Source organism: Astyanax mexicanus, chromosome 7 (assembly GCF_023375975.1).
Source record: "Astyanax mexicanus isolate ESR-SI-001 chromosome 7, AstMex3_surface, whole genome shotgun sequence".
Taxonomy (NCBI): Eukaryota; Metazoa; Chordata; class Actinopteri; order Characiformes; family Acestrorhamphidae; genus Astyanax; species Astyanax mexicanus.
In genome coordinates, this window is record NC_064414.1 from 54,944,005 (window position 1) to 55,005,361 (window position 61,357).

Consider the following 61,357-nt stretch of genomic DNA (forward strand, 5'->3'; position numbering starts at 1 on the left):
TTATATATTTATGTATATATTCTTCTATTAGTATTTTTATTTTATTTTATTTATATCTTATAAGGTATAGTTAATATTTCAAATCTCAGTTTAGAATCTTCTATAGTCTTATATTTCTTACTGTCCTTTATACTGTACTAACCCTATTATTGTTGTTTGTTTCTACTGTGTTGTGTAGCTGCTACTGGCTGCTACAGGATCTACAGGCCCAGCTGTAGCAACATCTGCAGGATCCATACAGAACCTGTAGAACCTCCAAACCCAACCCTTTCAATCTCATCTAATATCCAGGATAAAGGAACCAACAGGGTATAAACTAGATATATGTGATAGTTTCAATCACATTACAGTTTTTCCCAATTAAAGTTATTATTATATAATCACTATATATATATATATATATATATATATATATATATATATATATATATATATATATATATATATTAAATACATTCACACTTATAAAGACTTCTTAAAGAAGAATATATTACAACAGATATATGTGGGGGTGGTGTTAGCTGCTTCAGTGTAAGGGGTGTGTGTGTGGGTGCGTGTGTGTGTGTGGGTGCGTGTGTGTGTATGTGTGTATGTGTGTGTGTGTGCTTGGTTCAGACTCTGAAACACTGCATTAGTCCTGCTGAGGTCAGTCAGTCCTCTGCGCAGCGCGAGCTCACACTGCTGCTGTCCAGCACGAGCACCAACATCAGCACCAGCTCCAGCTCCTGTAGAACCTCCCTCAGAACCCGTCCCGGCATGGGTCCAGCCCGGCTCCTCGTCCCGCTGACCCTCCTGCTGTGGTCCAGCCAAGCCAAGAGGGTCTTCAAATGCCCTTCAGGATGCACGTGCACCTCTGACTCCATTATCTGCGTCGGATCGTCTTTCATCCCCAAGACCGTCCCAAATGACATCAACTCCCTGTAAGTGTGCGCGTGCACAGCCCGTGCTTTTGAGTGCATGCACGTGAATAAAATGCGGTGTGTCTGCTGTGCAGATGATGTATTTACTTCGTATTTCCACTCGTTTTAATGCACGTGCAGCCGTGCATTGCACAGCAGTGCAGCAGATATTTACAGTGCAATGGTTAACTGTGCTTTTTTTTATAGAAAACAGTGTGTCAAAACAAAGCTAATAAGCACTGAATTATTGATGCATGACTTTGAGCATCAGTTTGTGCACTGATTGAGTGTGAAAAGCTCATATTTATACACTTTATTAGTCTTAAAGATGAGGCTTGTTTTTGCAGGAGCATTGTGAATGGCAGCTTCCCAGAAATCAAGCAGGCAATGTTCTCCCTTATGCCGTCACTGCAGTTACTGTAAGTGAGCACTCATACTTCAGTTTCTGAATCAGTTTCTCTGATTTTGCTATTTATACGTTTATGTTTGAGTAAAATGAACATTGTTGTTTTATTCTATAAGCTACAGACAACATTTCTTTCAAATTTTAAATACAAATATTGTAATTTAATTACAAAGTTAATTACTTGAATTTCTTGTCTCTTAATGTGTTTGAGAGCATCAGTTAAAGTAAAGTAGTGAAGAGGTAGAGTTACAGGTATACAGTAATTATTCTCATATGCTGCTGTATTTTATATATTTTCATATATTATGTAGGATATGTAGAATATTTAACCTACTGGAGCTTTCTGTGTTTATATACATTTATGGAGGAGATAAATATTGTTGTCTGCATGATAATAAAAAATATTATCTGATCACTAACTTTATGTTTATTTGGGTTTAGTATTCGAATGTTATATTGGCTTAGTTACAGGTATACTCCCTTACTGACCACCGACTTTTTGTTTATTTTGGTTTATTCTAATCTTTCTGATGGGTCAGTTCTTTAGCAAAAGTGATTTATTGTATAAATGAACAAATATCTGATTATGTTTTCAATCTTATAGGCTCCTTAATTCAAATTTACTCTCCAGTATAAAGGAGGATGCGTTCACAGGCCTCCCACATCTCGAGTATCTGTAAGTGTGTGTCATATAGATTTATAACTCATGTTAACATTGATGTTTTACAAAAACCTTGTATCTAAAAAGTAAACTTTACAGGATAAGAAAAAAAAAAACGTATTATCTTTCAATGCAAGTCTGATTACAGTCTATTGAACTGTAAACTGAATTTATGTTTAATCTCAGTTTCTTTTACCATATACTGATCTAATGTTTTTGGTATTCTGGCCACGTATTCAGGTTTATTGAGGGAAACAAGATAGAAGAGATCAGCAAAAACGCCTTCAGAGGACTCCGCGACATCACACACCTGTAAGTCATATTGATTCACTGATTTAGTTTATTCACCTGTAAATCAGACTGATTCACTTCAGAGACCTGTAAGTCACGTTGATTCACTGATTAATTTCACACATCTGTAAATCACACTGATTCAGTTCACTCACCTGAAAATCAGACAGATTCACTGATTCAGTTCGCACATATGTAAATGACTCTAATTCAATATTTCAGTTCACACATATGTAAATCATACTGATTCGCTGATTCAGTTTACAGATCGGATTTGGTTCACACACCTATAAATTATGCTGATTCACTGATGATTCAGGCCACTCATCTGTCAATCTCTCTGATTCACTGATTCAGTTCACACACGTCTAAGTTACACTGATTCAATTCACACATCTGGTTCAGTTTACTGACCTGTAAATCACACTGATTCAGTCCACATACCTGTAAATCACACTGGTTCACTGATTCATTTCACACATCTGTAAATCATACTGATTCACTGATGCATTTCAGTCACTTAAAAATCATACATATTCACTGATTCAGTTCATATACCTCTACGTCACAGTGATTCAGTTCACATGCTTGTAAATCACACTAATTCATTAATTTAGTTCACACATCTGTAAATCATACTTATTCGCTGAAGCAGTTCACTCACCTGAAAAAAAAAACAGACAGATTCAGTGATTCAGTTTCGCATCTGTCAATCTCTCTGATTCACTGATTCAGTTCAATGCACCTAGTTCTTCTTGTTAAATCAGTCATCATTCTGAAAGCTTATTAAAGTTATAGATAGATCTTTGTTCTGTCTGTTTCTCTGTTCTTTCCCGCCTTTTTCAGGTCCTTGGCAAACAACAACATGAAGAGTCTGCCTAAAGGCCTGTTCTCAGATTTACACTCTCTGATAGAGCTGTGAGTACTACACCTGCTCCACCTGCAGGTCACATGACCACATATTAAAGCTCAGGCTGAGATTAAAGCTGCTTTCAGATTCGTTCACATTAGGAACCTTCAAGATCCCAGGTCATGCTTCTTCTCCATCAGCAGCCGGAGTCTGAGAGAGCACAGTAGGCTATGCTCTCTCTGGGTGAGTAGATTTCCCTCCCTCACTTAGTTTGTATTTGTTTTATAATTCTGTGCTTCAGAGACCTGCGAGGGAACCCGTTTCAGTGCGACTGCCAGTCCATGTGGCTCATGCTGTGGCTGAAGAGATCCAACGCCACCATCTCAGACGTTTACTGCACAGAACCAGCCAGCATGAAGGGGGTTCTGCTGAAGGACGTCCCAGAGAAACACAGCAAATGCATCTCCACTGGTAATTAATATGATAATCCCTATACTATACAACAACATGCCAACGATTTTTATCAAAAAGCTAAAAAAACTAAAAATATCTTTTTACATTAGCTTTTAATTAGACCTTATTTTTATTTTTCTAGCATTCATTTAGATCTCTCTTATTATTATTTATATATTATAACTGTTTTATTATTTGTTTCTGATTTTATTTTTACCTTATTATTATTATCTTATTATTTAGAGCTTTTATTTAGATCTTATTTTTATCTGTCTGGTTTTGATTGTATTTTTACTCTATTGTCATTTTCATTTTTCATGTTTTGGAGTATTATATTTTATTAATGTTAATACATTCTTTAAAGTCTTGCTTGTGTGCTATTTCTTTCTCTCTATCTACCTATGCAAAGCACTTTGAGCTGCACTTTTACATATGAAAGGTGCTATATAAATAAAGTTTATCATAATTATTATTATATAAGTCATAGGACAGGAAATTGTGTGGCATTGTGTGCCATGATATGGAAGCTATATATATATATCTGCAATGAACTGTGAATGTGGATTTTAAAAAATATAAAACGTTCTTTTAAAAACATTATGGTGAAACTGGCACTCATCAGGACCTCCCCAGGAAAGGAAGAGCAAGCGTTAAAAGCTCCCCAGATAAGAGCCCACAGAGATAGAGAGATCATTTAATATTATTGCACATAGTCCGGTTTATGTTATTATGTAATTTATATTTTTCTTAGATTCACAAAGGGCAATATTAATATTATGACATTTGTGAACACTGACTTCTGTTAAAAAAATCCTGTATTTGTTAATATTGCAATTTATGTCATAAAATTAAAAACAATTTTTCACTATATCATGCATTTTCTGCTTTGAAATGTTGTATAAACTGCTGCTATTTATCTGAATTGTCTTTAATGTTCTGTATTTGTTGTCTGTTCACAGATTTCATTCCTCATCAGACTATAAACACGCAGTCCATGACAGCAGATATTTTCTTCTATAAAGAAGATATCTACGTAGCCATGGCCGTCCCAAACTCAGACAGCTGCTTAGTGATGGAGTGGGATCACATCGAGACCAAATTCAGACCTTTTGATAACATTACAGGTTTGATATAAGCTTTGAGTTTTTTTAAGCTTAAAGAGCAACTTAAGTTTTAAATGATTATAAATTATAGAGATACAGTATATACATATATATTAATTAGGGGTTTTAAATCACAGGGCATCTCATAATAACAATATTATCACAATACTGTGATTTTGCGATACTCGATATATCACAATACTATACAGCGTCTGTGTTACTGAAGAGGATAAAATAGTCCTAAATAATATAATTCCAGGAATTATGGATTTATTGGTGTCAGATTCACAAAAGTTAACTAACAATATTCTTCACTGCAGGTTTATTTACCCTATTCATTTGATTATACCGCCATCATGTAGACTAAGGAAGCTTAGTTACTTAGTTACTGAGTTAGTTACTTCGCTAACTACAATTGGGGGGTGAATCTTGGGCAGTTTTTACAATATAATTACAATTTACAATATATTGCCATTATATTTGCCCCACCTCTTATTTTAGTATAGTATACAATATATTTTTAGCTCAGTCCCGTTCTGACAAAAGTCATAATGACTATAATGTTAAAATATTAAAATCTTAATGTTGATAAAATAATTTGGGATTTTGCACTTGGCTGTTCCCTACTGTTTTAGCTGCATATATGCTTAAATTGTAAAATAATGTATTTTATTTAGTAGAATGTAAATATATTAAAGAAGTTTAGTTGGACTGGAGTTTGTCTGGAGTTCTCTTGAGTTTCTGCACGGATCATCTTCATACTAGACTACATACATCTGCTATGTTCTTGTTCTATACTTCTCTACATCCAATCACAATCAGATTCACTCTATCTGGATGGAGAGATTTATCTGGATAGGGGTTTTATTGAACGATGAGAAGCCAGGCTAAAACACTCCTTATATGGTCAGTATGAGTGGGCGGGGCTAGATTGTTAATAATTTGTTAATCTGCTGTACTGTAACTGGTTCTGCTCTCGTTTCAGGGCGTTCCATCATCGGGTGCAGATCGGTACTAATCGGTGATCATGCGTTTGTGATTGTCGCTCAGCTCTTCGCCGGCACTCACATCTACAAATACAACCAGGAGCAGAACAAGTTCACCAAGTTCCAGAAGGTGGAAATGCTGAACGTCTCCAAACCCAACGATATCGAGGTGTTCCGCGTCGGGGACGACTGGTTCTTCCTGATCGTGGACAGCTCTAAGGCGGGCATGTCCACGCTGTTCCGGTGGAACGACACCGGCTTCTTCCAGCACCAGTTCCTCCATGAGTGGTTCCGTGACACCGACGCCGAGTTCCTCGACCTGGACGGGAAGCCGGTGCTGATCCTGGCCAGTCGCTCGCAGGCGCCCGTCATCTACCAGTGGAACAAGAACACCCAGATGTTTGTGCTGTTCGACGAGATCCCCAACATGGAAGACATGGTCAGCTTGAAGGCTTTCAGAATCAATGACGTCCTGTACTTGGCGCTGGCGTGCTACATCGGTGATTCGAAGGTCCTGAAGTGGACGGGTAAGAATTTCGAGGAGGTGCAGGGCATTCCTTCACGTGGCGCCATGGTCCTACAGCCCTTTACCTTCAAAGAGCAGAACTATCTCATTCTGAGCAGCGACTACTCCTTCTCTCAGATCTTCAGGTGGGACGTGGAGAACCAGGTTTTCGTCAAGTTTAGAGAAGTCTACGTCCAGTGGCCGCGTTCCTACACCCCTCTGTCCACCGGTCAGCGAGACTTCCTCCTCGCCACCAGCTTTAAGGGGAAGACGAAGGTTTTCGAACACATTTCTGTAGATTACAGCCGATGAAACTGAGGTCCAAAAGCGTACGACGTCAGAATGAATGCCTAACCAATCTTTCCTCAGTGAATATGTATGCGTATAGCCCTGAATATCGACCAGTGCAATGTTAGATCACCATTTATGGTTGTATTGCCTTTCATTTTGCCCGGACAAGGCATAATGTGGTGCATGTTTCTTATTTTGATTATGCAAATGTATAACATTTATACAACCGTCTCAAACGTAAGGAAAAACACATACGTGAAAGCAGTTTGTCAGACTGTGATACAGTGTTAGACACGAGCTGAAGAAGATGGTGGAAACCTGTAGGATCATATCATCCACATGGCGGCAATCTTAAATGTCGCCATTTTGGATTCAACTCTAGTTTTTCAAATGGGAAGAAGGTAAGCTGATTTGTGGCATGGCTTACCCCACATTTTAGTGACAGATGACGGGTTCTAAATTATTGACTCCTGTTGAATGAGAATAGCTGTTTTTAGTCGTTCAGCTTTCAATTTATTGGCAATAAATCCTGTTTTTTAGAATTACACTGTGGGTAATAATGGGCCTGGTTGGGTTGCGTTGGTTAAAATCTTCCAAGTGTGCTTTATTTACCATAAATGAGGACTATCTTTATATGTTCTGCTTGGGATAATGCCATGCTTTACATTGCCTGTAGAGTAAAAGATCAATTTCACTGACTCATCTGTAAATTAAATTAAATTATGTTGAAATGAAGCACAACAATGTTTTTCTTGTAAAATTCTCTACCAGTTTGATGTGTCACACACCTACCTTCCCATTTAAACAAAAACTGAAGTTGAATCCAAGATGGTGGCATTCAAGATGGCCGCCATTTTACATGTTTCAACCTTCATCCACAGATTGTTTCTACACTCAGATCACCGTCTACCAAACTGTTTTCCATTTTATATGGAAGCCTCTTTACTTTTGAGACACCCTGTACTATAAATACTTACTTCAGGCTTTGGAAAATCAAACCTTTTGCTGCTTATCTTCTACAAGGTCTTCTCAGATCAATCACCTGAAACTGTGTTTATCATGTAAAGCCATAATCGAGACATACTAAAACGACTGTTAGCGTAAATCTCGCTGAGACGAGTGAGCGAGCAAGTGATCAATCGAAGGTCTGAACATATGAACTGTTTCTGTACATTGATTTAATTAATGCTATGCAAGTAGATGACCAAAGACAGCCGATTATAGAACCCGAGCAATATCTCCTATACGGAATGAATGCCTTATGCCTGTATAGCTGTTGTATAGCTTTTGTAGGTGGAGCTTTGGTTGTGAGTTGATTGGCAGCTGGTGAAGCTGTGAGTTGTATGCACTCATAAACAAACTGAATAAAGAAACACACAGTTCTATAACTCGCTTTTTGTCTGTTATTTGGAATTTTTATCAAATTTTTTTGCCAAATTCTGTATAATTTACACAGATTATGTAGAAATGGTGCAAAAAGTGATTCAAAGTGATGGACAATGTACATAAGTCCTGTCCAGGAGGAAAAGCAGACTATATTTATCTTTCTACTTGAATTAAAATATAAAAAAATAATTAAATGTTGATCTTAAAGTTTTCATTGATTAACTTAAAAGCGTCACACAGGCCAGACACACACGGATACCAAACACACTGTTCATTAATAAAAGGATTAGGCTTACAGGAGTAGTATGGGGCAGGCAGGGTCAATAACAGTATGGCAGCAAATATAATCAACATACCACAGCGTAGTCAAGCTAAACAGGGTCATACACGGAAAATCCAGCAGATAAGGGGAAAGGCAAAATAGTAGTCGAAAATAGAAATTTAGGTTGGCAACGGAAACAAACATTAAAGTGGGTAAGGCAAAAATTGAAAGTTGGAAACAAAAACAGGTTGGTAACAACAGCAATAAACAAAGGAAATGCATTGAAGAGAAGCTAGATAACTAGGTTCAATGTTCTGCAAGGGACAGACAAAACAGAGAGGTATTTATACAAGACAGGCCAGGTGCAAACAATCAGTAACTGGGGGAGCAGGAACTGGAGTCTTTGTTGTGAAGTTCAGAGCTCAGAGCAGGCAGACTGACAGCATCAGGACTAATAGAAAGTGCTACAGATTTTATCAAATTATTTTATTTATTGTTTTGAAGCATATATATTGTCGCTATCCAATAAAAAAATAAGTATCTCAATTTTTTTTTTTTAGTTTACTACATATTTTGAACACAAACTGTTTCTCACACTGTTTGCTAATTTAACAGATGATCTAATGAGTGTGTAAATAAAACAGACCTGTTTTGGAGTGGAGAATAAGACAAACAGGTGCGGCAGTTCTTATATAAATGCATTAAAGGAGACTAAAGTATTTGGACATTTTGCCTAAATAGAATATCTAAGAAGTAAAGATGAAAGGATAGAGTCATGATGCAAAGCATACCAGATCATCTATTAAACATGGTGGAGGCAGTGTTATGGCATAACCATGTTCTCTGACCTGTAAGAATAATTATATATTTATTAATATAATGTTTCAGAAATAACTGTGACAATATGTGATATTATTGTTATTTTAAGATTATTTGATACCACTGATATAATGATAATTTAATATCATAATAATACAGTTACAATTACTTTTAAAGAGTAATTAACTTCTAGTAATGAATGTTTAAAAATATTCATACATTGATACAATTGATAATGCAATTATTGAGACATGACTATACCATATATAAATAAAATCAAATAAAACAAAATCCGTGTTTTATTGTTGACACTTATCAAGACAGGCCTCCTGACATGCCATATATGATGGGACTGAAACTATGACAGTGTCCCATGACTTTTGCCATGTCCCATGGAAGCTGAAGAAAGTTTCACTGACCTGTATTGAATGGACAATTCTGGACAGACGCTGCCGGTCACCATCATTAACTTCCCCACTGCTCTGTCCACTGTAGGTGGTAATATCAGCCTTCTATGGCGTATTACTGGTACACAGGTGACATTGATATTGTCAAATTCCCAAATTAAGTGAAATGTTATAGCAAAGGTAATACTAAAGTAAACATGGTGATTGACAATGATTATATATTAAATCAATTATGATTTATTATTGATATCATTTAAATATTAAAGCACATTTGATCTAGTTCAGGGAATACCCACCTTTTCACCTACTGTAAATCCACATGCTTATTACCGTCCACCACTGGGATTCACAGCTATGTGTTCTGATCCACTGATATATTATTGGATATCTCTCTGTGGTACTGAGGCGGTATTGGCAGGGCAGCGTGGGACTGCTGGTGTTGGCAGTGCTCACTTTACCAGGCTGTCAGCTGCTGACCTGGAGCCAGATCTCTCTCTCAGAGCTGATGAGCAAGACATGAGACAGCACAATGTCAGAACGCCAACACGTGGATCAATCGGTCGATTTAGAACTCGTTTTGTAAGCTGTGCTCCGTCTGTAGACAGTTATTCAACTGCAGAGTCCTGTTTCCAGATGATACTGCACTGTTACTGCAGCATAAAGATTACTGTATATATTCTGCACACCTGGGTACAATTTAAAGCTTACTAGATTTCTTATGTGTTTCAATAAGTTGACTGACAGTCATAAATCAATAGGTAGGCTAGAAGAACAGATAGCAAAATTAATTCTGTGTAAAAATGCATGATATTATATTGTATATTAAATATTTGCCAACTACTGTTGCACCAACTGCTACGCTGACCCTCATAAGGCTAAACTGTTTCTCCAGCGCTAGAGTAGAAAGCATTGTGTTTCCACACCCAAAAGCACGCTCACCTCAACTTGGTTTGACCTGTGCGACGTGAACTCACACGACCAGGGCAAAATACACACACACAAAAAAATATATATTAATGATAAGCCGATAACATTGGCGTAGGAACCAATATCGGAAATAGGTGGATTGGTCCCACTCAAAAATAAAAAAGCAGAAATATGTTTTGAAATATATTTTTATTTTAAAAGCGCGTTTCGCATGCTGTGTTTGTTGTTAGTAACTAGCTCTGGTTGTTATGTGGTTTTTCACTTTGTTTAGGCTTGAGTTCAGATGCCTGTTCAGAAATGTCCTGCAGTCAGGAGCTTCACTGACCCGAGCTTTCGCCTCATTGGGCGTCGGGGAGTTTACAGCAACTTTACTATAAGTCACTATAGGGTGGGGTTTGATTCATATTATTGTGTCCCCCCAATGTCAAATCCTACACCTTTGGTCGTTAATCACCTGAGCTATTTAACACTTGCCTATAATTGGAGTTACAGAGATCCAGACCAGAATCAAAGCTTTATTCTATTATCAGCAGGAGACTCTCAGTGTCAGCAGAAGCACAGCAGAAAGCAACGTGGTATACAAGGTTCAATGTAAAAATGACTTAATGGTGTAAAAATAGCCATTTCTTTGCATGGGTAATGCTATGCCCCTATCATTAGCATTGTAAGCCTGATTGGGAGCGTAGGATAAAAGCAGTGTATTTCAGAATGCTGGGGGAGAACAGAGGTGGGATATTCCACAAAAGTTTGTACTCATTATCATGTTTTATTACACCTCAAGTTCACTTCACACTGGAATTCTCTTTTTTATTTTCTAATTTTTCAAAGAATTAAAGAAAATCAGATACAACAAAAACTTTCATTCTGCTCACGATGACCATCCATCTCAGACATGTTATAAAAAATAAAATAACAATGGTAAAACAATTTTTGTTTTATGTTAAATACACTATTGAGAGATTATTCCCTTTATAATTTAAGGGTCTAATTTATGACTTCTCCAGAATGTAAATCACCATTTTTTTTTATTATTATCTATTTACTTATTTATTTTAAAGGCAAATTTACGATTTACAATAAAAGCAGTGACATTTCTTCAATACAAAGAGGAGAAAAGAAAAGATCCAAGTCAGAGATCACAGGATCCATAGGAAATATGGACGTTGGGTTCTTATATAAATTAGCCAATTAGACCAGATCCGATTAAATTTGTCAATTTGAATTATTAATAAATAAGTACATTTTTCCATTTAAAAAATTCATAAACAACATCATACCACTCTTGAATTTGAGGAGGCTTAGTAGAGAACCATTTCTGAGTGATTATCTTTTTACTTGCAGCAAGCAGGATACTCAATTTTTTTTTATCATTTGGACACATTATACAAAGAGAGACGCACACTGGAGTTCTCCTTTAAAGTTCCTTATTTTATTGTACTGTTATTTTATTTTTCTCTCTATTCGTTCCACAACTCTCCTTCTTCTTTTAGCTTCTTCTATTTTTCTTACATTTAATGTTATTATACGCTAATGTTTCCATTTTGCAGGTTGTTTTTATCTGCTTTAATCTTGTTTTGTCCTCCTGTTTATTCTTGTGAGCTTTCAGCAAAGAAAGGCACTGTATGAATAAAATATCATTATTAATATTATAAAGGAACAAATCAAGTTTAATTTTAAGGTTTACATTTTAAGGATGGAAAGTGGATGTGTAAAAATTTAGGCCAAATTATGACTTAAATAAATAAAGCAGTAATGCTTAATATGGAAGCTTTAATATTTTATTATTACTGTATTCAGTCCCTCAACCCCCTCTGACTCACACACAGGGAGCTCGTGACAACAGGAAGTGATGCTTTTGATGGACATTCTGTACTCACACCTGTATTCCGTAAGCCACGCCCACGTTTTATCCGATTGGTTAGCAGAAGCATCCGTCCTGCTTATGGGGAGGAAACTGAGGAAACCAAAGCAAGTAACCAATCCCAGAGCAGAACATGCTCTACTACAACCTACCAGCCAATGCGATTACAGGAGGCGGGAGAACGCGTTGGCCAATCACAAGCCAGGAGGGCGGGGCCTGCCGGAATATAGGTGGGAGTAGTAAATCCATGGCGATGATTCTGGCGATGAACAATGTGTCACCTGCTCTCGAGCTCTAGCTGAAGATGCTCCTGAAGCTGCTGCTGCGGACACTGCGAGGATCTTCTGCCTATAAATAAATGATCGGATCGATTAATCGACATGAATCCGTCCCGCAGAACCGAGAGCGACTGGCAGGGCCTGGTCAACGAGGTGAGTCGAACCGAACCGGCGCGTTCTGGCCAGATAAGCTTCTGGACTGGCTTACTACTGATCCACCTGCTCCCACCAGCAGGGAGATTATCTATATATATATATATATATATATATTTATCTATATCTGTCAACATATATATATAGATATGTATCTCTCTAAATGACAGTCTGATCAATAAATACATATCGATAAATACATGTAAATATGATCAGATTAGATATTTACAGGGTTATAGAACCTAAGCTAAAACCTAGAACCCAGTCCTCACTAGTTCTTTAACCAGCATCTGCATCCTAAATTGTGACTGATGAAGGTGGGAATGTTCTCATGTATATTGCACTATATATTCTGTGTTAAATCATAAGATTATACACATCTCTGCATCACTTGTGGGTTGAGAATAGCTGAGGAATCCCCCCATTCTAAAGATATCAAGGTTAGGAAGCCCCATCCTAATGATTTGGCTATTATACGATTATTGATAATTAAATGAAATTGGTTCCACGAATTACAATTAATACAATATAATTCTGATTAAAAAAGACCAAAAATTCCAACTCTGGTCATACATTATCTGATGACAAATAAGGGCTGTGGAAGAATGAGTGTAATACAGTGTTAAATCAGAGGATTATAGAGATATCTCCATTAGTGGTGGGTTAAGAATAGCTTCTAGTAGTAGTAATACAGTAGTAGTAATATTGTACTGTAGCAGTAGTAGTAGATCATAGCCCATTTCCTATCACAATAATGATTAATATCTTTATATTGAATGTTGCATGAAAACTCGAAAAAATATTTATATGAGCAAAATTAGCATGTAAGTTTTGGTCTACTGATCATTTCATAATTCTTCTGATTTAAAGTTATTGGGGGTTATTGAAAATACTGAAATAAAGAATATAGTAGGCATGCACCGATGTTGGATTTCTTGGCCGATGCCGATATCCAATATGTATATATGTATCTGCCGATATCGGTGCCGATATTAGGGCTGGCCAATATTGTAAAAAAACATCAAAATATTACATTTATGAGTGATTCTCGATTACTCAAATAATTTTTCCTGTGTTCAGTTCCTGGAGTGTTTACTCCCTGTGTTCATTTCGTGGTGTGTTTATTCCCTGTTTTCAGTTCCTAGTGTGTTTTCTCTATGTGTTCAGATCCTGGTGTGTTTGCTCCATGTGTTTAGTTCTTAGTGTGATTCCTCCCTGTGTTCAGTTCCTGAAGTGTTTTCATCCTGCAGTTCCTGGCTGTGTTTTCTTCCTGTGTTTAGTTCCTGGCTGTGTTTCCTCACTGTGTTTAGTTCCTGAAGTGTTTTTTTCCTGTGTTCAGGTCCTGGCTGTGCTTTCTTCCTGCGTTCAGTTCCTGGCTTTGTTTCCTCCCTGTGTTCAGTTCTTGGCTGTGTTTCCTTCCTGTGTTCAGTTCCTGGTGTGTTTCCTCTCTGTTTTTAGTTCCTGGTGTGTTTTCTTCCTGTGTTTAGTTCCTGGCTGTGTTTCCTCACTGTGTTTAGTTCCTGAAGTGTTTTTTTCCTGTGTTCAGGTACTGGCTGTGCTTTCTTCCTGTGTTCAGTTCCTGGCTTTGTTTCCTCCCTGTGTTCAGTTCTTGGCTGTGTTTCCTTCCTGTGTTCAGTTACTAGTGAGTTTCCTCCCTGTGTTCAGTTCCTGGATGTGTTTTCTTCATGTGTTCAGTTGCTGGTGTGTTTTCTCCCTGTGTTTAGTTCCTGGTGTGTTTTCTCCCTGTGTTTAGTTCCTGGCTGTGTTTTCTCCCTGTGTTCAGTTCCTGGCTGTGTTTTCTCCCTGTGTTCAATTCCTGGCTGTGTTTTCTTTATGTGTTCAGTTGCTGGTGTGTTTGCTCCCTGTGTTTAGTTCCTAGTGTGTTTCCTCCCTGTGTTCATTTCCTGAAGTGTTTTCTTCGTGTATTCATTTCCTGAAGTGTTTTCTTCCTGTGTTCAGTTCCTGGCTGTGTTTCCTTCCTGTGTTCAGTTCCTGGTGTGTTTCCTCTCTGTTTTTAGTTCCTGGTGTGTTTTCTTCCTCTGTTTAGTTCCTGGCTGTTTTTTATTCCTGTGTTCAGTTACTAGTGAGTTTCCTCCCTGTGTTCAGTTCCTGGATGTGTTTTCTTCATGTGTTCAGTTGCTGGTGTGTTTTCTCCCTGTGTTTAGTTCCTGGTGTGTTTTCTCCCTGTGTTTAGTTCCTGGCTGTGTTTTCTCCCTGTGTTCAGTTCCTGGCTGTGTTTTCTCCCTGTGTTCAATTCCTGGCTGTGTTTTCTTTATGTGTTCAGTTGCTGGTGTGTTTGCTCCCTGTGTTTAGTTCCTAGTGTGTTTCCTCCCTGTGTTCATTTCCTGAAGTGTTTTCTTTGTGTATTAATTTCCTGAAGTGTTTTCTTCCTGTGTTCAGTTCCTGGCTGTGTTTCCTCCTTGTGTTCAGTTCCTGGTGTGTTTCCTCCCTGTATTTATTTCATGGTGTGCTTTCTTCCTATGTTCAGTTCCTGGAGTGTTTCCTTCCTATATTTATTTTATGGTGTGTTTTCTTCCTGTGTTCAGTTCCTGGTGTGTAAGAGGAAGCTGGAGAGTAAGAAGGAAGCGCTGCTGATTCTGTCTAAAGAGCTGGACACTTGCCAGCAGGAACGTGACCAGTTTAAACTGATGGCCAATCAGCTGCGAGAACGTCATCAGGGCCTGAAGAAGAAATACAGAGAACTCATAGTGAGTATATTTTTTTATATTGTTATATATAATTTTAGATTTTACATATATTTTTCATATACATTATTATGTATTACAATACAGTATAGTGCAATATACTGCAATGCTGTTATCAAAGCAGTATATTGCATTTTTAAATACATTTTTTAAAATAGTTTCATGACAAAAACACAAAACACACTACCATATGCATAACATCTAAATTAGGCAAGGCATGTGAAAATACAAAAAAAATACAAATACAAAGGTGTAAAAATAAAATAAATGCAAAAGAAAAAACATAGTTATAGTAATATAGTAACCAATAATTAAAAAGAATAGTTTATTAGAAAAACAGTGGTATCTGAAGCCAAAGCACAACATTGCTATCTAGTGGTCAGATTTTAAACTACGGTATTACTATTCCCTTTTTTTCAATATATATATATATACTCTATATAAAATTGTATTTCTGTATATGTTTTTATATTATTTTATATAATATTATATTATATTCTTATATGATTATATATATTTTGGATACTTTTATCTATGATCCCTGTCCAATGAAAAACAAGTATCTTCAGATTAGGCCTGACACAATAATTACATTATTGAGTTATCGTACAAATAAATGGACATGATCTCAATAATATTTGATAATCGTGATATCATCTATTGTGTTTATTTAAATGTTTGTTCACATACATAACAGAGAGCAGTATTTGAGGCAGTCATGCCAAATGATCAATGCTTCAATAACAGCAAATCTATATGCACAGTGTGAACTACAGAAGGTAAAGAAAAGAGTATGCATTTTACAAACTATAACTGTTTAAAATTTGTTGTATTTAAAAGGGTATAATTGCTTTGTTATGTTGTACTATAATCATTAATTCAGTGAAGTTAAATGGTCTTGAAATAATAATATTGCAATAGTTTTATTACAATAGTTTCTGGAATGATATATTGTCCACAAAAAATGCTATGGTGACAGGCCTACTTCAGTTTTGTTTTTAATTTTTAGTTTACTACACAGTTTGTATTTTATGTCAGTGGACAGAGAGTACTACCCAACAACACGGATTTCATTTGATTTGATTTCTGTCATTGTTCTATTATTTTTTTCAGTTTAGGTCTATTTGATTCCTTTATGTTTGTTTATAAAATTATTTATAAGCATTTATTTATAAGCATATTTCAAAAAATAAATGCTCATTCATATAGAGCTGCATTGAATTGGCTCTATTCAAAGGTGTGAGTTCATTTCCACATGAATTAAACACTTTCTATACAGACAGTTCTGTCTCTTAGGAACCGTCCCTTTGACGTAAAGCATTTTATTCATCAGGGGATGATACACATATTCAGATCTGGTATATTCAATACAGCACTAACGAGTGTTTACTAAAATACTGTGCTAAATTAAAAGCACCTCATAAAAGTAATGCACTGATTCACTGATTCACTGATACTTTGATTCTCTGATTCACTGATTCTTTTATTTCCAGGATGGTGACCCGACTCTGCCTCCAGAAAAAAGGAATCAGGTTGGTATTGCACTGCTGTGTTTAATGAACATTCAAATGAAAGCTCAGGTTTTCCATTTATGTCTTTTCAGTCCGTCTCTAAATCAGTAACAGAGTTGACTCTGTGTTCTGAACAGGTGAATCTGGCCCAGCTGCTGAGAGATGCTCAGGAGAAGAACAGGAAGCTGGGGGACGAGGTGAAGGAGCTGAATCAGAGACTGGCGGAGGTCCATGGGGACAACAAGGTATTCAATTAATATACAGTATCCATCAAAAGAGAGTACACACCTCATATTCTCGAGACATTTTATTATATGTATTTATATACTGATATACAGGCTGTTTACTGAAGTCCCATAAAAATATATATATATTTCCAGAAATGTGAGAGGTGTACTGACTTTTGGTGGATTGTATGTATACATTAAATTACACACTTTCATATAAAGCAAATGTAGCCTGGTTAGCAGTGTGTCTGTAGCTTGGTTTGCCTGTAGCATGGTGTGGCTGTAGTCTGGTGTGTCTATAGCCTGATGTGTCTATAGCCTGATGTGTCTGTAGCCTGGTGTGTCTGTAGCCTGGTTAGCAGTGTGTCTGTAGTCTGGTGTGTCTGTAGTCTGGTGTGTCTGTAGCCTGGTGTGTCTGTAGCCTGGTGTGTCTGTAGCCTGGTGTGTCTGTTCTGTAGCTTGGTTTGTCTGCAGCCTGGTTAGCAGTGTGTCTGTAGACTGGTGTTTCTGTAGCTTGGTTAGCAGTGTGCCTGTATCCTGATGTGCCTGTAGCCTGGTGTGTCTGTAGCCTGGTGTGTCTGTAGCCTGGTGTGTCTGTAGCCTGGTGTGTCTGTAGCCTGGTGTGTCTGTAGCCTTGGTAGCTGTTTATCTGTAGCCTGGTTAGCAGTTTGTCTGTAGCCTGGATAATAGTGTGTCTGTAGTCTGGTGTGTCTGTTCTGTAGCTTGGTTTGTCTGCAGTCTGGTTAGCAGTGTGTCTGTAGCCTGGTGTGTCTGTAGTCTGGTGTGTCTGTAGCCTTGGTAGCTGTTTATCTGTAGCCTGGTTAGCAGTTTGTCTGTAGCCTGGTTAATAGTGTGTCTGTAGTCTGGTGTGTCTGTTCTGTAGCTTGGTTTGTCTGTAGCCTGTTTAGCAGTGTGTCTGTACTCTAGTGTGTCTGTAGCCTGGTTAGCAGTGTGTCTGTAGTCTAGTGTGTCTGTAGCCTGGTTAGCAGTGTGTCTGTAGTCTAGTGTGTAGCTAAATGTGTGGTGACAGTGAGGATTACTGACCTTTTAATCTGCTTTAAAACGCCCTAAATCCACCAGAATGTAATGGCGTGTCCTGATCTCACCCCTACAGCTGCTGAGGATGACCATCGCCAAACAGCGTCTCGGTGATGAAGAGGTCGGGGTCCGACACTTTCCAGCTCACGAGAGGGAGGACCTCGTCCAGCAGCTGGAGAGAGCCAGAGAACAGGTGGGTCAGATCCCTTACAGAAATTATCCAAAATCTGTACAGTGGAGACAGTTACTCCAACAAAAAGCAGCATAAACCCTTTTTAATACTCTTAATTTCAGAGAAAACAGTGAGCGAGCAGGTGTCCCAATACTTTTGCCCATATAGTGTACAGTATAAATCACAGGTACTGAGTTGAGACTGTGAACTGTGTTGTAGAACGAGGAGCTGGAGCACAGTCTGAAGGCGGTGACGGATGAGCTGCAGGACGTCCGGGCGGAGAGGAAGGTCTACCAGGAGAAAGCTCAGCGCCTCAACCTCGAAATCAACCACATCCTCGGCTGCCATGACAACCGCATCCTGGATGTGGACGCTCTGTGTATGGAGAACAGGTGAGTGATGCAGATATGCAAAAACTATGCTTAATTCTTATTTACTCAACAATATAGTGTATAAGTTACCAGTCAAATTTTAAGACACTTTTTATTTCTCATCCAGTGTGTTTTCTTTATTTTTACGATTTGTTTTACATTGAAAATTTTATATTGAAGACTATATTAAAGCTCTACAGGAACACATGCAGAATTATTTTTAATAATAAACCAGAATCTGTTTTCTACTTTAGATTCTTCTAAGTATCAGATGTATCTTTGAGTTCAGATCTGCAGACTCTTGGTGAGATTTTAATCTCAGTATCTTCATGAGGGAGAGTCACCTGGAATAGTTTTCTCAGCGTCTTGAAGAGTTTTTTGGAGGTGCTGAACAATAGCTGCTGCTTTTTCTTCACGCTTTGAAGCTCCAGCTCATCCCCAGCTTGTTTTTTAATTGTTTTTATGTATTTTAATATTAATTTACAATGTAGAAAAAAGTTAAATAAAGACAGAAGAAAGTGTTCAAACCTTTGACTGTGAGAGATTCTGTCAACAAAAAATTGTACTTTTATCAAGTTTTAACAATGAGTTTGTCAATTACAAATTGTGCTTTCCTTAGGTTTTAAACTGTCTCACTCCCTAACCCCCATATTCCCCTATATACTCCTTACCTTTTGTCCCTCACCCTTATCTCTCACATATCTCTCCTTTGTTTAACATAAGTTGATAGAGACACCCCCAATGATGACACCCCCCACACACTCCTCCATAAACCCTTACCCTTTCTCCCCTGCTGTGTTCAAAGCAGTTTCTACTGTATGTAAAGTCTTAGTCTTAGTTAGTAAGACAGTTAGTCAGACAGTAACAGTCAGACAGACAAGTCAGATGGACTAGCCAGACATACACAGAGGGAGCAACAACCAACTAAGCTGTGCCCGTGTAGATTTTCTGTCTGCACGAGAATAAACTCAAGTCATTTCTGAAGCCGTCTCCAGACTCCTGATTCCTGAAGGCCGAGTTTCTAACAACTGGTACTGTATATTGAGGGTAACCCTAATTTTCCATGCAGCTAAGAATTTATAGCTTAAAGGAAATGAAAGAAATAAAGGTGAAAGCGCTTAAAAATATGTAAGAAAAAAAAAAAAAAAAGTAAAATCAGAAAATGAGAGTGGCAACAGAAAACCAGTTAAAATTCAGTTAAGGTGGATATAACTTAAAATAAACCAAAGGCAATAAAATTTAAACATAAAAGCATTTGTGAAGAAGCTTAAGGCAGTTAAATAAAATTATAATAAACAGTGAATAAATAAGTAATAATGATAGAAGTAGTAAAATAATAAAAACTTAAATCTTAAAACTAAATCAAATGTTTTTATTTTAATTGTTTAAATGTTTAATGCACATATTATTTTTGTTGTTTTGTTTTTTTAGATATCTCCATGAACGCTTCGTGCAGCTTCAGGAAGAAGTGAATCTTCTCAAAACTAATTTAATGAAGTATAAGGTGAGTGTTAAGAGGCTTAAATCAAATATAAATCAACACATAAACATGTACACAGCTCTGTCCATGTCCTTAATTTAGTATTAAACCCGTGAGTTTTCTGTTTTTACTGACTCTGCAGAGATCGATGTGAGACAGAATGCAGCTGTTATTTCTGAACAGCATTCCGCTGACTGTCTGATTGTTTATTTAGCGTTAGCTGTATAAATATCTACACGCACTAATGGACATCATAAATCAGGGCTATAGGCTGCAGCGACTGTGTGCTGATCAGATAATGCAGGTTATTAGTAACAGAGCAGATTTATAATGCATGTTCTCCGTCTGTTCCTCTGCAGAGTGCGCTGGAGAGTAAGAAGAACTGTAAAGTTTATGGTAAAGCTAACAGCAGCGCGCTAACGGGAGTGCTCTCCGCCAAACAAGGTCAAATATCATATACTGTACTTCATTACTGAGACAAACAGGAACTCAGGAACATCTGTGTTGAAATTTAAACATTATATTTCTGTTTTAAAAATGCAGTTCAAGAGCTCCTGCTGTCTGAGGAGAACGGCTGCAGCCTCCCGGTCACTCCACAGTCCATCACTGACCTGAAGTCTCTGGCCACAGCCCTGCTGGAGACCATCCACGAGAAGAACATGGTCATTCAGCACCAGCGGCAGACCAACAAGTGAGTCCCTGACCTCACCACCGTACGAGCTAAAGTGGAGAGAGATGAACAATACATTATTAAAGAGATATTACTCATTACTTACAATATCAGGTGATGTTAAAAACAGCTTACCATACTGAAAATATGCTATATGCACAAAAGTCTTTTTTGGGACACCCCATTCATTCATTGTTTCTTTTGAAATCAAGGGTATAAAATAAGTTTATCTTGATTTACATTCATATTTCAAGCAAAGACAGTCATTGCACATGTGTGTTTTAAAAAGGTGAGTCAGTAAACAAGTGAAATTGCCTCCACTAAGCAGTAGAGCAAAAAAACTGGGGTGTGTTTCCCAATAACAAATGATCATAGAGATTTACAGACGACTTTAAGAACGGCGCGTGTGGTATATAGGTTTATGTTTGAGTAAAATGAACATTGTTGTTTTATTCTATAAACTACTGACTACATTTCTCCCAAATTCCAAATAAAAATATTTTCATTTAGAGCATTTATTTACAGAAAATAAAAAAATGGTCAAATTAACGAAAAAAAAGTTGCAGTGTTTGTTTCCAACCTCAAATAATGCAAAAAAACAAGTTATATATTACATAATTATTTACCTATCTAAGGAAGAGTTCAGCATCAATAATTGGCAGAATAACCCAGATTTTTAATCACAGCTTTAATTTGTCTCGGCATGCTCTCCACCAGTCTTACACACTGCTTTTGGGTGACCTTATGCCACTCCTGGTGCAAAAATTCAAAAAGTTCAGCTTTGTTTAATGGCTTATGAAGGTTTTTGGGAAATGATAATTTTAAGAATGTTCTTAAGTGCAGGGTGTTTCTAAGCTTTAAGAACGTTTTGGGAAACGCACCCCAGATCTGTTAATTGTGTATTCCTGGTTTGTTGGAACAGGATTCTGGGTAATAGAGTAGCGGAGCTGGAGGGGAAGCTGAAAGCTCTGGAAGGTTCTGGGCTGTGGAGTCTGCCAGGTAAATACCTCACCACCACCACCAGCACTGAACGTCTCCTGCTTCAGTGGCTCTTTATGCTTCTTATGCACTGCACTTTTACACCTTAGCTCTCCTGTGATACACTTGCCTCACACTTCCTTCCTTGCACGTCTCTGCCTCGCACGTCCCTGCCTCGCACGTCCCTGCCTCGCACGTCCCTGCCTCGCACGTCCCTGCCTCGCACGTCCCTGCCTCGCATGCCTCTTCCTCACACGTCCCTGCCTTGCACACCTCTGCCTCACACGTCCCTGCCTCGCACTCCTCTGCCTCACACGTCCCTCCCTCGCACGCCTCTGCCTCAAACGTCCCTGTCTCGCACGCCTCTGCCTCACACGTCCCTGCCTTGCACACCTCTGCCTCACACATCCCTGCCTCACACATCCCTGCCTCACACGTCCCTGCCTCGCACGTCCCTGCCTCGCACGTCCCTGCCTCGCACGTCCCTGCCTCGCACGTCCCTGCCTCGCACGTCCCTACCTCGCATGCCTCTGCCTCACATGTCCCTGCCTCGCACGCCTCTGCCTCACACGTCCCTGCCATGCACATTTCCGATTTGCCCCCCCGATACAACCTAGTCTCTTACAACCCTGAATCACTAACTCAACTTACAACCTCCCACACCTGACTCTCATACCTGACATTCACAGCCTTGACTCTCACTCGTCTGACTCTTGCATTCCCTGACTCTCACAACCTGCCTTACACATGCCTCTCTCACCTGCCTTACACACTTAAACAGCTTATGAATGACATATTTATAGATAGAAATTGTCTTATTAGACTATTAAGGACTGTGATGGATTTTGACGGTAAATGTTGAATAATTGCTGGGTTTTGGATTTTCCTGCTGTCTTATATTTTGCAGCTTTAGTAAACTGATTAACTAACTCTCTTCTATTACTGAAATTAACAGCTTCTTCGTGCTTCCTCTGTCTGTTTTCTCTCTCTTTTCTTTTCTGTCTAATCGAATCTGAATGAAGGCATTACCTACAACGTCTCTGTGGGATTAGGGAGTATGATTATACTATTTGTATTTAATTTTCTTTTCTTCATACGTCATTTAATCATCAGAAAACCTACATTTTTAATTGTACACTTACATATTTACCTAATATGTTATCACAGTCGTTGGTGTGTTGATTGATTGATTTATTGATTTACAGGAGGGAGGGATGTGATTATTCTGAGTGAACAGCAGCAAATCCAGCCGTCTATTGAGCATCCAGTACCACTGAGACAGGCGTCTGTAGGTGAGTCATATTATTATTAGTTGTTATACATGGTATGTTATTAATCTAGTTTAGATCTGTACATAATATATTAATTAATTATTATTACAGTGACTTACAGTAACAATTCTGGAGGGATTTTAATCCAGTATGAATCTGTAGTGCATATACAGTGTCCTGAAAATGTATTTGCCCCTTATAGATTTTGTTTGTTTGCTTTATGGTCATACACACTTTTTCAGATTATCAAACAAACTTTAATATCAGACAAAGATAAAAAAAATGCCTGATTACTGCCAGACCTGTATCAAGAAATCGCTTAAATAGAATCTGTCTGACAACATGAAGCAGATAAAAGATCTCAAAAAGAAGCACATTATGTCCCAATCTGAAGAAACTCAACAACAGATGAGAAAACAAAGTCATTGATCATCTATCAGTCTGGAAAAAGTTATAAAGTCATTTCTAAAGCATTGGGACTCCAGAGAACCGCAGTGATTCACTATTATTCACTAATAGAGAAAACATGGAACACTGGTGAACCTTCCCAGGAGTGACCGGCCGACTGTAATTACTCCAAAAGGGCATGAAGAACTCATCCAGGAGATCCCAAAAGAACCCAGAACAACATTTAAAGAACTGCAGGATCTCAATCACCTCAGTTAAGATCAGAGTTAATGATTCAATAATAAGAAAGAGATAAAAAACACTGCTGACCAAAACCAACACAACCACCCGTCTCACATTTACCATATAAACATCTTGATGATCTCCAGAACTAAATATTCTGTGGACTGATGAGACAAAAGTGGAGCTTTTTTAAAGGTGTGTGATTCCCGTTACATCTGGTGCAAAACTAACACATTATTTGAGGAAAAAATACATTATACTGAACGGAGTAAAACATGGTATTGGTAGTGTGATGATCTGGGGCTGTTTTGCTGCATCAGGACCTGGACAACAGAAGGACCTGTAATAGAAGGAGAATTTCTGGCGATCTGTTCGTGACCTTAAGCCGAGGCTTACTTGGGTTCTGCAGCAGGACAATGATCCGAAGCACACCAGCAGGTCCAAGTCTGAATGGCAAAATCAATGAAAACTTTTTTTTTTTAAACGCCAACCAAGGGAGGCACAAAATAGTTATTAGGTTTAGGCTAGTTTGGAGCTTTTCCCTTGGTAAATTAAATGATCATTTAGAAACGGCTTTTTATATTTACTCCGTTTATCTTTGTCTGGTATTAAAATGTAAGTACAATTAAAAAAGGGGAAATACTTTTTCACAGCACTGTAATTTAATATAGGTATATTAATATAACCAGTATGAACATATAGCTGGCAAAAGAGCCATTTTCTGCAGTGCTGTGACGGATGTGTGTGTGTGTGCGTGTGTGTGTGTGTAACAGGAGATGAGGAGATTGTGACCGGTGAGGAGGTGACAGAGGACACGGCTCTATCTGCAGAACCGGGTCACCCTGACCCAACCGAAGCTTTCCTGCAGCATCAGCACCACGGCACCACTTACTCCAGTACCACAGAACCGGCAGCACCCAGCTTCCCAACACAGACCACGCCCCCCAGCACCGGTACCGGCACCAGCAGTGACCCGAGCAGCCAGCACAACTACCCGACATGCTCAGAACTAGACGAGACGACTGCTGACCCAGTGGACATCAGAGTACCAGACCAATACCAGCCACAGACTCTGGACCTGGAACACCTGGATGATCAGGATGACCTGAATGATCTGGACCCGGCTAACTCTGAAAACCAGAACTCAGAACCGTCTCAGGCTGCTGTGGAAAGTCCAGCAGAGGCAGCTGAGCCAGACAGTGCTGAGGTCCTGTGTTCTGATCCAGATCCTGATCCTGATATTCAGGGTCAGACGGAGAGCCCGGTTAAGGTCTCAGAAGAACCGGACTGTGAGGATTACACAGTACTGTCTGAACCTTCAGCAGAACAGAGAGCAGAGAGCCCGGCAGAGCAAGAAACGGACCAGAACCTCCAGCTTCCAGAACCACAAGCTGCAGAACAGGCGTAGTAGAAGCCTGTAGAACTGTTAAAGGACAACTTGCAACATTCAGAAATGCTAAATGCTAATGTGGCTAACAGTGAGTGTTTTTACATGCACGTCAATATTTGATTACTGAAAAATATCAGAAATCCGTTTATCAATAATCTGATCAATCCGTCTACATCAGTTAAGCATCAGCAGTTAAGTTTGAGAACGGGCCAGATATTTTTTAAGCAATTACAAGGCATGTAATAGGATGGAGTGCTACAGACTAGTAACTCTCCAGCCCAGAGGGTTGTTGAACCCAATTGCAGAACAGTTGATCTCAAAGCAGGTAAACTTTTCTTTCCTAAGAAGAAAGGAAAAAATAAATAAATAAATAAACACAACGCCCCTCACGCAGGATCAAACCCGTGTTGTCAGGGTCGCGGTCCAATACACTACTGCTGCCCCGGCTAGTGAATTGGGACACAGCCGGGAAAAAAAGCCCTTATAAGGAGATAGGGAGCCCAAAAAATGAAAAAAAACTAAAACAGGCGGAAACTAAAGTCACACCAAGCGCGACAGAGAGAGACAGGGGAGGCATGTAAACAAAAGCTCACCAGAGAAACATTTTATTTATTTTTTTTTTTCATTATAGTTCAAACAACCTCACGGGCCAGATGTTTCATGCTTGCAGGCCACATCTGCCTATTGCCGACACCTGGTCTACATGGACTTGGGTAATCAGATAATGGGAAAACTCAGAGGCTGAAATTGATCTTGTACACTATATAGGGAAAGACCATTTAGAGTACGTATAGACCTTTTTCACAGTGTCTGCATCGTCACATCAGTCTCTGAATATCAGTGTTATGGTTATATTTTCTCCTACACTGTTTAACATGCGCTCGCCGGTTTTCAGACTCCATCAACCATCTTTACTGAGCTTCAGCACAGCTAACAGGAGCTCAGCTAACATTTGTGGACGTTCTGCTGTGTACTGCTGCACAGAGCTCCATGTGAGACCCTTCCACAGCACTGCTGATTACTGGAGCTCGGCTGCAGCAACTTCTGCATTCAGATGAAGGAGCAATTTTTACACAGCAGAGCGATTCTTTATGATCAGCACATCTCTGAACTACACAATAATAAAACAATAATAACATTTAGTGAGCTTCATTCTGTTCCCCACTCACTTACTCACACACATTAAACTACTCACCAGCACACGCTGCTAACAGTCCTCACTGATAATCATCTAAATAAACGCTCAATAAAATGAATTCATGCTGATGTTGAGGTTAATTTTTTAATCACTGTTTTAATTGTATTTTAAATTGAATTAAGAAAATTGAAACATGCCTTTTGAGCTGCACAAGGTGTACTTTTCTCATAGTTTCAATAGCAAAGACATTCAAACTGCATGGTGCTAAAATAGGGTCCTAAATGTTTTTCCAAACTAAAGAATTTGAGAATATAAATATACACTGCCTATTTATCCAAATGTAAGAATAAATAAATAATCATTACTGAAACATAAAAAAAATATTAAAATTGTGAAATGAGCTTAAATATTAAATCTACTCCAAATATTTAATCATTGTGAGATTGTTAAAATGATGATATTATAAAATGAATTTTTATATTTCTATGAATTGTTGCTTTGGTGTTTGTATTTGTTATTCTATTAGCAGATAGCATGTGTTTTTTCTGTATTATTTGCTTATAATGGGTATAAAGCACTTTGACTGGTCAAATTATAAAAAAAAGTATGTAAATAAAATATTTATTTTTACAATACAATTGGGACATATTAGATATTTTGACAAGATTGATGGTAGCTATTTTTTGAAGTGTGATCAAAATATTTTTATATACTGAGGCTATAAATACTAAAATGATAATATACACTCCATAGTTTATTAGTTTATTATAGCTTCTGTCTTATCAAAAAATAACCACTTTATATAACAACATTAATATTGTAATTATTTCTCAAAATGTAATAATCCTAGAAATGTAAACTAAATATTGCACTTTATTCAATCAAGACTATTAAAACACAATAATGAAAAATAATAAATCTGATGTTATAAATTATATTCCAATTAAGTAAAATGTTATTAAAAACATTAATCTCAATAATAAACAGGATAAACAGGATATTATAGAGAGAATTTGGCTGGTTGCTGCTGAAACGAGGCTGGGTTAAGCGTGAGGAGGAACGGTGTTCTGCTGAGCGTCAGATTAAATCAGTACAGCAGTCAGACCGAAACACCTCTGAGGTGCAGCCAGGAAGAGAGCTGCTGATTACTGATAAGAATTAAGGTGTGAAACTTGTACGACACTCGCAATGCTGAACGCAACACTCCGAGAGAAAGGTAGAAGTGTTAAAAAGAGAAATTAATGCATGCATGAAGAGCTCCTCGTTTGTTTTAATCTCACGCTCAGGCTGGATTCTGCAATTACTGTAGAAAATGTGTACAGTAAGTCGCAGGTCTATTTCCATCCGTTCTATAGAAATAAAGCCAAGACTGACTGCCAAGTTTTCAAATTTGCAACCTGGAGTAGAGTCAGTGCAGAGTACTCATTTGGTTAATGCCGCCTCCGTCTCCCAGACCAAGCATTTCAGGGTGTTTTCACACCTGTAGTTGGTTTCTCTGGATTGAATCAGTTAACATGTTCAGTAACTTAAAGCGTTTTGGTTTGGTTTTGGCTGTTTGGTTTTCTCTTTTCTGATTGCTCAGGGCTGTTTGGAGCAAAGCTAGAAAGTAAATACAAAAAGAAGGTTCTGTGTTCCAGACTACACTGGGTTAAGTTGGGTTGGGCTAGTTTGGATTAGCATGATTTGTTTGGGTTTGGATGATTTGTTTATATTAGGTTGAGTTTAATTTGGTTGATTTATTATAGTTTGGGTTGAGTTGGGTTGGGCTAATTTGGTTGGAATGAGTTATTTCTGTTGGGATGAGTTTGTTGGATTGGGCTGGTTTGGGCTAATTGGTTTTGGTTAGGATGATTGGTTTGGGATGAGTTGTTTGGGCTTATTTGTTTGGGATAGGATGAGTTGTTTAGGTTGGGTTGAGTTGGGCTGATTTGTTTTTATACTTTTATAAAAACAAATCGTATACTATTAGTTTTTTTTCTAATTTTAGACTTAAACAATAAAACTTACAGTATTACAATATATTGGGATATAATAAATCGTAACCCCGGTATTGGGTTATTTAAGATACCACCAAGTTCTTGCCAATACACAGCCATTAAGGTCATTTCAGAATTGGGGTACATTTCATTTTTATTTTTCAAAAACAGCCTTTAATTAATCTGTTAATTCTAATTACATTAATTTAAATGGCTGATAATTCATAATGCAACTTTATATTTAATGCATAATTTGTACACTACTAATTTTTATATATTTAACTTTAATTTGACATTAAATAATTAAATTCTTAATGGTTATAAAATAATAATGGAAACTTTGTCCCTGTTAAATTTGGGAATGGGTAAAAGACAGTTTAACAGTTTAACAGAGTTCACAGACGAGACAAATATTAATATACTTAAAATGTATCCACAAGTCTAGCAATTCTAGGCAATTTGCACAACTGTGTCAGAAGTGGGAACAACATAAAGAAGTTTAATTTCTTTAAACTTCCATTAAAATGGTTGTCCAGCAACATTTGCACCTATAGTGTATTATTGCAATACACCAGTAGTTTTAAATTTAAAAGTCAGGTTTTATCCAGCAGCTTTTACTTTTGTTTGGCAGCTGATTACAATTTAATCACTGCATCAGAATCTGCAGGACTCCACCTGCTGTTCTACAGCACCACCTACTGGACAGAATGGATACAACATGGGAAAGACTGTTATAAATTGAATACATTTACAGTATTATAAACACATTAATTATTATTTTGTCAGGCCATTAAAAATTCGAAACAAAGCATGTGTTACATCTTCTGTGGTTCTTTAATCCTTATATATGTATATATGTACAAAAATATTTACAAGACGTTTCAAATGAGAAAAAGCTTGCCATACCAAAAACAATATAGGTTTCCACAGTCATGACGATAATGACAACAATAACAAACACAAATATTAATAAGAAGAATCATATCTCTGTATGTACACAGCGAGTGTGGACCGAACAGGAGACGACACGTTACACAGAGAACAGTATAGTACGGACTGTTAAATAATTCAAGTATAAGCTGAGGTGTTAAGTGTGGTTATGTGTTTCGTATAAGAAAGGTGTAATCCTATAAACAGCTTCGACTGATAAACACACATTTACGTAAAGCTCAACTATAGTTTAACCTTTGTTAAAGCGAAGTTTACAAAGCCATGTGCGCCTACGAAATTCTACATCTGCGCTATTAGAACCGACTCTGACCCACACGACCAATCAGAAATCACAGGAACACTAATGGAAATGTATTTGTATGGGAATACTGGGAGTTTGTAATGATTTACTGAGTTTTCCCAAATAGGAAGCATTCAGAAAATCATTAAAACAGAACAGTTTGTACAGTAAAAATTACAGTACTTCTTAAACTGCTAGAAAAAAGCTGAAATGAAAGATAATCAAATTGGTTCAAACTATTAAAACATAAAAACTAAGGTAGTAAAGCCAAGGTTTAGAAAGCCTAGGCAAAATGACTTATTGATAAACAGATGATAGTCCTTTTCCTATGTCTGAGCTTTTCCTATTATCCTCCTTCTCTCCCCTTCTAAGTGGTCTGTGTCATTTCGCCAAGCCAGAAATGCCCACAGGGCACTCAAGATGCATTCGGTCAATTCTCACCTTCATCCCAAGTTACAAACTGGCTTATACAGTGTTTTACTCAAGTCTTTAGGTATGTTGTCTTTCTGTCTGAATGTACAGTACCAGTCACATTTTAAACACAAGTCTAAAGTCAAAACTGAGTTCAGCACAGCTGTTAACTGAAAGCCATTCCATGTGACTCTACCTCATAAAGCTATGTAGAAAGCTATCAGTGGTGCTACTCTGTAGAATGTAAAATATAAAATATGTTCCGGCTTGTTTAACACTTTTTTTGGCTAAATAATTCCAAATGTTTTTTTTCTTTATAATTTAGATGACTTTAGTAATAATCTACAATGCAGAACATTTAAAAATAATGAAAAAATAAACTAAAACACTGAATTAAAGTTGCGAACAAACTTTTGAACGGTACTGTATGTTGTCTTTCTGCCTGAAAGTACTGTACCAATCAAAAGTTGGGACACACCTTCTCATTCAAAGTTTTTTCTAGCTTGTTCGATTATATCTTATTTGGGTCTTTAACAAAATTATAAAACATATATAGGAACACTATAAATATATGGATTTATAGGCACCTATCAATAAGTTAATTCAGGGCTGATATTGATAACAGTACTCGATATTAGCAGGTACTATTTGTTATCGGTGCATCCCTAATATTTAAGGCATCGAAACTATAAAATAACACATATGGAATTTTGCAAGAAATTAAAAATGGTTGTCCTTTACTATCCCCTGTCCTAAACCCACCTGAGCTGGTTCAGGATGAGTTTATGATGAGTGAAGAGTAAAAGAAAAGCAGCACCAAAAAACAGCAACAAGCTCAGCACCTCTGGAACTCCTTCAAGGCTCCTTGTTGGAGAACCATTCCAGGTTCTATCTCACGAAGCTACGCCCTAGAGAGCCAAGAATGGGCAAATCAGAGCATACAGAGTTACTGTGAAGTATCTAAATTAACACTTTGCTTAACACTGTTTACTACATAATTCCATATGTATTATTTTATAGTTTTGAAACCCTACATAATAATCTACAATGAAGGAATTAATAAAAACTAAAATAACCCCTGAATGAGGAGTGGTGTGACCAAACTTATGACTTGGTACTGTATGGTAAAGGCAAAAGAGATTGAGGAAGAGTCAGCTCACAAGGAACCAGCACCATTTAAGCTGCCATTACAACATTACTGTCATTTAAAAAAAAACATTAATGGTCTTAATGGCCTTAGAAGAACCTACTGTTGCTCCAACAGAATGATCAATTTACTTTTCAGGAGGAGGAAAAAACATTCCCAACTTTTTATAAAAGTTATAGCCAATTTTTTAACATTTCTGTTGGTCTATGTTTATGAAGTTTTATTTAGACAGTAACAGTAAAAATTAGTGTTCTTTTTTTCTGTAAATTGACAGACAATGAACAAATACCACATTTCATGAAATGATTGTGAAAGTGACAGCTGTGTTTGTGAGTAGAAGGTTAAATCAGGGTTAGAACAGCTTCTGAAGCACCTTTTCTTTTCTTTTGCCTTTGTTTTCAGATTTTAAAGGTTGGTTATAGTCTGGATGAGTCTGAGCCAAACGTACCATTTCCGTCTCTTCTGTACAGGACAAGTATTTAAAAAAACAGTTCTTCCACAAAAAAAAGAAAAGCTTTTGTTTTGTTTGTGTGATAATCTTCATCAATGTGCCATTTCTGCAACCCTTCTGTCACAGGCTCAGTCTGCCAGCGAAGCAGAAGCGTCGCTGCTGATTGTACATGAAAGAGGCTACACTTTAAATTTACAGCTTTAGTCTGGTAAAAGTTCTCACATTCTCTTTCTGCGGGTGACTCCACCCACCCACCCTACGCCTCCCTACCGCACTCCAGACTGAGCACCTCAGCAGACGGACAGAGTGGGTGGACTCTGTCTCTGCTGGGTTTTCTTCAGCAGCTGGATGCGGTTGTGACAGTAGAACTTGATGGCCCTCCAGTCGCGGCGGTTGGTGACCAGCAGGGGGCACTGCTCCAGGCACCGTTCACAGTCAGCTTTAGCGGGAACACGCAGCTCCATGATGTTTCTCACCAGGTGGGACTCTACGGCCGCTCGCTCTGCTTCAGACCACGGGCGCTTCAGAACACCCCGTTTACCTGAGAGAGAGAGAGAGAGAGAAAAACAGAGTGAGTTTTGTACATGATAATTACTGTTTTTTATTCACTACTGCTTTCACTCTTTTGATTTTATTGTTGCTATTTCTATGTGTTGTTTTCGCTACTATTGTTTTAATGCTTTGCCAATATTATTAACAAATTACAAGCGAGCGAGAGAGAGAAAGAGAGAGATAAAGAGAAAGAGAGACATGAGAATAAGAGATGGGAAAGAGAAAGATGGACTGAAAAGGGATTAGAAGAAAGATAGAGAGAGATAAAGAGATAGAAAGAGCAAGAGAATGTGAATAATTGAGATAGATAGGAAAGAGAAAAAGAGAGAGATGGGAAAGAAAGAGATAGAGAGAGATAAAGAGAAAGAGAAGGAAAAAACAGAGATGAGATTAAGAGATGGGAACAAGAGAAAGATGGACTGAAAAGGAATTAGAAGAAAGAGAGAGAGAGATAAAGAGATAGAAAGAGCAAGAGAATGTGAATAATTTAGATAGATAGGAAAGAGAGAGAGATGGGAAAGAGAGAGATAGAGAGAGATAAAGAGAAAGAGAGAAAGACAGAGATGAGAATAAGAGATGGGAAAATGAGAAAGATGGACTGAAAGGGATTAGAAGAGTGATAAAGAGAGAAAGAGAGTGGGAATAACTGAGATAGATAGGAAAGAGAGAGATGGGAAAGAGAAAGAGAAGGTAAAAGAGAGAGATAGAGAGAGATAAAGAGAAAGAGAGACATGAGAATAAGAGATGGGAAAGAGAAAGATGGACTGAAAAGGGATTAGAAGAGTGATAAAGAGAGAGAGAGATAAAGAGATAGAAGGAGCAAGAGAATGTGAATAATTGAGATAGAGAGGAAAGAGAGAGAGATGGGAAAGAAAAAAAGAAGGGAAAGGGAGAGATAGAGAAAGATAAAGAGAAAGAGAGAAAGACAGAGATGAGAATAAGAGATGGGAAAAAGAGAAAGATGGACTAAAAAGGGATTAGAAGAGTGATAAAGAGAGAGAAAGAGCAAGAGAATGTGAATAATTTAGATATATAGGAAAGAGAGAGAGAGATGGGAAAGAGAGATAAAGAGAGTTTAGACAGAGAAAGAGAGCTATAAAGAAAACAAAACAAATAGACATAAGGAAAGAGGGATTACAAAGAGAAATAGAGATAGAGATAGGGAGTGAAAGAGAGAGATGAAAAGAAGAGAGAGAGAGTAAAACATGAGATCACAATTTCGTTCCACCTCATGTACCACATGTGATGCGAATGACAATAAAATCTCCTTGAATAAAAAATCTCCTTGAATGACCCTAACGTAACTATTCATCATTCCACTCTGTTAGTTTTTCCAATTAAAGGGTGAAATACTACTAAGGACCACAGAAATGACCAAATGTTTAATATACTCCTATACTTGTGAGGGTATTAGGCTCTCAAAAGTATAGCTAGACTGAAGTTCACACACACACACACACAGATACACAGACACACAGCCATGATCTGACACAGCAGAGACTCTTACTGACCAGGTTAATTATTAGACACTAATATATACACAACACCATACACACACACACACACACCTGGTTTGGGCTGTCCAGAGCTCCTCCTGCGGTTTGGGGAGAAGGGAGAGGAGTTCATCTTCCTGGGACGAGGGGGTTTGTTGTTCATGGTGGTCTTTTTGGTTAAGTCAGTGGGAGATTCTTCATCCTTCATATCTTTCAGATCTCCATCCGATTCCTCTGATAAAGAGTCTGCAGAGTTCCCTGACATCACTGCAGAGATTTAATACAGAGCATAAAGGGTTATTATTTACTATCCACTGTAAAATGTAGTATAACACTAATATACTGACATTAGACAATTATGTAATAATTTCTAAGGTTTTGCGGTTTTTATCTGTTGTACATAGTTTCTTGTGAGTCAGTGTTCTCACTGTACATTTCCTCTTTATTTGGGGATAAAAAAGGGTTTATTCAAATTAATTAGATTCAAATTAAATTCAATTTAATGTTACATCCTTATTTATTTATTTTTTACTTATTTAAGTAGGGAAATAATGTCTGGATCTGACAATAGATAGAAAATTTCAGAAAAAAAAAAGTAAAGAAATAAACACACACACACACTCACCATCCAACTCCAAGCAAATGTGATTGAGGCTCATGCCCCGAAACAGAACACCATCCCTCTCCCCACACAGGACAACTCGCCCAATCAGTCCCATCAGCCCTGGATCCTGACCAATGGTAGCGCAACTTTGGGTCACATGGTACTCCTTCTGTAGGAAGGTCTCTAGCCGCTGTGTGGCAGCTCCACGATGCCCCTCCTCCTCCCCTTCACTCAGCAGCAGCAGTTGGGTCAGAATAGCCACCTGCCTGCGAACACGCGTCTGCGTTAGCGCCCGCGGGTGACGGGTACCGCTGGATTTGGCCAAACTCCGCAGCAGGTCCGTACCCCTCAGGGGAGTGGCGGGGGAATGGTACGGCCGGGCAAAAACATAGGGGTTCTGAGGGTCCACTCCAACTCCGGGCCGCGTCTGCAGGAGAAGTTCCAGGCAGGCCTCTGAGTGGGGGGGCAGGATGAGGGGCTGAACACGACCTCTCTTGCCCTGGACCCCAACACGTGGCAGGTGGGGCAGCACTAGTCGCTCAAAGGGAGACAGTGACGCCTCTAGTGGGGTCAGCGCTGGTGGGGCACCGGGAGGCACTGGAATGGGGCACTGTGGGGTAACTCGGGACTGGTACTCAGAGATTGTGAGTTTGGACACCTCACACTCACGACGGCGGTTGTAGAGGATGAGCAGAGCCAGGCTGGAGTGGCAGAGCAGACGCCAGGCTTCAGCAGACTGAGGGGAGCGGGAGAGAGAGATGAAGGCAGAGTGCTGGAGGCGCCGCAGATACAGGACCAGGGAAGAGAGAGAGGACAGGAGGGGCAGCATGTGGGGCCGTCGAGAACTGAGAGAGAGAGAGAGAGAGAGAGAAGAAGAGAGGCAAAGAAAATTAAATATAATACTTCTAGTGGCACTTCATTTCTTGCAAATCCTTTTATACCACCTTTTGCTGTCAGTCTTACAACCATTATAATAATGCCATTGTTATGCCATTAATATTGTTTATTGCAATTATACTGTCTGAACATATATACAGTTCTGTGCACTTATATAATATCTTGGTCAGTTAGTGTTGATTACAAAATAGACAAAAGTTTACAGATCTTTTGTTTCTACTGAATGTTTAAAGCTATTATGTATTATGTATGTATGTATGGAAAAACTTTAACATTTATTTTGAAGCAATAATACATTCTCAAAATGAATACACAATTTTGATTCTATTTTATGGCCATATTAATCACTCCTAAAAAATATTTTTAAATATATATATTCCTAAAAATAGTCAAAATAATGCAGGTTTCACACAGCTAACAGAAACAGTCCGGGCTCTCACCTGGACAGGTCGCTCTTGTCCTCTGCTCCACTGTCGTCCTCCCTTTCCTCATCATCATCCTCTTCCTCATTTGGCAGCTCTGGCTCTGCCTCCTTCACCGGTGGTGTGAACACTGGCACAGGAACGGGCTCCTCTTTGGGCTTCTCCGCTATATCTACCTCTTCTTTCTCTTTCTTCACTTTGCGCCCCACCTTTCTGGGTGGAGTTGAAGGGGTGGGCGGGCTCCTCTTTAGCACAGACACAGGAACCCCTCCCCTGCGGGGTGGGGTGACTGGCTGAGGGGCGGGGCTCTTGCGGGAGGGGCTGGAGAGGGCCGGGCTCCTTCTGGCTGGAGAAGTGGAAGAAGGAGCTGGCGAATGCTGTGTTTGAACAGCAGCAACTGATTGACCAGGTAATTCTTTATGGCAGCGGTGGTGTGCAGGTGAAGAAGATGAAAAGGAGGAAGAGGATGAAGATGAAGGCAGGGAGGCGTGCAGGTGTGGCAGGTGGGCGGAGCTGTGTGCACGCTCCATGGCAGCACGTACTTCATGCTGATGGGCGTGATGTTTCTCCAGGTGGCGGTGCAGTGAGCGATAGTGTCGTCCGCAATAAACACAGCACTGTTTCTGCACCATGATGCTAACGCCTCTACCTGCCACTACGCTAACGGCACCTCCTGCCACTCCAGCTGGCACAGGAGACTTAAACACTGGCTTAGAGGGGGCAGCAGGCTGTGGAGGGGAAGAGGGGAGAGAACGGGGCAGTGTAGGGGGACGTCCTGGAGGACGCTGAGGCGTCTTTTTCTTAGCGTTAGCCATGGAAGATGACACTGGTGGTTTGCGTTTTTTGCGACGTCGAGGAGCTGGGTTGCGTGTTTCGCCATTAGCATCATCCGATTCGTGGTCTGAGTCACTGCCGTCAGAGTGAGAGACGGGGGATGATGAGGGAGAGAGGGACCAAGATGGCGTGACGTAATCTGACAGAGCAACCGGCCCAGAGTCCTCCTCCTAAAGAGAGTGAACATGGAATTATTGATGAATGTGCACCAGAGGTGTCAATAAAAGAACAATAAATACTTAGTTACCTTACACTTAAGTAGACAATTTGGTTGCCTATATTTTACTGGAATTATTATTTTACGGCTGACTTTTTACTTTTAGTCCTCGTCTTTTTCAATTATCTGAACTTTTTACTCCTTACATTTTAAAAACAGCCTTGTTACTCCTATTTCACTTCAGCTGGTTTTCATTCCAGCTTCTCATCGTTCACTAAAACCCCTATCCAGATAAATCTCTCCATCCAGAAAGAGTGAATCTGATTGTGATTGGATGAGAAGTATAAACATATACCATTCCAAAACCTTATTGGTTTATACAATCTATCACACCTGCACACTTCACGCCCCCCCCACACTCCAGCAAGAACATAGCAGACGTATGTAGCCACAAGATAACAACTCAGAACTTATACAGGTGTAGGCATTCCCAAGTTGTTACATACTGCTACTCCAATTACGCATCTTTGCTAATTTGTTAATCGATTATTGCATTTAAAAAACGTATTATTTGGGGATATTATTTGCCTTGGTACTGGCATTACAATGCTTAGATCTGTTCTCCCATGCACTAAAAGTAGATTCTGTTAATCTAAACTGTTTGTATTAACCTCCCTCCTTTTTTGGTCTGCTATAATTTTAAGCTGTTTTTTAATAAGAGGAGTGAATGTTCATAAAGAGGTGTAGCCATAACTTTACCTTCTTAACGTTCTCGTGGTCTGAGTGGCAATCAAAGCCAGCAGGTGGCACCGTCCCGTGAAAACCCTGCAAAGGAGTAGGACAAGTTTTCTTTATACTCTGGTCAATTATTTACCTCCGAACATCACAGTAATCACTCTGTACATACACACCCATGCACACATACTCACGTGTACAAACACACACACACACACACACACACACACACAATGCACTGACTGATGTAATATGTAATGTCATATAATTAACCCAGAAACATTAACACTGCTTAGGACTAAGTAATGTTTGGACTGTTTGAAGGGTTAAACATAAACTGACCACAATCAAGATATGATATATATAATTTGAATGATATACTGTCCCAGAAATAATTGTGATAAGCAATATCATTGTAATTTCTAAGATCATTCCATACAACAACAACAACACCAACAACAATAATTATAATAATATATTTGCATAAGAATGTCACCCAAGAAAGCACAATAGGCAATCTCAAGGTCAAATCACCCATATATTGTACGATACTGTATAATAAATCATTGAAATTTTAATATTAAGCCGAACCTGTTATTCGATGCCTTTGCAAGACGACATATATAACTGTATTTATATAACAAACACTTGTTTGGGCTAAATAACTTTTTTGGCTAAAAAAGTGTAAATATAATTATATATATTCAATATAAGTACTTTTATATAAAATGTATTAGCCATTTACTAATACAATATTCAAATAATGTTCTAACCACACACAGTTTACACAGTCACAGTGAATGAGAAGCATTCTGCTTGTTTTGTTATATCTGATAACAGCATGCTTTTATTTACCTGTTTCTATACCTGTCACAATCTACTGATCACCAGTTGCTAAGCAACAACATTTGCTTTAATGTAAGCTGTTGGAATTATTTTATTTTGCCAAAGAAATGTAAAGTAATTCCAAATTAAACTTAAAATTAAAACTTAAAATTAAAAAATTAAAGTTTTGGTTTCATCTTTTATTGATTCTGATTAATAAACATATAGCAACCACTTCACTCTTCACACTATTGTAAGTTATTTCTTTCTGAGTGCTTTCATTAATAAAGATATCAGATCACATGATCACGTCATAAGATAACTAGTAAACTCCCAAACTAGTAACTAGTAACGAGTTTCTCCCAAACTAGAGAAATTGTTGACATGTGACATATGATTTATGTGATTTATATGTCGAATGGGCTCAATTGTTTATCAATATGTTTTATTTAAAATAAAATTTAAAATATAAGAATTGAAATGAATTGATCGCAGTTAATTTTACTAAAGCCGATATCACCATGGTTACACTCACCAAGGCGTTCTCCCCCCACTCCGTCAAACTGTAGTCCACGGTGATCTCTTCGCCCTTAGTGATGTCGCGGATCGCTATGACGACCAGCCGCACTTGATTGCCACAGTGCACTTCTCTAATGCGGCAGTTTGGAGGAGGGGGGTACAGGACCGGGGCTCTGCCACTGCTGGAGCCTTCCTCTGCCATCTCACCAGAACTGAGAGAGAGAGAAAGAGAGCGAGAGAGAGAGAGACAGAGAATGAGAGATATTAGTATGCAAACAGGTACAACTGCTAACCTTTACAATGTATGAACACCTGATTCGAGGTGTTTCAGTTTAGTTAAAGCTGTGTGGATCTAAAACATTTTTACTGTGAATCTGATTGGATGGCATGATCTCTGATCACTAGAAGGTCTGACTGTTTGCATAGATAAAAAACTACAATACTGCACTTTTGTGTTTTATACGAACAAAAAAGTTAAAAATGATAAAGCTGATGGATATCCTGAAATCAATGTGAAACAAAATGTTCAGCACTCATGCAATATTTTTTTTCCAAGAATAAGAAGCAGCTTGGTGTAAGCGTTCTACCTCACATTACCTCACTGTACCTCACTCTACTTCGCTTCACCACACTCTACACCTCACTTTTCCCCACTGTACCTTGCTCTATCTCCATGTACATCTCCCTCTACCTCACTTTGCCTCACCCTACACCTTGTTCTACTTTACTCTGCCTCACTCTGCCTCCAGTCTTCAGATTGGTGTTATTTAAGGTTTTGTATCACAGCTATTTTGTTCTGTGACTTGTGAAAACTCAAATCACATCAATGAAAAAAATATGATTTATCGTACAGTCCTCAATAGTAAGGGCGATTTTGTCAGCCAAATAATTTCCTTAAGCCAGATTTAGATTGCTGTCATCTAAATTACAAGCTATTTTATTGTAAACGCAAGAGAAACATAAACAAACAGATGATAGATATTTATGTTTGTATGGTTATTCTGTATTTTACCTTCACTTGGGTTCACTCTGTACAAGCTCACTATAAATAAAGTGAACTCAGCAGAACAGGCCATATATAGGTGCAGCAGCATAATGTTCAAACACCGAACATTAACTTCATCATCACCTCAACTCTGCAGTACCATAAAAACACTATGAAATCTGTATATAGAACATCTACACAATTCTATCATTGTATCTATTACATGCTAAATATATACACACAAACACATACACACGTTGCACTATGACTAAACACAAACACACACACACACAATCACACGTATACACATACCACCTGCACAAATACACACTGCAACACACACTCAGGCAGAGCTATACAGACACACATTCCATCACTGGACCAAAGATAATAAACACATTGCAATAAACACACACTGCCTGCATTCCAGTAATCCCCCACCTCTACACACTCCCCCTTCCCCACCCCCACCCTCGACTCTCTCTCTCTCTCTCTCTCTACACACACACACACACTCATATGCACACACACATATTCACATATCTCCCCAACCACACAAACAAGTATCCGCTATCTCCCCCAACCTCACACACACATAAACATAGACACACATGCATAAATACCCCCACACACAAACAGTATCTCGTCTGCTCGAACCTCACTCACATACACACACACACACACACACACACACAATCGGAACAAACACACAAACACACTCACCAGGTTTGAGAAGAAGATTCTGGGGTATGGTGTGGCCCTTCGGCAGAAGATCTATGTTTGCTCTTTGTACCTTCCTGACCATCAGCTAAAACACACAAAACAAAAATACAATAAAAATACATGTCAGTGTTACCTGAATGGCTATATGTATATATGTATATACATATACATGCATTATATGCCTTATACATTATATAATGTTTGTACAGTCAGTGGTTTAGCTCTTCCCCCAATACCTGTATATATAATTTATATCATATACTGTATTCAATCAGTGGTTTAGCTTCTTCCCCCAAAGACTGTATAGATCATATACATCCCATACTATATACAGTCAGTGGTTTAGCTCCTCCTCCAATAACTGTATAGATCAAATACATCATATACGGTATACAAAAAATGACTATATAGGTTATATACCAATTACAACCTGCGGTTTAGCTCCTCCCCCCAAATACTGTATATATTAGCGGTTTAGCTCCTTCTCCAATGACAGTAAAGATCATATACATTATATTTACAGGTTCAGCTTATCCCTACCAAAAACTGTATGGATTACGAATATCACATATAATGCCAGTAGGCCTCCCCGTAATGATTGTATAAATAATTTACATCATACAGTCAGTGGTTTAGCTCCTCCCCCAAATGACTGCATAGCTCATAAATATCATATTTACAGTCAGTGGTTTAGTGTTTTCCTTAATGAATGTATAAATTATAAATATCACATACATAACCTGTAGTAATCATATACATATGTTAATACAGCTTGTGGGTTTTTTGTCACAGTAGAGCTCCACTCTGATGCTGCCCTTTTTTTTTAAATACGTTTTAAAAAAATAATTGTTTTATTATATATTTGTAAATATGTATTTATTTTCAGAATTTAAATCAATTTAACATTTAGAAGTTTGATTGTTCGTTATCTCTACCTCTCATGCTATCTCTCAAACAAACATATAATGCAATCATCTTCTATATGCATACAAAATACCTGATATAATCTTGCAATTGATGGAAACACTAATTACACAAAACACACACACAAACTCCTCACCAGGTCCGTAGCTGTGCTCTGACATGCTCTCCTCATCGTCCTCTGTGGCAAAAACTCTATCACACACCTTCACTGGTGTGCCTTTCCTTTTCCTTCCACAGCCACGTCTGTAAAACACACACAAACACACACAATCATTTTATCAATTTGCCAGACCTTACTCCACCAACAGCACATGAGATAAATGACGTCACAGAGGGTCATTAATAAACCTGTAATCACCACAATCAATCAATGAAAATCACAGCCCAAATCAATCCATAACCCCTCCCCCTTTCACACAATTGGTTGGAAACTGGGTTGCCAGGTCTGGCTACATTATAAACCTTTTTGGAAAGAGGACAGTCTAGTCCATCATCTGCAAACACTATTGTTTATTTTTAATGCACTTCAGCACTTTTATAAAGAAAATAAACATTCAAACACTGTGACTACTGTGGTAACAGTCCACATTTGCTTGGCACTGATTGAGCGCATAACAATGTGAACTTTCCGTAAAGCTTTGGGAGAGCCCATTAAAATGTGCTGAGTGGTTATTTAATTAGGTATTCTTAAATTTTAACTACCAGAATGATTTCAAGACACTTAATTAAGCATTCGTATACATTTTAAGGTAGTTTATTCTCCATATACTGCTGTGTTCTCACATTTTCACAAAACAGTACAACATAAACATGCATTGCCTTCCAGTGTATTGAGAAAGGAGTATCTGTAGCGAAACATTTTTAAGCCACTAATAAAATGAAAATATAGTAATACAGTGAAAATGTATTAGCAATAATCAGACATTGGAATAAAAAAATCCAAAATAAATAAAAAACCTCAAAAATAACTAGTTTTATTTATTTTTTAATCCACCAGCTGTCTAAAAAATATAACTAATGTTTGCATTTTTTGTTCCAATAAGGCTTATACCCGCACACAGATACCAAACTGATACTGTATTGGCCAACCTCTTCTTCCTCAGAAGCAATTGAGAATGCTTAATTAAATAAATGAAAGCATGAAGATGTCTCCAGTCTTATGGTTACAGATGTGTACTGTATGTGTTTGAGTGTGTGTGAGTGTATGTGTTTATGTGCATGTGTGACTGACATATTCATTGAGCTGTGATAAGACTTAGTCTTGCCGACTGGATATTGATCTAGCCGACCCTCCATCTGGATCTGAGCAAGTGTGTGTGTGTGTGTGTGTGTGTGTGTGTGTGTTTGTGTGTGTGTGTGTGTGTGAGAGCGCACGTGAGCACACAGGCGCATTTATGTGTCCAATTTCGATGCAGTAGTTTAGACCAGCAGCATCTTCATCAAGCACTACCAATGACTGGCATATGCCTATTGGTAAATACTGACTAAGAACAACACATAACACCCATCACTGCAATTTGAGAGAGAGGAGAAATTGCGGTGAGGGAGAGTTAGAGAGAAAGAGAGAGGAAAAGAGAGAGAGAGAGAGAGAGAGAGAGAGAGAGAGAGAGAGAGAGAGAGAGAGAGAGAGAGAGAGCATTTGTGTCATATGCTGGTTTAATTGCTTTCCAAGGTGTGAGCATGAGTGTGTGTGTGTATGTGTAAGCTTTATCTACTAGACAGAATTTTCAGGCCTAGCCCTGAGTGGCTCCATGTGTGAATATAGAAGAAAAACAGACTGCTGGCTATGAATTTATGTCTGTCATTTAATCTCAAAGTCTCTCTGCATCATTCTCTCTCTTCAGTCTCTCCCTCTCACTCCTTTTACACAGACTCTCACTTCTCCATCTCTTTTTCTCTAATATCAGGTCTCCCAATTCTCTCCTCACATATGTACTACTCTCGCTAAGAAACGTATCTTAAACTTAAACTTATCTCTCTTTCTTCCTTTTTCTCCCTCCATTCACTGTTTCAATCTCATTCTATATCCATTTTGTACTTTATCTCCCTTACCTCATCTCATATTCAGTTTTTTAACCTATCTCTCTATTAACTCTCTTGATCTGACTCTATCCACTATTATCTCTCGTCTCTTTCTCAAGTTTATTCTCTCCCTGCTCTTATTTCTTCTTTTTACTCCCACTCTCAACTCTATCCTCATTTCTCTCTCCTCTCTTTATCAAGTTTGCTCTCTCTCCCTATACTTATTTCTTCTCCCAGTTTCTCAATCTCAATCAATTCTTATTTCTCATTTAATTTATCAAGCTCACTCTACTTTCATTCCTCTCTCTCTCCATTAATTTTCTCAATCTGCCTCTATCCTATTTTTTCTCTCCTATTTTTCTCAAGCTCACTCTGTCCCCATTTCTCACACTTCTCTTTATCAAACTTCCTCAATTTGACTATCTTCAAATCATTCTCATCTTTTTCTCAATCTCAATTCTCAATTCTTCTCCCCCTTTATCAATCTCACTCTATTCCCATTTCTCACCCTGTCTCCCTAACCTCATCTCTCATTCAGTTTCTCAAGCAACAGTAATTTCTCTCTTCCTTTTCCTCTCCATTCATTTTCTCAAGCTCACTCTATCTTTTTCTATTCTTATTTCTCCTCCCACTTTCTCAATCTCACTCTATCCCCATTTCTCACTTCATCTCTCTTCTTACTTTTCAATCTCTCTCCATCCCAATATCTCACTCTATCTCTCCCCTTACTTTCTCATGCTCATCTTATCTCTCTGCCACTCCTCAGCCCTCCCCTATTCTCCTGTTTTCGATCTCACTTTTTCTTTTCACATTTCTCCCTCTCCTTTTGACATACACTATAAGGACCCAAGTACTGGGACACCTGCTCATTTACTCTGGTTGAGATTCTAAACTCAAAAAACACATACTAAAACACATACTTTTTCTTTCTACTCCTGCACCCGTTCACTATATCTATATCTGTATATCTGTTTCTCTCTTCTGTGTCCTGTTTTTCTCTTTCCCTCTCTCTTTCTTTATCTCTCTCTCTTTATCTCTCTCTCTCTCTCTCTCTCACACACACACACACTCCTTTCTTTTAACCCCCAATCACCAACACACACATGCACAAACACACAAACAAGTGTATCCTGAACACACACATGTGCAGGCACATATGCACAAGGACATATGCGTCCACACACACAGACACACACACACACACACACACACACACCTCCTGTATCAGCCCACATGTGTACACATGTACACACACACACACACACATACACACACACCATCCCCCACTTAGACTCACATGCAAGTGCAAACACACACACACACACAGCACTCCCTTTTAAAGCTCTCATGCACGCACACACATCGACTCTCACACACACAAACACTAACTCTCTCTCTCACACACACACACACACACACACAAATATTCTCTCTTCAGCCAAGCTCACATGCACGCACACACACACTCACACACACACCCCTCCCCTCCCCCATCTCTCCAGCTCACATGCGCACACACGCACACAAACACACACAAGCTCACTCAAGCACACACACATACACACACTCACACACACACACACACATACACACACTCACTCAAGCACACACACACACACACACACTCTCTCTCTCTCTCTCTCTCAAATAACCAAGCCCAGAGTCTCATATTCTCTTGGTCTCCACACACACACACACACACACACATACAGTCTGCACCAAATACTCTACAGCTTACTCTTTCTCTCACACACACACTTCATCATACTTCATTTCCATAACACATATGCAGTGTTTCTCTCTCTCTCTCTCTCTCTCTCTCTCTCTCACACACACACACTTTCTGCAGCCCTCCTCCTCAAACATATAACATATCCGCCTACACACACACACTCTCTCTTTCTCACACACACACACACACACACACACACACACACACACACACTCTTCCTCTTTCATAAACAAAGTAGATGCATAAACACTCCCTCTCTCCGTTCCTCTGTCTGATGCACTCTCTCTCCCACAATCTCTTACTCTTTCTCTTCTATGTCTCTGTCTCTCTCTTCTTTTTCACTATGCTTCTCTGCCTCACTCTCCTTATTGCTCCTCTTTCACAATGCCTCTCTGCCCTTTTCCGATCTCTCACTCTCTCCTATTAAACTGTCTCTCTCACCTCTTTCTCTGTCTTGCTCTTATTTCTCAATCCCTGTCTTCTTTTTCTATACCTCTCTTTGTCTCTCACTCACTTTTTCTCTCTCTCCTCTTTCTGTCTTTTTTCTCCTCTTTTTCTCTCCTATCTCTTGCTGACCTCTTCCTTTACATCTCCTTATTCTCTCTCTTTATCTCATTTCTCTCTGGTTTTCTCCCTCACTTTCGGTCTACAACTTAGTCTCCTATTTCTTTTTTCCTTTTTCTTCTTTCCCCCCTCTCTCCATTTCTCTCTCTCCTCTTACACTCTTATCTCTCTCCTTTCTTCTCTTTTTCTATATCCCTCTCTCTATTTTCTCCATGCCCGACTTCTCTTCCTCTAAGCTTTTACCTTTCTCCTCTGTCTCACTCTTCTTGTCTGTCCCCCTCTTCTATTTCTCAATGCCTCTGTGCTGCCTATCTCTCTCACTTTTTCTATCCATTTCTGTCTGTCTGTCTATCCATCTTTGTCTCTAAGTCCTCTTTCTAAACCCCCTCTGTCTGTCATCCTCCCTGCTTTCTGTATGTCTGTCTCTCTTCTGTCTCCCAACCTCCCTATCTTTCTCTTTCTCCATCTATTCCTAATTATTTCTCTTTGTCTCTCTCTCCTAGTCTTTCTTTACCCACTATATCTAATTATACTCTGTATTTCTCTCTCTCACTATCTCAGTCTCCCCCTCTCCATTTCTCCCCCTCTCTCTTAATTTCTCTCTCTCTCTCTCCCTCTCTCTCTCTTACACACACACAACATCCGAACAGACACTCACACACAAACACACACATACACACACACCCTCCCTTTTCTCTGCCTCTAAAGCACAAACACACTCACCCTCCCCTTCTGTATGAGCCACTAGAACAAACACACACACACACACACACACACACATACACACAAACACACACACACACACTCTTTCTCTAACACACACAGAATGCACCTCTCTGTTTCCAAGGCACACACTCACACACACACACTCTCACACACACACTCTCACACACACACTCTCACACACACACACTCTCACACACACACACTCTCACACACACACACTCTCACACACACTCTCACACACACTCCCTCCCCTTCTTTTTCAGTTTCAAACCTGCAAGCATGCGCACATGCGCACACGCACACACTCTCTCTCTCACACACACACACACAAGCATTCGTTCAGAAACACACAGACACACAACTCACACTGACACACACATGCACACTCAGAGACCCACACACACACAAACACACACACTTACACTGACACACACTTCCTCACCATTTTTCCTCCTCTCACGCACACACACACACACACACCCTCCCTTTCTGTTGCTCCCTCTCCCTCACCCTCTCTCTCTCTCACACACACACCCTCCCTTTGCTGTTCCTCTCACACACACACACACACACACACAGACACACACACACACTCTACCCTTTGCCTTGCTCTCACACACCCTCCCTCCTCACTTGCTCTCCCTCTTAAATTCTCTCTCTCTCTGCCTCACACACACACGCACACAATCTCTCTCACACACACACACACACACCCTCCCCTTCTCTTTTTTCATCACACACACTCTCTCCTTCTCTCTCTTAAACAGACATACACTTATTCTTCCTCTTATAAATCTGTCAATCTAAAACTAATTCTTACCCGTTAACAGACATTATTCGCTTCACAAACACACAAACACACACACCTGCAACACACCACTACCAGAATGCTGACCCGTTCACTACGGAGGGTCCACTGTGAAAATAATCACCTCTTATCCTACTTTTAATCTGACCAGTGTTCTGTTTCTCTCTTCAGGAGAACCATCCTGAAACACACACACACACACACACATATGCACTTGTTCTTATACCATGTCAGAACCTGGATTTATACATACGCAAATGTTTGTGGACACCCCTTCTAATAAATTCTAATGTATTTGGCAACTTTCACCCATTGCTGACACATATGTGCAAATGCACACACACAGCTTGATCAGTCCCAGCAGGAAAAAAGTACTGCCAACAGAATAAGACTACCTGGGGCAGATAAATTAAACATGAACCTGTTGACACCATACCCCATTTCAGGTGTTTGCTAGCACTGAGCTGTGTCCATCACAACATCCCGACCTCATTTACACTCTTGCCAAAGAATGCAATCAAATCTTCATCTTATGTTACTTATGCATCTAGTAGAAAGTCTTCCCTGCTAGTTTTATTAACTAGTTTTATTTCAACAAACGCAAGATAAACTCTATTTAACCCCTTGATTTTAGAGAAAGGAATGAGTGTGCAGGTGTCCCAATTCTTTAAACCCTTGATTTTAGAGAAAGAACTGAATGTGCAAGTGTCCCAATAGTTTTGTCCACATAGAAAATACATGTCCTATGTGCAATAAATATGTGACTACCTTGTATTTGTATCACATACAATATGTATGCCTACAAGACATATAGTATGTATATGTCCAAGAGTTTTAATATGTATATAATATGTAAATACTGAATGACACCACACCCATATACACTTTATATAAACATAGCACTGTATATGTATGGACATGCATATATGCATAGAGTCTATACATAATTACAATATGTGCCGCAAGTTCGTGAGTCTTAAGGTCTTCTGTGCATAATTGCACTTATACATGTATATGTCTATTGATAGCATTTCCCATTTGTATTTTACACACTGGTGATCCAAAACATTAAGACCACTTATTGAAGGTCTGGGATGTCTGACATACATACTCACATACACATACTCTGTTATAAGTGGTCTCAATGTTTTGGATCATCAGTGTGTAAAATACAAACGGGAAATGGGACTAAGTGAGCAGCTGGTTCTTGTAGTCAATGTGTTAGATGTAGGAGAATTGATCAGGTGTGAAGATGGATCAAAATGTTATTAGCAGATAACCGCGTCAGTGCATCTTCAAAACAACAACAAGTCTTTTAGGATGAACACTAGTCAGCTGTGCTTAAAGCATTAGAGTAAAGTAAAAATGTTTGCTAAGTCTTTAACATTATTTGGATGGCAAGGTGCACATCTACCAGTGGGAGGCACTGGATCCACATTAGATCCTCTGTGGCGAAACCACAACTGACAGCAGTTAAAGGACTGGATGCTAACATATTGGTACCAGATACCATGGGGCACCTTTAAAGAGCTTGTATAGTAAGCTGGTGTATATACAAGAACATCACAATACTAGACTGGTGGTCTTAATGTTTTGGCTCATCTGTGTATATGTAATTACCTATAAGTAATAGGTAATAAGTAATATAAGCATCTATGTTATAAACCAACTTAATAACAATGTCACGTTAGTGTTACATGCATAAGCAGCTTTATGTAATAATATGCTCCTTTTATATTACATAGGTGTTACCAAAAATATATGTCCTATATGTATTACATATTTCTAATCAAATATGTAATAAGCTCCATATGTATTACATATATGAAACAAAAACTACATCTAATTGTGGTACTTTCTGTGTATAACATATGTGAAATTGCCTGTATGTAATATGTCCCATGTGCATTTTATACTGTATGTGTACAAATCTATGTTAGAATATATCCCATAATGTCAGACATGTGCATGCACCTAAATGTAAAAAAATCCCATATTTTGTACTACTTGTAAGCCTCTGTGTAATATGTTTCATATGTATTACACATGTATCCATATATATTATATGTTACATACATATTACACCTATTTGTTTCACACATGTGTAATCACCCATATGTAATATATTTCATATGTGTCACATGCAAGTAGATATATGCATTGATAAAATGTCCCATATACAGTTCTGCAAACAAATAAGAGACCACTTCAGTTTCTGAATCAGTTTGTCTAATTTTGCAATTTTTAAGTTTATGTTTGAGTAAAATGAACATTGTTGTTTTATTCTATAAACTACAGAAAACATTTCTCCCAAATTCCAAATAAAAATATTTAGAGCATTTATTTGCAGAAATAATAAATGGCTGAAACAGCAAAAAAATGCAGAGCTTTCAAATCTCAAATAATGCAAAGAAAACAAGCTCATATACATGAAGTTTTAAAAGTTCAGAAATCAACATTAGGTGGAATAACCCTGGTTTTTAATCACAGTTTTTATGCATCTCAGCATCCTCCTCCACCAGTCTTACACACTGCTTTTGGATAACTTTATGCCACTCCTGATGCAAAAATTCAAGTAGTTGAGCTTGGTTTGATGGCTTGTGATTATCCATCTTCCTCTTGGTTCTATTTTAGAGGTTTTCAATGTGGTTAAATGAAAGAAACTCACAATTTTAAGTGGTCTGTTCATTCTTTCCAGAGCTGTATGCTATAGATGTATAAGTAGAGTGTAATAGTATGACCCTATAGGTACTATAAATAAATAGATACATAAAAGTACTTCCATAATTCCATATGTATATCTTTCACATATACATTACTTTTGTGTAGAACACATACCTGCTGTGCACTGTGGACGTGTGTGCTACCTCTATGCCAGGCACATATTACATGTGTATGCATCTGTAAGCAATATATACTACATGTGTCACATGTGTAGGGCCCTATATATAATCTGTCACATATTGTATGTATTACATATGTGTAAGTACCTATTTGTAACAGTATGCCCCATATGTATTCTCTAGCTGTAAGGACTTATATGTTTTACAAATGATAATACTCACATGAAGGAACCTATACCTCCCATATGTATTCTATATATGTGCAAGTCAAAAACATTTATCTTGAAACACAATAACACACACACACACACACACACACACACACACACACACACTACCTGTTCATCCAGCTTTCTTTCAGCTATACACAAAGAACAAACTAACATAGACAAATACACACTCACACACAAACAGACACACACTCATTCCTCCCTCATACATTATACTTCACCTACACACAGTTCTCTCCCCTTGGTTACGTATAAACACACACACACACACACACCACACACACACACATCTGTTTCACCCCCCAACCACACACATAAACAAACACTCCCTCCCCCAATCAGTCTCACTCACACACACACACATATGCACACACACACACCTCCTCTTCTCTTTGCCACCTAATACACATTCCCGCTATCATTCTCTTCAACACACAACTACACACACACACACACAAACCAGTGTCCTTCACAGTCAAATTTAATCAGATTTAAATACTCATTCTGTTTAGTAACACACATCACACACACACTTTACCTTTAATACCTTTAACAGACACACACATCTCAATTTTATCATTCTCATTAAAGACACACACACACACTATTACTCCAGTTCACTATTTCTCTCTCTCTCTCTCACACACACACACACACACACACACACACAACCCCTCCTCTCTTTTAAACAAGCTCACACACCCCTCCTCTCTCTCTCTCACACACTCACACACACTCTCTCTCACATACACACACACACACACACACTATACTGTTCTCTCCAAACCACTCACACACACCACCCCCTCCCAACCCCACTCGTTCACACACACACACTGTCCTCTCTTTCAAACACACACACTGTCTTTCCACACAGCACACACACACCCCTCCCTTTCACACACACACATACACACACACTGTCTTTGTCACGCACACACTCACTCTCCCCGCCCTCTCTCCCTCCCTTCTGCGCACACATACACACACACACACACTCTCTCTCTCACACACTAGCACACACACAAGCACACACTAGGGCGCACACACTCTCTCTCTCACACACTCACACACACACACACAGTACTTGTTTCTTTCTCTCACGCTCTCTTCTCTCTGTCTCTCTCTCACACACACAGATGCTGTGATGGTGTTTTAAAGTTAAAGGGATGGAAAGTCTGCCTGTCAGTGTCTCTCTCACACACACACTCACACACACACGCATCACATACACACGCACTCACACACACACACTCTCACACACACACACTCACACACACACGCATCACATACACACGCACTCACACACACACACTCTCACACACACACACTCACACACACACGCACTCACTCACTCACACACACTCACGCAATCTTACATACACACGCACTCACTCACTCACACACACACACCCTCACGTACACACACACGCACGCTCACACACACCCTCACATACACACACGCACGCTCACGCGCACCCACGCGCACACTCTAACACGCACCTGATTTTTTTTTTCATTTTCATTTTCAAGCTTAAATAAGAACTGACTAGCACTAACCAATTAAAAAAATAAATATATGAAACATATTAAATAACGGTGCACTATTTCACAATAGCTAGCTACCTAGCTGAACAGGTGGCTGATAGTTACATAGTAAGTTGGTTCTAGTTCTAATCTTAAAGCTACTATTATTATTATAGTATAACACACTGAGATACGGTAATAACAGGGCTGTGTATTCGCAAGAACATGGTGATACACATCGTTTAGGCTTCATTCAATAAATCTCAATATATTGATATATCGTGTGATACTGTAATATATTGAGATTTAATTTTAGAATTGTTTAGAATTGTTAGAGAAATGACCTGTCACAGCATAATATACACAGTAGTTAGCTATCATCTTTACACAATCGGGGAAAATGTAAATTTGACTTAAAATTTTCATTGAACTAAATACAATCAGAACAGTTGGATCTAATCAAGTGGGAATTGGGTTAATTAAACACAAAAACACTAAACTAAACGAACCTCTTCTGACACCAATTTTTCATAGCTAAGCAAACTAGGTTAATGCACAGTTTTAATAATTAAAAATCCATATTAACCCACGTTATTAAGGATAAATACAGTATTGATAGAAAGAAAAACGAAAAAAAAGATAGAATACAATATTACTGTTTTCTGACACCCCTATCTAACCTAAATACACAATATAACAACTTTTATCCATTTTTTTTACCTCAGAAAGTGTCTATTAGCTAAGCGGCTAAAAGTGGCCGTTATTTTATCTGACCGCACGCGCTGCGAAGTTGACTTTTTTGGTGGCTAACAGGTTAAGCTGACGCTTAGTTAACTAACTAACCAGCTCATATTTTAGCAGGTTTAAGTTTTTCCCGATTGTTTTTCTTTAGCCGGTTCTCTCACCCCCGTGGCGGCGGCGGTTTGCCGCCCTCTCCGTCGCTGTCCAGCGTCGGGGGCTCTCGGTAGTCGAACAGGGAACGGGCGGTCTCCGACATCAGGCTCTCTCTCACGGACCGCCGCTGCTGCCGCTCTCCCGCCCGCCTCGCGCTTCTCCTCAATATAGGCGCAGGTTAGTCTGGACTGTACCAATCCGCTGCTCCGGAGGGGGGGGGTGTAGAGTATTTAATTTGATTCTACTTTCCTACATTAATATATAAATAAATACTGAAGTCATACAGACTATAAAGGAACACATAAGGAATCATGTAGTAAATTTAAAAGTGTTAAAAAACCCAAAATACTCTAAATTAGTTTTTCAGGGGGTCCTGGGGTAAGTTTCTCTTTTATGGGGGTGCTCTGTGATTTTATTCCTGTCCAGAACGATTATATACGTGTATTTCTCAGATGTCCTCTGAGAAAATTACAGGTTGAATTAACTCCGTGGTCCTCTGGCAATTTTGGTCCCGTCCGGATGCACATCTCTGAGATTTGTCTCCTCGTGTTTATTAAAATATCTATTTGTCCACTGCCACGCACCGTAATTACACTTTGGGCGCACATTTCCACAGAGATCCACGTAAAACACAACAGCGAATGGAAATGGAGCTACTGAACGCGATGTCATGTGACCTAAAAAGCCAAGAAACTCACTGGTCCTCCTGTTTTTTCAATTGCAGTCCGGATACAAGAGTTTTATCACAGTGTAAAATATTTTTCACAGACATCCACCTGAGAAACGTATACTGTCCTGATAAGGCTTTGGTCTTCTTTTCTGGGGCAGTTCTGATGAGACCCAGTTTCATCACAACAATTTTGAATGTCTTTGCAGTGATTGCATTTGAGTTTCAAAGTTCTTAAAATGTTTCGAACTGACTGACCATCATTTCTTAAAGTCATTTTTTGTCTTTAATTAGTATATACAGTATATACAATATATACTGTAAAATTGTAAAAAGAAATGCAATAAAAATTAAATAAACTTAAAATTAAATAAAATGAATAAACATATTTAGACAATGTAATGAAGAAATTTTCTTATAGATGTATTTGATTAGACATTTTTTATTTGTAATTTGAGAATACTAGAGCTGTTAATGTGAACTAATGTTATACTACCCTGATAGCAAGGAACATTCAGTTGCATTACATCATTTAATGTTAATGATGGAAAGACAACCTTGAGCTCCTCTACACTCACAATTTATATATATTAATAATTATTATTTAATAGTCCCGTTCTATACTACAAGACCAACAATATGTACATATTTAATGTAATTAAAGTTCAATACAAACAGTACATATAAAACCATAACATTGAATCAAAGATGGAAAAATCAATTTTGACTCAACATACTTTTGCTATCTGGGTAACATTTTAAGATTCAAGATTCTTATTATTGACTTATGTTTAGTAAAAACAGGCAGTTTCACTGTTCAATGAAATTAATACTTTGCCAACTACTGTCTCCACTGAGACAAGAAACACAGAATAAACGATGACTTAAGTTAAAGATTATAGACAATATTACGCTAGAGACACAATTAAAACTAAGGACTTTAGTTCAAGTTAAATCATGTCATTGGGTGTAACTTTCTCTGGCAATTAATATAAAAATAATAATTAATTAAAAAAATGTATTTCAGACAACAAACTCACAAAAACTTTCGTTTTTATGACGTGTTAAATGTTTTCGATAAACAGACAAACTAAATAATTTGTTTTATGTCTATAATTAGTTTTACTTACAAAGTGACAGCACCCCCCTCTCTGAATGGTCTCTCCCACTGCTACAGTGTGTATGAAGGGAGGGGGAGTGGCTGGCTCTGTTTCCAAGCAAAGTTGATTACAGTATATTCAATATATTTTATATAGTAGATTAAATAAATTTTTTAAAGTATATTTTATACAGTAAACCGTATATTTTGTCGATTTTTAGTTACTACATTATTTGAGCACAATAGCTGTCCTTCATATTGTGTCCAAAGTCCATGATGAATGGACGCTGATAACAGAGAACATTGAATGAACGCATTTATTTGGTTGCATTACATCTTTTAAAGTTGATGATGGAAAAACAACCTTTAAATCAACATTTATTTACTGAACATTTATTAACATTAATTATTTAATTTAACATTGCTAGTGTAAAAATTATGATATTAAATCAACGTGCATTTAAAAGGTTAAATGGTTGGACTGAGCTCTTCTACAGTCAAAGTTAATGCTTTTAGACAAAAAAGTGTTCCTAAAACATTATTATTATTATTATTATTATTATTATTATTACAACAATGTCCCCATTCTGCACTACAGGAACACAATACAAGCTATAAGAATAAAATACAAACAAAATATACAGTACATATTTAATGTAAGCAAAGTTTAGTACAATCCAAACATATAAAACCATAACATTGAATCAATGTTGAATCAACGTAAAATGATATGCACAGATTACAAATCAGTTCTGACTTCAGAGATAAATGTTGTTTCGATGCATTAGCTATTAAAAATCAATGTTGATTCAACGTCCTTTTTATCTGGAACAGAAGTGCTCCAAATTATTTCAGAATAAAACCTTTCGTCATTAAATTTAACTTTTAAAAGTTAAACAGGATTTTCATTGTCCTGTAAAGCTGCCATTTTGGATATACCAGTTACTACTTTTTCACTAGCAACAATATTAACCTCTGGAAGTTATTTAACTATTAAAACTATATAGTGTGATTTCTTTGCAATGTTTATGTTTATGGAAGAGCATTTAATGAACTGTATACACTGCAAACATCTAAATCTTAGCAAGTGAAATAATCTAATTTCATTGTTTTCTCTTATAAGAATTGCTGTCTCACTAAGCATTGTGTTAGTTAGGTCTGTCACGATAAGATTTTTTTGTGGACGATACATTGTCTCAGAAATGATTGCGCTACACATTTTTTTGTAATTTTAAGACTATTAAATGCCACTGAAATAATGAGAACAGAATAGCATAAAAAAAGCAATTAAACACTTTTTGAAGACAACTAAATTTTAATGAATCATTTGTTATAATAAGTTTGAGAATTATATACTTATTTTGTCACCTACTTTAGTCCACACTGTGTGTATGTTATGGAGTCACAGTTATTGAAGAATGACTGGATAAAATACTGTTCACTGTTATGTATGTGAACAAACATACAAATAAACACAATAGACGATATCACAATTATTAAAAATGATTAAGGTCATGTTCATTTATTGTACGATAAATCGTTATTGTGATTATTGTGACAGGCTTAGTGTTAGTGTAAGATTACTTTAGCTTAGCTTTTAGTAATAATGATCTTAATTTTAGTCTTACTTAAATTTTTCACCTTATAGTCATATAACTCTCCAAATACACTCAAAATAATCACAGAAAGTAATGTTATTCTGATTCATGTGTCCTAATTTAATCCAAAAATCTTTTACTACAGTCATTTTTAGATTTTGAAGAATTAGCTTACACTATTGGCAGATGATTAAGCTTATAACTTAAGTATATACAGTTGTGGTCAAAAGTTTACATACACTTGTAAAAAAACATAATGTTATGGCTGTCTTGAGTTTTCAATAAGTTCTACAACTCTTATTTTTCTGTGATAGAGTGATCGGAACACATACATGTTTGTCACAAAAAACAGTCATAAAATTTGGTTCTTTCATAAATTTATTATGGGTCTGCTGAAAATGTCACCAAATCTGCTGGGTCAAAAATATACATACAGCAACAAAATTTGTCAATTTTGGTGATGTAGCGAGTTGTGTCAATCAAATTAGCTTCATGTCATGGCCTCTTCACTTCTTGTAAGTGATTCTGATTGACTACAGCTGTTGACTTCTCATGAGCCCATTTAAATAGGGCTCATTTGACCCAGTGATTAGACTCAGCTACAAAAGCTACAATGGGAAAGTCAAAGGAACTCAGTGTGGATCTGAAAAAGCGAATTATTGACTTGAACAAGTCAGGGAAGTCACTTGGAGCCATTTCAAAGCAGCTACAGGTCCCAAGAGCAACTGTGCAGACAATTATACGCAAGTATAAAGTGCATGGAACAGTTGTGTCACTGCCACGATCAGGAAGAAAACGCAAGCTATCACATGCTGCCGAGAGGAGATTGGTCAGGATGGTCAAGAGTCAACCAAGAATCACCAAGAAGCAGGTCTGCAAGGATTTGGAAGCTGATGGAACACAGGTGTCAGTCTCCACAGTCAAGCGTGTTTTACATCGCCATGGACTGAGAGGCTGCCGTGAAAGAAAGAAGCCCTTGCTCCAGAAAAGGCACCTTAAGACTCGGCTGAAGTTTGCTGCTGATCACATGGACAAAGATAAAACCTTCTGGAGGAAAGTTCTCTGGTCAGACGAAACAAAAATTGAGCTGTTTGGCCACAACACCCAGCAATATGTTTGGAGGAGAAAAGGTGAGGCCTTTAATCCCAGGAACACCATGCCTACTGTCAAGCATGGTGGTGGTAGTATTATGCTCTGGGGATGTTTTGCTGCCAGTGGAACTGGTTCTTTGCAGAAAGTAAATGGGATAATGAAGAAGGAGGATTACCTCCAAATTCTGCAGGAAAACTTAAAACCATCAGCCCGAAGGTTGGGTCTTGGGCGCAGTTGGGTGTTCCAACAAGACAATGACCCAAAACACACATCAAAAGTGGTAAAGGAATGGCTAAACCAGGCTAGAATTAAGGTTTTAGAATGGCCTTCCCAAAGTCCTGACTTAAACCCCATTGAGAACATGTGGACAGTGCTAAAGAAACGGGTTCATGCAAGAAAACCATCACATTTAGCTGAACTGCACCAATTCTGTCAAGAAGAGTGGTCAAACATTCGACCTGAAGCTTGCCAGGAGCTTGTGGATTACTACCAAAAGCACCTAGTTGCCGTGAAAATGGCCAAGGGACATGTAACCAAATACTAATGTTGCTGTATGTATATTTTTGACCCAGCAGATTTGGTGACATTTTCAGCAGACCCATAATAAATTTATGAAAGAACCAAATTTTATGACTGTTTTTTGTGACAAACATGTATGTGTTCCGATCACTCTATCACAGAAAAATAAGAGTTGTAGAACTTATTGAAAACTCAAGACAGCCATAACATTATGTTTTTTTACAAGTGTATGTAAACTTTTGACCACAACTGTACCTCTCCATTTATATATATATATATATATATATATATATATATATATATATATATATTTTTTTTTTTTTTTTTTGCCAATGGATATTTTTTGCAGAAGTGGACAGTGTGTGGCACTGTTTGGCACAGTGATGATGACGATATTAATGCAGATAATCAATTACTTTATATACAGTTAATGGTTGTAATGATAAAGTCAAATATAAAAACTGAGACTTTTTATTTTTGTTTATTTATTATTATTATTATTCCAGTAAAAGGGGAAAATAATAAAGCAGAATCATACCATCATATTATAACATATTATATTATAACAATAATATCAATATTAAAGATATATATGAGCATAAAATATGATGAGCAGTTAAAGCTTATGATAAAAAAGATGAACTATTTATAAACTTAATCATTAGTTTTATAATTATAATCTGATTTAGTTTAACTCACACACAGACGCCCCCCCTGTCTGTGAATGGTCTCGCCCAGTGCTACAGTGTAGTAGAGGGGAAGGGGTGTGCGCCTCTGTTTCCAAGCAAAGTTGATTACAGTATATTAAATATATATGAACAAATGTAAGTTATTTTACTATTTAAAACTATAGAGTGTGATTTAATCATAAAGTTTATGTTTATGGAGGAGCATTTAAGTAACACAATAAAAGGACAGGACTGTATAGGGGTGCCCTTTGCAGCAGTGGACAGTGTGTGGCACTGTTTGGCACAGTGGTGATGATGATGGTGATGATGGTGATGATGTTCAGTATCCAAATTGGTAATTTTGGGACTTTAATATTATAATTATTCCTCTGAAAGTAGAATATAATATATAAGAGACATATCAACATATACAATACCATACAATAACAAGTCAGTACCATTAATAATAACACTAATTATAGTGATAATAATAATATTAACAAACATTTTATAGTGAAAAAAATATTTTTCCACACTAACCTCTGACGCACACATCTAAACACACCCTTCCCCCTCACACACACACACACACACTCTCTCGCTCTCTCTCTTGCTCTCACACACACACACACAAACACACAGAAACTCATCACACTCAACATTCACGCTCACAAACTTAGAAGCCTATGACGCGCGCACACACACACAGACGCATACACACTAACACACACACACTGACACACCAACACACACACACACACACACACAGACGCATACACACTAACACACACACACACTGACACACCAACACACACACACACACAATCAGTTTGTTAATATTCTCCTCCCATCTGTTTATAAAAAACTCACCTATTAAAGACTCTCTCTCTCACACACACACACACACACACACACACACACACACACACCAGAATAATTCACTCTTTCATATCTCTCTCTCTCACACACACAAACTCATACACACAGACACACCCACACAAACTCACACACACACACACACACACACACACACACAGACACACACAGACACACACACTGTACAACACACAAAGGCGCATGTGTATGTGTGTGCGCATGTGTGAGTGTGTGTGTGTGTGTGATTAACACACACACACAGGCACGCACACACATACCACACACACACACACTATCTGACTCTCACACAGATTCTCCCTCCTACGCAGGCGCACACACACACATTCCCCCTCTCTAGCCTCACACACACACACACACTCAGCTCTAACACACACCCCTCCCCCTACTATTCTCTCTCTCCCTCTCTCTCTCTCTCTCACACACACACACACACACATCCTGCCTCACACACACTCTTTTTTTCTCTCTCCCTCTAACTCAGTTGCGCATGCACTCACACACACACACAGATACAGACACACACACACACACACACGCACAGATACAGACACACACACACACACCCCTCCCCCTCTTTCACAGGCATCCTGCCACTCCTCTAACACACACATATACTCTCTCACACACACACACACACACACACTCACAAACACACACACAGACACACACATCGCAAACACACATTCCACCCCCACTCTTCCAAACACACATCCTGCTTTTCCTTTATCAGAGTAGTATAAGAGCACACACACACACACACACATCAGTGAGATACTGAATCGAGTCAGGTTTGATTGACAGTTCAGACACCACCATTTATTTCAGTGCATATCCAGAACTCACACATTAGGAATACATTAGTGAAGCAGCCCTGTGCCACATTCGCCCTGCTTGGGGGTGGAGTACACCTGGACAGGTGACCCATCCCGTACATCTCCCAGTCTTCTGCCCAGACCCCTCATAAAGTCCCACCATAGTGCAGCTCATCAAACACACACACACACACACACACACACACACACACACACACACACACTGGTACAGTAGATAATAACAGAGGTCTTAAATCAGTGTCCGAACCCCGGGCCATCTAAGGGGGGCGGGATATGTGTGTTTGGGGGGTGTCACGTCATGTTCTTTACACACACACACACACACAGAACACACACACCTGTTTTTGGTTGTGTCACTGGGTGACCTGGGCCAAGTCACACCAGTTGACCTCTGCAGCAGTGAGACAGATCCAGGCCTAACCAGCAGAGGGCAGCACTGACTGCAGGTGATTTGGTTGGGGGGGGGGGGGGGGGGGGGTCCTAATCCTGGATTAGACCCTGTATTAAATACAAACTTATGGTGCATCCTAATTATTGTGTACTAATTACTCATACTAGTCAAACTAGTACTTAAGTATGACGTATGGACTATACTCCACATGAAAGTGCAAAAGTTGAGTATACTCAAATATCCATGAGACATACTCAGAATTAAGGATGCACCAAATATTTAGCAACTGTAAATATTTGGATGCAAATGACAAAACAAGCACTTTCTAGTATTAGTATGTGGTAAACAATTGGGATGCAGCTATTGCCACTCATATAACTACAGTTTCATAGGGCCCAGAATAGAGCCCTGTGGGATTCCACTGCCTTTTCCTCATCTAACTACTAGGGTTGTCACGATACCAAAATTTTGACTTCGATACCGATACCAACTGTAGTATCACGATTCTCGATACCAAAACGATACTTGGAAGAAAAAAAAACAATAAAAATATCTGAACATAAAATGTTTATTTTTGACTGAACTGGATTGAACACTGAACAATCGGTGCAAACGTTTTTATTCTAAAATGAAACATTTGAACAAAAAACAAGTTTCGTTATTATAACCTTAACTATAACAATTATCTAAACACTTCCTAAAAACTAAAACTAAAACCAGAGGTAATGGTAGCCTGACTATGTGAACCTGACGGGCGGGCAGAAGTTAAGTTCTGAATAAGGAAAATAAAGAGACAGAAGAACATTACAATGTTATGTTCATTTTAACACTCACTGCTCCGTTTTATTAATCAACCGTTTACCGTTTTTAATAAGCCCATCTTCAGTGTAACGATCAAGCAGGCTACGTGCCTGACCACAGATTTGCGATGGAAACGCGAAAACGTGAACATCTTGAGTTCATGTTTCACAGCCAATGGGATAATGGAGAAATAGAGAAAACCACGGGTCCAAAACAAAACTCCTGCACACTCCTCTCCATGTTAACGTGATTTACTAGCAGTCGCTAGTAAATCTTAGTAAAGCTACAGACAGAGTGTATCTTGACTAACTCCACTAACCTGTCGACTTCTCAGCTCTTTGTAGAGATCAGGGTGCTTGTCTGCTAAATGAATGAGCGAAATATGATCAGAATTATGTTAAATAACACTGTAACATAGAAGCATAGAACTATTATTTAATT

General features: G+C 38.4%; 3 protein-coding genes across 4 annotated transcripts; 2 read left to right on the plus strand and 1 right to left on the minus strand.

Annotated features, from left to right (window-relative positions):
* Window positions 1–586: 586 nt before the first annotated feature.
* lgi2b (leucine-rich repeat LGI family, member 2b) lies at window positions 587–7,833 on the plus strand. The gene is made up of 8 exons (XM_022685955.2): window positions 587–920; window positions 1,247–1,318; window positions 1,910–1,981; window positions 2,207–2,278; window positions 3,104–3,175; window positions 3,409–3,578; window positions 4,520–4,684; window positions 5,649–7,833. The coding sequence occupies exons 1-8, from the start codon at window positions 757–759 to the stop codon at window positions 6,464–6,466; spliced, it is 1,605 nt and encodes a 534-aa protein (XP_022541676.2). The 5' UTR covers window positions 587–756; the 3' UTR covers window positions 6,467–7,833.
* Window positions 7,834–12,369: 4,536 nt separating this feature from the next.
* ccdc149b (coiled-coil domain containing 149b) lies at window positions 12,370–26,247 on the plus strand. Of its 2 annotated transcripts, XM_022685953.2 has the most exons (13): window positions 12,370–12,538; window positions 15,085–15,246; window positions 16,737–16,775; window positions 16,892–16,999; window positions 18,096–18,212; window positions 18,411–18,583; window positions 19,994–20,066; window positions 20,402–20,486; window positions 20,586–20,733; window positions 21,635–21,711; window positions 22,713–22,745; window positions 22,896–22,982; window positions 24,365–26,247. In XM_022685953.2, the coding sequence occupies exons 1-13, from the start codon at window positions 12,488–12,490 to the stop codon at window positions 24,997–24,999; spliced, it is 1,788 nt and encodes a 595-aa protein (XP_022541674.2). In that variant the 5' UTR covers window positions 12,370–12,487; the 3' UTR covers window positions 25,000–26,247. The 2 variants fall into 2 exon arrangements, with proteins under 2 accessions (XP_022541674.2, XP_022541675.2); XM_022685954.2 differs by lacking the exon at window positions 22,713–22,745.
* Window positions 26,248–28,910: 2,663 nt separating this feature from the next.
* si:dkey-117m1.4 (uncharacterized) lies at window positions 28,911–52,498 on the minus strand. The gene is made up of 9 exons (XM_022685952.2): window positions 52,363–52,498; window positions 41,142–41,248; window positions 40,082–40,166; window positions 38,390–38,585; window positions 37,054–37,119; window positions 35,322–36,307; window positions 34,006–34,829; window positions 33,456–33,647; window positions 28,911–31,876 (listed from the first exon to the last, which is right to left on the minus strand). Exons 1-9 carry the CDS (start codon window positions 52,452–52,454, stop codon window positions 31,626–31,628), a joined length of 2,799 nt encoding a protein of 932 aa, XP_022541673.2. The 5' UTR covers window positions 52,455–52,498; the 3' UTR covers window positions 28,911–31,625.
* Between the last annotated feature and the right edge of the window lie 8,859 nt (window positions 52,499–61,357).

Bases quoted from the DNA above. Each gene is read 5' to 3' on its own strand.
- lgi2b (XM_022685955.2), top strand. From the start codon at position 757: ATGGGTCCAGCCCGGCTCCTCGTCCCGCTGACCCTCCTGCTGTGGTCC. The intron at 921-1,246 runs GTAAGTGTGCGC...TTGTTTTTGCAG, and splicing joins CCAAATGACATCAACTCCCT to GAGCATTGTGAATGGCAGCT. The intron at 3,176-3,408 runs GTGAGTACTACA...TCTGTGCTTCAG, and splicing joins TTACACTCTCTGATAGAGCT to AGACCTGCGAGGGAACCCGT.
- ccdc149b (XM_022685953.2), top strand. From the start codon at position 12,488: ATGAATCCGTCCCGCAGAACCGAGAGCGACTGGCAGGGCCTGGTCAAC. The intron at 20,067-20,401 runs GTGAGTGTTAAG...GTTCCTCTGCAG, and splicing joins CTAATTTAATGAAGTATAAG to AGTGCGCTGGAGAGTAAGAA. The intron at 22,746-22,895 runs GTATGATTATAC...ATTGATTTACAG, and splicing joins CGTCTCTGTGGGATTAGGGA to GAGGGAGGGATGTGATTATT.
- si:dkey-117m1.4 (XM_022685952.2), bottom strand. From the start codon at position 52,454: ATGTCGGAGACCGCCCGTTCCCTGTTCGACTACCGAGAGCCCCCGACG. The intron at 40,167-41,141 runs GTGAGGAGTTTG...TGTGTGTTTTAG, and splicing joins AGAGCACAGCTACGGACCTG to CTGATGGTCAGGAAGGTACA. The intron at 33,648-34,005 runs GTGAGTGTGTGT...AAATCTCTGCAG, and splicing joins CATTTGCTTGGAGTTGGATG to TGATGTCAGGGAACTCTGCA.